The 71,340-nt window shown below is 38.4% G+C and overlaps 7 protein-coding genes, 1 long non-coding RNA gene and 1 pseudogene across 8 annotated transcripts; 6 read left to right on the plus strand and 3 right to left on the minus strand.

Annotated features, from left to right (window-relative positions):
* Positions 1 to 3,935: 3,935 nt before the first annotated feature.
* LOC149049798 (uncharacterized) lies at positions 3,936 to 5,705 on the minus strand. Its single transcript, XR_016183485.1, has 3 exons — positions 5,102 to 5,705; positions 4,889 to 4,930; positions 3,936 to 4,615 (listed from the first exon to the last, which is right to left on the minus strand). It is a non-coding gene; the product is annotated as an uncharacterized LOC149049798 (long non-coding RNA).
* Positions 5,706 to 8,942: 3,237 nt separating this feature from the next.
* LOC149049799 (uncharacterized) lies at positions 8,943 to 12,302 on the plus strand. Its single transcript, XM_089191577.1, has one exon. The coding sequence runs from the start codon at positions 8,943 to 8,945 to the stop codon at positions 12,300 to 12,302; it is 3,360 nt and encodes a 1,119-aa protein (XP_089047703.1).
* Positions 12,303 to 12,683: 381 nt separating this feature from the next.
* LOC149049800 (uncharacterized) lies at positions 12,684 to 13,406 on the plus strand. The gene has a single exon (XM_089191580.1). It carries the CDS (start codon positions 12,684 to 12,686, stop codon positions 13,404 to 13,406), a length of 723 nt encoding a protein of 240 aa, XP_089047706.1.
* Positions 13,407 to 13,413: 7 nt separating this feature from the next.
* Positions 13,414 to 14,208, plus strand: LOC149049801 (uncharacterized). Its single transcript, XM_089191587.1, has one exon. The coding sequence runs from the start codon at positions 13,414 to 13,416 to the stop codon at positions 14,206 to 14,208; it is 795 nt and encodes a 264-aa protein (XP_089047713.1).
* Positions 14,209 to 14,571: 363 nt separating this feature from the next.
* LOC149049802 (G protein-coupled receptor GRL101-like) lies at positions 14,572 to 16,675 on the plus strand. Its single transcript, XM_089191590.1, has 3 exons — positions 14,572 to 14,734; positions 15,147 to 16,152; positions 16,670 to 16,675. The coding sequence occupies exons 1-3, from the start codon at positions 14,640 to 14,642 to the stop codon at positions 16,673 to 16,675; spliced, it is 1,107 nt and encodes a 368-aa protein (XP_089047716.1). The 5' UTR covers positions 14,572 to 14,639.
* Positions 16,676 to 19,188: 2,513 nt separating this feature from the next.
* LOC149049803 (uncharacterized) lies at positions 19,189 to 21,035 on the plus strand. Its single transcript, XM_089195318.1, has 2 exons — positions 19,189 to 19,241; positions 19,486 to 21,035. The coding sequence occupies exons 1-2, from the start codon at positions 19,226 to 19,228 to the stop codon at positions 20,277 to 20,279; spliced, it is 810 nt and encodes a 269-aa protein (XP_089051444.1). The 5' UTR covers positions 19,189 to 19,225; the 3' UTR covers positions 20,280 to 21,035.
* Positions 21,036 to 21,741: 706 nt separating this feature from the next.
* Positions 21,742 to 29,969, minus strand: LOC113670766 (anoctamin-4-like). The gene is made up of 15 exons (XM_089191597.1): positions 29,954 to 29,969; positions 29,055 to 29,153; positions 28,692 to 28,782; positions 28,246 to 28,345; positions 27,581 to 27,641; positions 27,057 to 27,139; positions 26,531 to 26,668; positions 25,779 to 25,949; positions 25,653 to 25,696; positions 24,939 to 25,141; positions 24,675 to 24,827; positions 24,492 to 24,544; positions 23,590 to 23,798; positions 23,271 to 23,403; positions 21,742 to 22,962 (listed from the first exon to the last, which is right to left on the minus strand). Exons 3-15 carry the CDS (start codon positions 28,766 to 28,768, stop codon positions 22,780 to 22,782), a joined length of 1,608 nt encoding a protein of 535 aa, XP_089047723.1. The 5' UTR covers positions 28,769 to 28,782; positions 29,055 to 29,153; positions 29,954 to 29,969; the 3' UTR covers positions 21,742 to 22,779.
* A 4,494-nt stretch (positions 29,970 to 34,463) lies between these two features.
* LOC149049804 (uncharacterized) lies at positions 34,464 to 36,071 on the plus strand. The gene is made up of 3 exons (XM_089191598.1): positions 34,464 to 34,563; positions 35,246 to 35,473; positions 35,791 to 36,071. Exons 1-3 carry the CDS (start codon positions 34,464 to 34,466, stop codon positions 36,069 to 36,071), a joined length of 609 nt encoding a protein of 202 aa, XP_089047724.1.
* A 7,208-nt stretch (positions 36,072 to 43,279) lies between these two features.
* LOC149049805 (uncharacterized protein KIAA1958-like) lies at positions 43,280 to 45,091 on the minus strand (annotated as a pseudogene).
* Between the last annotated feature and the right edge of the window lie 26,249 nt (positions 45,092 to 71,340).

The following is a 71,340-nucleotide window of genomic DNA, read 5'->3' on the forward strand; positions in this document are numbered from 1 at the left end:
ACTGATATCCTTCATCCCACAAATTACTTTTCTCTCTTCCACATTGAATTTCCAGAAAGTTTGGCTTATTTTCACTAGCACGACACTTTATTTTCTTTACCGATGAGAGCAACTTCCCACTTAACCTCGTTCTCGCGACGTAATTTCGGCACCAGATTTTTTATATATCGCGAGAACACTGGGAATTGCAGAAATGGTCCATTTCAAGCAAATTCGTTGAGCGTCACGTTCCAGTCAAGATGTTAGCGGACTGGCCCTCTATCGCAGAAGGATTCCCAACCTTATTTTCACGAGTAACAATTAACACAATGAAAAATTGTCGAATACCTGTGAAGAAATACTTCCTGGCTGGTCGTCTCGGCCAAGCTTAGGCTAATCAGAGACCTGTTGACGAATTTAAGATTATTTAGTTTGTTAGACTGATGGAGTTAACTAGCTTGAGAAACTCGTGCAAACGGAGGTACCGGGAGTTTGATAAAGAACTTTCATTCCCTCTCTGATTAATGACTCTAAATGGCTCTTCATCTGAAAGACTAAGTCTCTGTGTGTTATTCAGCCCCAAGTACACGTTCCTAAATATCCTAACGGTAGGGATGTTTGGGCTTACGCAACAACTGACCTAAGCAGAGTGAACATATTTTTATAACGCTAACCCAGACAATTTCACAAGACATTGGAAATGAACAACAAAGTACTTCAATCTCAACTAATCTCCGAGAACTGAAATCTAGAGAAAACTAATTTTTTCTTTCGCGAAACAATAAGCCATATCCTGTTTGAGTGTTGTTATTCAATGTTCTACAACTATATAATAATTTTAGGAAAAATCTACCTTTGGACCCGTAAACAAAAAATCATGAAGCCAAACCTAAGACACTTTAAAGTAATTTTTAAAAAAAACTTAGATAAAACTTCCCAATGAGGACCCTAATTCAGGTCAAGAATAAACCCAAACATGACCAGCGATGACGATTATCGCACGAGAATTAAACCGTATTTCACCACTCAAAGACACATCACTAAAAGGTAAAAATAAATTTGTTGTCTCGCAGCACAGAACAAACCAAGGCCCATATGACTCGCACAAGGATTTCAAAATCATTTCACAGACGTAAACAATTCCCAAACACTTGGCCGGAACATTCCTGATTTTAATAGTTCCCAAACAATTCTAATTTTAGTAGCTCATAGCAAGTTCATTAGAAGATGCAGGGTGAGCAGATGTAATATAACATGTAGAGTGCTTTAAAATGGGTGAACGTTGCCCTGTTAGCAAATATACTCAATAAATTGACAAATATACTTGATAAATTGACTCAGCTATAGGACTTGCGAGTAGCACACTCTATATTCTTAACAATGCAGATATTTCAGATTGGTTAAAAACGGGAACAGAACCGAGCCTAAATTTTACCCCGATTGATTGAACTTCAAACGTTCTCTTAATTCTCTATCAGACGTAGTTGATATATAATTATTTTTCATAATGACTTGCCTGAGTACCACCTAAGCTTACGTCGCTTTAGTGCTGAATTGCTTTGCAATGAAGTACTAAAATGAATGTGGCTGCAGCCAAATACATCAGAAAATTATTTATAGAGGAATGGGACGTCAACACCACTGAACTGACTTCGGAATAAACTTTTGGCTGTGGCAAGTCATGTTTTACCTATGTGGTGTACTCGCGGGAAACCCGTCCAGGGTCCTTTTTTGACATTGACTGAAATGCGGTGAACGAAGTGGAGTTTCTCGACCGAGGCAAACGAGAGATGTAAACTTATGACATCATTCCGATGGCTGTGTGATCGAAAACCAAAATCATCCAACATACAGCTCAGATCAGATTGTGAAAGGGGGTAGTGTGCAGCCTCGTGTGGCGTAAATACTGTGAATACTAAGTAACCGAAAACTCTCCATAATTGCAACGATTAAGTTTTTGTTTCAATTCGCATACGTGCAGCTAAAGTACATTTGCTATGTTGGCGAAGGCATACAGGCGGAGTGTATTAAATTAAAAATTTACCTTGCGTAATATTTATATTCCCACTGTTTGAAGGTAAACGCATAGGGCCGAATAAAACGAAGGATTAATATCACTGATATTTTCAGGAGTATAGAAATTGCCCGAGCCTTGCAGCGACTTCGTCAACTTCTGAAAACATTAGTAACATCGATCCCAATACTTTTACGACGAAACATTGATTATAAAGGGCAAAGTTTTATTTTACTATGGTCAAAAATGGACGCTGTAGTGCAATTACGTAGAAAGCCATTTCAGTTTTCAGTTAGCAGCAATGAACTTAAAAACTTTCGAATCAGCTGAATGAAATTTTATTTTTTATAGCAACGCCAAAGCAATGACGCCAGCCTTGCTAACAAACGTTCGTACATTCTGACATTCATACACTGTAAAATTAAAAGAGCTGATTTGGCCCCAAAAATGGGGCCAAAACGAGTGAGTCCAGTTTGGCACTTGCTTAGGGTCAATTCAGCCCCATTGAAATGGGGCTGTTTTTGGCACCAATTTTGGGGCTGAATTGACCCCGTTGTAGGGGCCAAATTGGACCATGTGAAGGGTGAATTTGAAAAATACAGGGGCCACTTTGAAATTTATAGGGGCCAAAACAGCCCCCGAAATTTCAGCCCTCTCACAAATGGCCCCTTTAAAAAGAGCCAATTCAGCTCCATTGTGGGCCACTTCAGAAGTAGAGGGCTCTTTCCTCTCCATGCTGATTTTCCCCCTTACATTCAAATAATGAAAATACACCACATACTTTATCTTTCAAACACTCATTTATTAGCTTCTAGATATTGTTTCTGTAAAAACCTTTTATGCTACCTGATTTTACAGTTATTAAGAATCTTAATTGTGGTATAAAACAGACAAACTTTGAAACATCATGTGAAAGAATATAACATACATACATATTTAACATTAATTCAACCATTTTCTAAAATAGATCTCTTCCCTAAATCAGTATACTTCTTAACAGTGCAAGCATTGCAAGAAATTACACCCAAGAGACACTTGTGAGCAAAGCTTCCCTTTTCAATGACTTAGCAAATGTGGTAATGTAAAGCAGCTTATAATTAAGACTGATTTAAAGTACAGAAAATTATCAAAATAAGACAGAGGCAACAAATGGTCCAGTTCCTGCACAAGAATATAGACCTTGTTTGATTTGTGCATATGAAAAACAAAGAGCCTTAGAGCAGCAAAGAGTATTCTTCCAGTGGATGTGAGAATACATGCACTCATATTACTACTCTAGATATTATCAAAATATAAACTATCAGCAAGTACTACCGCAGGCATTTGCCAAGTCATTGAAAATAGAGGAAACAGTGACAAGAGTCTGCCTGTGCCCAATTTCAAGCAATGCTTGCTCTAAAAAAAGTCAAAATTGCCTTTGACCGATTGTAAGAAAATATAAATAAGCCAAGTAACCCAATGAGAGCATCAAGAATCTTTTCTTATGAGAAGTGACAAATTACACTTCCCTCTGTTACTATATTCAGGTGATTGATGTATTGAAGATCTCCAACAATTAAAATTTGTGCTGGACATAATCTCTGATTGCTGAATCAACATCAGCTACTCTATGCAATAAAAACAAGTTTTACAACCACATTAAAATCAAGCCAAAGTGCAATAAGCGCCTGTAGCCAGAAAAAAAGAATATATATATATATATACACACTTAAGTTAAAGAATTAAAGAGGATGCATCAATTCTCTGTGACTGAGTTTTGTGCCTAAGTGCTTGTCAGACAGAAAAGTTCTGTCTGACAAGTGCTTAGGTGCGAAATTTTGAGTCACAGAGAATTGATGTGTCCTCTTTAATTCTTTAACTTATGTATAGTTAGCTCTACTACCACAGCATTGAGCACTTTATGCCAAGGTAGACTCTACCCCCACATTTACATATATTTATATATACATATTGTTTTTCTAAAACTATAAGCTAAAACACCAGAAATGGAAGTGGAAGTTTAGCTCAATGTGTGTAATTTGTCTCCCATTCAAGACTTGAAAAACTAATGTATGACTCCCAAAATATCTGAAAAAAATCAGCTATTCTATGTCCAATATTTATCTAATGGTTTGACAACAGGAATATTTTAAAAAATTGCAAAATCAAAAAAACTAAACAAAAAGGCAAAATTAATACAACCCCAAAGTACTTGAACCTTTGTATCTGGACTTCATTGGCAAATGGGCTCAGAAATTTTAGCTGTTCATCTTAGTACCAAAGTAGCAGTTTTTTGGACTTGTACCTCCAAAATGGTCACAACTTCATTAAATGCATGTGATGACAAACACACAAGAACAAAGGTCATGAACTTAAAAGGTGAGAGTGATTATTTTGCAACTTTTTATTTTAAGGCAAGAGATTCAGCACCACAAAATTGTCTCTCTTCACTGCAAGCAGAAGAGGTGAAGCAATAGATTTTTAGACCATACCAATCCATTCAGTTTCCAAGTCAACTTAGTCTAATATCCTGCTAACCATACAAGGATACTCTGCAATAATTTTTTTTTGCAATCCACTGTTGCTCAGAGTACTGCTGATGAGATATCCCTTCTGGGTATCCAACTCTACTGAGGCAGAGAACTGTACAAAAAAACAAACAAATGAGCAAATTAATTTGTCGGAGAACAGTAAATTTTTGCAACTACAAAGTTGCAAAATATTTGTAAGCAAACTGTGCATAAGAAGTAAAAACACAATAATGGTGATCATCAATGATGTATTTTCACCAAACTGTATATGTACTTATCAAGAAAAGAAATCATACATCTATGCACTTCAGTTTTAGTTCAGTATTCATGAATAAATAAGGATTGCTTGTAGACTTAAAAAACAAAACAAAGAAAAGTTTCTTACCCTCGATGGTAGTTGGAATTTCGAAAGCCATTCAGGAGGAACCTGTAGGTAAATATTTGTTTTCAAAAAAATTAAACTGTCTGATAACATCCTATCAATTCACTAATTTTTTAATTTACCAGATTTAAAAATTGGGTTTACTTTGTTTTATGTATGGTGCAAGTAAATACATATCTAATATATTTCAATAAAAATAAAGCAAATCTCGATCGCCATTTTTGTAGGTGCAATCCCCGAGATTTGTCATCTTTAACTGACCAACTGGCACCTTGTGTGTTTTCCTTTAGGATATAATCGAAAGAAAGTAGTCGATAATGTACTCTTCACCATCCTGCTAAGTTTAATATACAAGAACTTACTTAGACAGTGCTCAGTTCTGTCGCCTCGTCCATAAAACAGAGATCCTTGAGCGATTTATAATATTGATTTACCCATTTCTTTCGGTGCCAATGTCACCTCTAAATTTTCATAATCGCTGATGTTTTCTGAATCATCAATCGACGTTTGAACCGTCTTACTCGAAGGACTTGATTCTGCACGCTGAAAGAGTGATAGCCAAAAAATCAGCTTAAGTGGATGCAAACAAAGACATAGACATAAAAATATCAGTTCATCTTTTCAAGAAAAAGATTAAGAATTCAGAGTGATAGATCCTAAAATCAGAGAATCTTGAAATAAGTTAAATCCATCTTGTGCAAATGCAGTATTCGAACTGTAACCGTCTCTATCTCTCGGCGCCAAAATTTGATCACGTGACTTTAGTTGCGAAACCGCTGAGACTCAACAAGACTCGGGAGAAGAGGCGAACCATTCATGCGTCAAATTCTCTGGTGAAGAACTCGTGTCATCTCTAGGTTCAGCGTTCATTGCAATCAATTTCTTGAGCTTTAGACGCTCTTGTATAATAGGGATGTAGTGCCTTGGTACGTCTGCATCTTGGGCGATCGCAAGGAGATCTTGGCCACCGCAACCGTCTTTTTCTGCAAGATAAGATACGAACAAAGATCAATGGAGCGGTCAAGTTTGTGAATGTAAAGTTGCAGTAAAATACGTTGTTAAGAAATTTCTTTTGCCTACCTTTCCTTTCTTAAGTCTCATTCCATGCGACTGTAGCCAAGAAACAGCCTCTTCAGTGACGAATTCGCTGCTATAATTCATTATTGTTTCCGACGCACGTGGTCTAGGTTCGACTAATGCCATCACAGCCAGCTCACGCTCACGTCTCGAGAAAAAGCCAACGATTAATTCGTTGTGTGACTCGGTGTTCAGTTACGAGAGGAACCGTTGAAAATTTGAACACTTTATAAGGAATAGTATAGGGAACGAAATATGGTCGAAAAACGAAAATTATTTTCATATTTTCTTTTTTTTTCAAAAATTGCACCTCGTTGGGGCCAAATTGGTCAATCCTACTTGGCTCTTGGAAGGGCCAAATTGAGAAAAAGTTCCAAAGTAGAATTCACAAGGGCCAATTCAGATTTTGGAGGGGTCGAAATGGTACTTGTCACGCCCGTTTTGGCTCAAATAGTCCAAAACGAACCTTGATGGGCCAAACTGGCCCTCGAGAAATTGGGGCCAATTTGGCTTTTGGGGTCAATTTGGCTCTTTTCATTTTACAGTGTAACTATTATACAAGGTAGAACAAGGTAGAACAGCAGATCAAAGGGACAGTAAATTCAAGTTTCATAAAAAAATGGTTTATCAGGAAAAGGGTTCTTTAGGAAAAATAAACTGAATTAAGAAGTTTTTCAACTGTCAGCGGACTCTCAGTATTTACGTACGGTCAATGGCTCTTAACGTAATTTAAGTTTCAGTATATTGTGATCATAGTTGTACCTCGATACATGGCCCGTATGGATACCAGCCTTCGAGCAAAAAGGGCTATCCTGTCTAAATAAAGTTTTACTCCACTTACTTCTGAGCTCCAAATGTGTTGCTATAAGCTGAATTTATGATGCTACTAAAGCATTGTGGTTTTAGACTAAGATCAGTTGGATTTCGTGCATGAGACCACACGAAGAAAGCCGGGTTTTTGACATTGCTTCAAAACAGAAAATATAGAGCGTTGTTTGCGTTTTTGACAATCGTTCCGATCAAATCACAGGTATATCTTCAACAACAAACTTAGCAGCCTTCATGCAGGAATATTCAAGACCTTGAAGTCCTTGGAATCTTTGTGAGTGTTTGTGTTTTTTTTTCTAACAGTAAAAATCACTTGGTAAAGATTTCGGTAATGCACGCTTTCATTTGAAAATAAATTGACCTATTTGCAATTTACTATGTAAGGGCTCCTTTCAATTTTGATATTTATTTATATGATTACTGAGTTGACTGGGACGGTTTGTTCCACCTAAGAGTTGCCTGGGTTAAACATTTGAAAAAAACTATATGCTATTTTGTTCCGTGTCTGAGCAACAATTATCTTGAATAGGCCTGGAAAACATTTGTAGAAAATACTTTTTAGTTCACCAAGCTGCCACAGTGATCGACAGATACTTCTAGTATAACTTTTACGCTGTTTCTTTTTCCTAAAGTTATCATAGACATTTTGAATATTAATAAAAAAAATTAGTAATCAGTTTACAAATTACTACGTCTTCGTCACTGTCGTCGTCGCCCTGGGCGCTAATCTGAATCATAACGTTAGCTTCTATAAGCTCAAAAAGTATGTTACGATTGAGGAAAACTAATTGCTTCAAAGCCGGACACAAAATCCCCCAAAAATCAGAAGGTGTGAAAAAAGGGAACAAGGGTGTAGTGCTTTTTTTGGGACTTCGGGACTTCAGGCGTCCTATGTAAAACATGGTATGCACGTACCGAGTGGCTAGTTCAGAGGTGAAAAGCAAGAATTTTTTACCTCCGAGCAGCCGATGAAATAACATATCGTGCGTCAAGGGTATACTTCCGACCATTTTTCGGTATATCGAAAGTGATAAACTAATTTTTTCAAAAGCAGTTTTCCCTAAAAAGTATTTCTGATTGAAAGATTTACAAGAGTACTTGTCTGTCGTGCATTCAAAAATAGACATCGATGATTTCTGACTCATAACTACCACAATAGCCCATATTCCTAAAACTATTCGGAATTGTTTTACTTACGGATATTTGATCCCGATTTTCAAGGGAAGACCCCTGAGAGCAAGGCTGTGAATGTGCGTCATATGTAAATTTGATATGCAATTTTATATTGAGTGGTTTAAGTCATTGGAGACCGTTTTTAGAGCGGATCTCTGATTTTGGTATCTATAACCTTTTTTGGATTTTCGGTAAATGAATTTCATATTTAAGAGATATCAGAAGGAAAGCGGAGGCTGTTTCAAACAATTCCTGAATGTGCGAAATTTTATCCTTCAAATATATTAAAATGTATGTGACACCGTTTGCACATTATGATGTCTACTGGCATGAAAAAGAATAGTTAAAGAGCCTATGTCACGGGTACGAATAAATAGCGCTATATTATGGAGAGGTCAATCTCAGCAACGAAGGAACAAAGCGGATATTATATGTTAGGCACGTGAACGCAAGCACTTCATCCATGCCCGAGTAATAATCGCGTAAATGGCACCACTATGGGTGTGTATCGTTTAATATGTTATCTACTGCGCTAGCTAATTAAGGCCACAATTTTCAATTAATTATTACTAATCGCATAACGTGATGACGTCATAAACGGAATTCACTGTATTACGACTTGCTAGTCAGAAGAACTGTGAGACACCACTGGATTTTGAACGCGACTACTCCAAGCGATGATTCAATAAAGGAGCTGTTTAAAACCGTGGACTGAGTTAATCTTCGACTGGCAAAATATTCAAAATCCAGTGGTGTCTCACAGTTCTTCTGACTAGCAAGTCGTAATACAGTGAATTCCGTTTATGACGTCATCACGTTATGCGATTAGTATTAATTAATTGAAAATTGTGGCCTTAATTAGCTAGCGCAGTAGATAACATATTAAGCAATACACTCCCCCATCTGAAATGAGGTATAGTAAGTAAAATATTCAAAATCCACGGTGGTCTGCTACAAAGCGACAACTGGATAAGCGAAGATGGAAAACGCAGCTGAAATCGAGAAGGCTAAAGGCAAGCGTACAACAGCTAAAGGAAGATTCACAAGAAAGAGTAACTTCCTCACCAAGTCGATAGACAACAACCAAGTCGTAGAAATAGTTGAAACAAACTATGCGAAACTCGCGGAAGCGTACGATGAACTCGAAGGCAAACATGAAGTCTACATCGAGCTATTGCCAGACGATCAGTCTGAAGAAGCAGAAGTGTGGATGACGGAAGTCCAAGAGAAGTTTAATGAGGCGACCAATCGCAAAATCAAATATGTGGAACAAATCACTGTGAAAGAAAGATCAACACGTGCGTACGCGGAGCGTCAAGAATACATTGATAAAGCACGCACAAGACAGAAAACAGCGCGCGCAGTTTTCGAAGCTTCATACAAAAGTATCTCGCACGCTCTGCAATCTAAAGAAATTCCCAATTTTGCATTGAGAGATTTACAAACGCAAATTGAAGAAGAATTTTTGGAATGCAAACGATCAAACGCAGAACTGCTACAATTATTAACTCAAGACTCAGCAGAAGCTGAAATAAATTGGATCGCTACAATCCAAACCTGTTATCATGAAATAAAGGAGAAAATAGCGCTAAGCTACGCTAATGTGGAAGAAGCTAAAGAAACAAAGCAGGAGTCTACTGCCTCAGCTTCCTTTCTACAACTAGAAAAGGTACGAATGCCTCACTTTGACGGAGAACTGCGCGAGTATCCGCAATTTAAAAGAGATTTCCAGAAGCAAGTTATGACTCAAATCCGAAAAGGTGACGCAGCGTACGTCCTACGCACCTGTCTTAAGGGGGAGCCAGCGAGATTGGTGAACTGCGTAGACGACGACATAGACGAGATGTGGCATCGTTTAGACGACAAATATGGAGATCCAGCCAAAGTTGCCGATGTCATCATTGACGAAATAAAGCGATTTAGAATGCTCAGAGAAGGAGAAGATAAACGCTTTATAGAATTTGTAACCCTCAAAGAGGATGGTTATCGTAACCTAAAAGGACTCGGCTTGGAAACAGAGATCACGACCACAAGTTCAGTCAGCGTCATTGAGAAAGCACTCCCGTCAGATATCAAACGGAAATGGTCCGAACGGGTAAGCTCTCGTGACAGTCTTGTTGATAAAAGCAACAAATTTCCAAGTCTTCTCGACTTTCTACAGAGTCAAAGGGATGCCATTGAATACGAAAGTGCTACACTCTGTGCAGGAAGCAGCAACCAATATCACAAGGGCGCAGCACATTACTCGGAGGGAATCACAGTTGGAAAAGACGAAAGTACCAAAGAACCTAGGCCTAAGTGTCTGATTCACGAGCATGGTAAGCACTGGACGTCAAATTGCCGACTTTATCAAGCTAAGACAGTTGACGAAAAAAGGGATTTTCTCAAAGAAAAGCAAGCATGCTGGGCTTGTCTTAAGCCTGGTCACAGGCAGCGGACTTGTAGGATAAAAAGAGATTGCGGCGTGAATGGCTGCACGAGGAAACATCACCCATCAATTCACGAAAACGATGAAAGTACACCCCAGCAAGCTTCTGCCTCCGCCAATGTATGCAGCGACTCCAACGTCGATACATGTCTTCTCCAAGTACAGAGAGTAAAAACCAGGAAGGGGACAGCTAATGTAATGTGGGACAACGCAGCCTCACTTTGCTTCATAACCAACGCCAAAGCGAAACAAGAGAAACTCACTGGAGTCAAAGTGAATCTTTCAATAGTGAAGATAGGAGGGCAGAACGAGGAAATCGAAACAATGAAATACAAGCTACCACTTTTGGACAAGCGAGGTCAAGCCGTGGAATTCGAAGTATATGGGATCAACAAAATCACCTCTGATATCGAGCGTGTAAACGTAGAGAGCATCGCCCACCTATTTAGAAACGTTTCAAAGGATGAAATAGCGCGACCCGCTGGTCCAGTTGTTGTGTTGATCGGTTATGAATACGCCGCCTTTCACCCGGAAAGGGAACAGAATAATGGGCATCTTGTACTACTGAAAAATCGTTTTGGAAGACGCGTTGGAGGAACTCACCCACTGCCTAAAGAAACGTGCATGACCCATAATCTTGGAAACGCGAGAGTAAACTTTGTAGGCAAAGTCAATGTCGAAGATTTTTACACTATCGAGGCACTTGGTGTACAGTGCAAACCGAAGTGCGGGGGATGCAAGTGCGGAAAATGCTCCTTGGGCGCCAAAGATTATACCATACAGGAAGAAAGGGAACTGGAGTTAATTGAGCGGAATTTAAGTTTTAACAGTGAAGACAACTCATGGACCGCTGAATACCCCTGGATAAAAGACCCCCATAAGCTTCCTAACAACCGCAAAGTAGCGATGGCGAAATTAGCTGCTACCGAACGACGACTCAGAAAGAACGCAGATCACGCGAAAGTGTATGACGAACAGATAAAGGACATGGTGGCAAGAAATGTTGCAAGAAAGCTATCCGAGGAAGAATTAACAAACTACACAGGCCCTACGCATTACATTGCTCATCACGAAGTACTCAAACCAGAATCGAAATCTACTCCAGTCCGTATAGTTTTCAACAGCAGTGCGAACTATATGGGGCACGTATTAAACGAGTATTGGGCGAAGGGTCCTGACTTGCTCAATAACTTGTTAGGAGTCTTGATACGCTTTAGAGAGAACAGAGTTGCTTTCATGGGAGACATTAGGAAAATGTACCACACAGTGAAAACTTCGGAGTTAGACCAACATACTCACCGATTTCTTTGGCGCGACATGGATAGTACGAGAGAACCAGACACCTATATAATACAGCGAGTGTCATTTGGAGATAAACTTTCCGGCACGATCGCCACTGTAGCATTGAGAAAAACGGCAGAGATGATGCGCAAGAATTATCCGGAAGCAGCAGACATAATTCAAACCAACACTTACATGGACGATATCATCGAAAGCAAAGATAACATTGCACTGGCCCGTGACCTTAGCCAAGACATAGAGAAAGCTATTATTAAAGGAGGATTTCAAGTTAAAGAGTGGATATTCTCAGGAGATATTAACAAGCAAGAAGAAACGATCATGGTACAGACACCGCATACGTCGACCGAAAAGATACTTGGGATCAAATGGAATCCATGTGAAGATCAGCTATGTTTTGAAGTCAAGATCAAGTTCTCACCAAAAGGAAAGAGACATGCTTTACAAACAAATAACGTAACCACAGATTTTCCCCCTCAACAACTCACGAAGAGGATGATTCTCTCACAGATCAATAGTGTCTATGATCCTCTCGGACTAGCTGGACCGTTCACTGTAAGAGCGAAGATTCTAATGCGGCACTTATGGGGAAGTGAACAGAAGCTTGACTGAGATGATCCCATTCCTGAAGAGAATAGAGAGAACTGGATAACCTTCTTCAAAGATTTGAAAGACATGGATCAAGTACGATTCATGAAATGCGTGAAGCCGTCGGATGCAGTTTGAGAACCTATTCTTATTATATTTAGTGATGCATCTCAAGACGCCTACGCTGCATGCGCGTATGTACGCTGGGAACGGAAAAATGGTCAATTTGAAAGTAACTTGATCATCTCTAAGAATCGCCTAGCTCCAATCAAAAAAATATCTATCGATCGTATCGAACTAAGTGGTGCAGTATTGAACAAACGTCTCAAGACCTTCATTGAGAAAGAATGCAGATACCAATTTCAAAAAATCTATCACATTGTTGACTCACAAATAGTACATGCTATGATACAGAAAAATTCCTACGGTTTTAACACGTTCGCTGCCACAAGAATTGGAGAAATACAAGAAGGAACAAGCCACACAGATTGGTACTGGATAGAGAGCGAACACAACATCGCTGATTGTCTCACGAGAGGGAAGAAGCCTAGCGATATCGGGCTCGAAAGCGCATGGCAGAAAGGACCCGAATTCCTACGACAACCAGAAGATGATTGGCCAATAACTCGCAATTATTTAGAATCACAACTACCAGAACGAGTCAAGACGGCACTGGCTATAAAAATCCAAGGATTTCAGGATACCCTTGCAGGAAGGATTGATATCACCAAGTACTCAAATTATAACAAGCTCTTAAGGGTGACGGCAAGAGTTCTGAAACTCTATGACAGAAACAAAACATCTCTGAAAAACGCAACACGTGATCTCACACCACATGATTTGGAAAGGGCTGAATTATTTTGGATACGTGAAGCTCAACAAGACATGGGGAAGGATATCGAGAACGGGAAGTACAAAAGATTATGTCCTAAGATGCGAGAAGATGGTATATATGTGATTAGAGGACGAAGCGAGTTATGGATGGAGATGAGAAAAGGGCATCATGGGATATTAACTACAGCCAGCAAAGTGCGTACCAGGTACTGGATCCCGAAAGTGTTGAAACTTGTGCAATCAATCAAGTCCAAATGCGTCGTTTGTAGAAAACTTGATAAAAAAAGTCAGTGAACAAGTAATGGGCAACCTTCCAACTGAAAGGCTGAAACCAGCCCCTCCATGGAGCAGTACAGGCATCGATTTGTTTGGACCTTACAAGATTCGCGATGAAGTAAAGAAAAGAACAACATCTAAGGCGTATGGAGTGATATTCAACTGTCTAGGGACAAGAGCAGTTTACTTGGATATAGCAGCAGACTATAGTACAGACAAATTCCTAATGGTCTTCAGACGATTCGTGTCACTACATGGTTACCCATCTAAGCTATTCTCAGATAACGGTACCCAACTCGTCGCAGCAAATAAAGAGCTTTCTAATATGACCAAGACTTGGGATTGGAACAAACTAAAAGGTTTTGGCATAACTGAGGGATTTGAGTGGATCTTTACATCCGCAGACGCACCCTGGCAGAACGGAGTCACAGAAGCTCTCATAAGATCTGTAAAACGAGCTATTAACGCTTCTATTGGCGATAGTACCTTAACATTCTCAGAGTTACAAACAGTACTTTACGAGGTCGCCAACTTGCTGAATGAAAGACCAATAGGAAGGCACCCTGCGTCACCTGATGACGGTGCATATCTTTGCCCAAACGATCTTTTGCTTGGTAGAGCAACGGCACGAATACCAAGTGGCATGATCTTTGACGAGCGAGCGAGTAATAGAAAACGGTTTTCGTTCGTACAAACGATAATATCTTCTTTCTGGAAGAAGTGGACGCAAAATTACTTTCCCAGTTTGCTGATACGTCAAAAATGGCATACATCCCACCGTAACTTAAAAACTGGAGATATCTTAAGATATGCAGGATAAGATCCTGCACCAAATTCTCCAAACTAACAATAGAATGACTGAATGGATGGCAGAATGATTAATGTGATCTTGGGAATGAAAGAGTTAACGACTAAACTGCTTTAATTCTAGCGAATTTGATCCTACTGCAGTTAATGTGTCGCTGGTACAATGGTACAGTAAAAAAACTTAACTGGCTTATTTTTGAGAAAAGATTACAGGTATTTATTGCTAGCACAGAGCGAGAGGCACCTTTAAAGAAATCGGGATCGCCAGTTTACACAAACCTCATGGTTTGTTCCGAGATCGATTTAGACTGGAATCCGGAGACGTTGGGCTATAAAAAAGGATGAATCTTCACGGTGTTTAAACATAATTTAAACACGCAACAAGGGGGCACACGTTTTGACATCACGGTGTAGTTTCAATTTCTTATCCATACCTATTTATCGATGGTAGCCTTTTTTATTTTTAGGAATATGCAAAATAACGAAATGTCTGAGCTTCCTAACGGGTTTTTCGATGGAATGAAGGACATCATGAAAGTGTAAGTTTTTTTTAAGGGTCAGTGAAACGTACAATATTATATTATATTATGTTTCAAGTTTCCTGCAATACCGACTCCGCAAATATTTAGCTGGTTTAGGTCAGTTTAACCTACTGAAAACTTGTAGCTATACAGAGATTGTTGTTGAAGTTACAATCTTTTGCAATTATATGGTTTCCTTTTTCCTTTTTTGAGGCCCCATATAATCGCAGCCTACCTCACTTAGCTTCAAAATCAGCGGAAAGTTTGGTGCCTCAAAGACCATTCGATTCACTATCCCCAGATTGAGCCAAAAGCAACCTGGAAAATAAATTATACCCCATATTTTGATCATGACCTTTCAGTGTGAGTGACAACATATCTTTTGCGTTTTTATCCTCACTGTATTTGCCCTCTACATTATGGATTATAGGATAGTGGACACCAGTCTTATGTGTTGTCATCTGACAAAAGAAGACGCCCAATGCACCGCTTTATACGACGACAGCTTCGCCAGTTGCGAGAGCATGTTCCGCGACTCAGCTCCACGTAAAAGTATTTGGGCAATCGGAATCCTTTCTTTGCTTGGTGCTGTGTTCGTAATTGTGTGGCGTCTAATCTTTAAAGAGAGAAACGTAGTCCAGCTTATCATGTTAATGCACTTAGCAGTTGGGGATTGCTTGATGGGCGTTTACTTGGTCACCTTAGGTGCCAAAGACCTGTTATGGTCGGGAAGTTACTATCTGCATGACTTCCAGTGGCGATCCGGTTTGTCGTGTCAGGTTACAGGTGCGATCTCAGTGCTGTCCAGTGAGGTGTCTGTAATGGTACTGGCGCTCATCTCTGCTGACAGGCTGAAGAACATCGTTTTCCCATACCATGGCAGAGGGCTGACTCGCAGGAAGGCACACATTCTGTGCGCGATTATTTGGGTCCTTAGTTTTGTCATCGCATTCCTTCCCCTCAGTGACATTGGCTACTTTTATGACGCCCTAGGGCGCCCTGCCTACTACGGACGTTCCGTTGTGTGCCTCCCACTGCAACTGTCCAACAGGTTTCCAGCTGGTTGGGAGTTCTCCATCGCTATCTTTGTCGGGTTAAACTTCCTCCTATTCCTGTTCATGACGGTGGCCTATGTCGCAATTTTCCTTAAAAGTTATCGCTCCAGCCGTCAGCTTGCAAGGGAAGGAACCCGACGAGAGGTGCAGGCAAGAAAGAAGAACGCAAGTTCCAGAAGGGAGAAAGCATTGGCCAAAAGAGTCTTCTTTATCATTCTCACAGATTGCGCCTGTTGGATGCCGATAATAGTCATGGGCATCAGGTCTTTGGTTGAAAAAGATTACAGTCCCCGAGGAGATCTTCCTGCCTGGATCGCCGTGTTTGTACTGCCAATTAACTCAGCCTTGAATCCAATTATCTACACCCTATCAACCCCTCAGGTATGTCAGGGACGTAAATTAGTAAAGTGCAATGACGTATTACTCCACCGTGTTTATGCGTTAATTGCGTATTCTCGCGGAATGCTTAAAAGTGGTAATGAAAGATATACTTCGTAGGCTTCCTAGGAAAAAACCTTATCGTGGAATTATCGTCAAGTGGAAGAATTTTTTCATAAAAGAAAGAAGTAGGTAGCGTATCAAATGTTGCGATTGCAAATGAACACGGCTGTGACATTGAATTTCAAAATGATTTGTTTCACACAAAAATTTCCCGCTCCTTGAAAAATATTATTACAAATATCTGCACATGAAATTTCTAAAAGCTACTTGAACAGTTTCTCATAGTCCATGTTGAGGCATATGGAAAATATCAGAATTCGATAAATGGCCATGCAACTTAACAGGCTTATTCTAGCAATCGGCTCTCCTTGTGTTTAAATTGTATGATAAGCTTTATCACTGTTTATGAAAGTTACATTTGTAAACTCTCTATCATATTCTATCTTAATTTATACAGATTTAATGAAATATTCACTTTTCATTCCCCTAATAGGTGCAGGGCATATTGCGACCTAAACTGCGAATTTTGATGAACCATGTGCGCAGTTTTTTCTCTTGCTGTAAAAAACAACAAGATCATCAAAGTAAGGTTTACCATTTTCTTTAGTCACTGTTAAGTCACTACATAGGTGGGAGGTATCATATTTTTGTGATAAGAAAGAAAAGCTCATATCAGTTTGCCTGAAAATAATATGGCTCAGTGCAATTAATGGAATTAGAAACTTGATTACATCCATTTTGAAATCACTGGTGGTCCTTGTAATTTGATTAGCTCTGATTGGTGCACCATTTCTTCCTTTAAATCGCATCATTTTCCCGGCCAATGAGGAGGCTACGCTGAAAACAAAACAACCAATCAGATTTCAAGGCTTGTATAAAGTAACCAATCTAATTGCAGGAAAATGAAAGACGAAGAGTATCATGTGGCAAATTTTGCAATCTTTGTTTCCAAAACTCTTGTTTTTTAAAATGGATGTAATAAAGTGGTAATTGAACCTTGTGCCGTGCAATTTTGGTCTGAAATCATACTTGTGATTTCAAATCGAACTCGCGCCATGCGCTTGGTTGATTTTGAAATCACACGTATGATTTCAGCCCAAATTGTACTCCACTCAGTTCAATTGCCATTATTTTTCACATTATCGCATCAATGGAAAAGCTCAGTAAATATAATAAGAACTTATCCAAGGTCACTTTTAGAGTATTCACAGCATGTTAGATTATATGAGCATACATATATATATAAGTTCACACGTATACATGTATAAATATGAATATTTATTGTACATGTATGTTGATTGGTCACGGTAGATCAGGAACAGGGAGACGATGGAATGCTTGAAATGGTGGAAATGGTGCAACTTGGACAAGCAGATCCAGAGCAAGGTAACTTCTGTTAAATTGATCTTTGGCATTTATCCAGACAAACCAAAAAGAATAATCTATGAATACAAGATACATTAGTTAGGAAGCTGATTTATGTCAAAATAATGGATGAAGGACCAAAAAGAAAACTTTTTATTCTTTAATTTTCTTTATAGCTTTATTTATCTATTCAATATACCTTTGGTGGTCGTGTAGTAAGAATGGATGCAACATTAACAAAACTTGTTTTGCACAGGTTGTATCGCTATTTAAAATAAGAGACCTCACTTTAAACATACTTGACATTAACAGTATACTTTATTAGTATTGGTACGAAACGACCGAGCTAAGTACTAAACAACTCAACTGACTGGATACGAATCGACCGGGTATGAAACGACCGTGAGTCGGTACGAAACCACTGGTAACCAACTCAAATAAGGTGGTAACACCTTTATCTGTTTTTTCCTTAACGATATTGGAAGAACTTGAAGAAGAACTCCCATTAATGAGTTGCAAAAGCAATAAAGAAATATAAACAACTGATTCATTTTCTGTTAGGTGCAGGCCAAGTTAACGAGGAAGAACACGTGCTGCCGGCTGAAGCAGGTATTACAACAAACAAGACCCAACATTTATTATCGCAATGAAGTCCTTAGATTAAAAAGATGGATATGCCTCATTTGATCTTTTAACGTGGAGTTCCCAAAAAGGTTTTGTCTGTTGATCAGCTTACTTTTTTTGTCGTAATTCACAATTTTTTTTGGCTTTTTTAATTAACAAAACTCGACGAATATTGTAAGAAGGCGGGAAAGGCGGGTGACCTGCGATGAATCAGAATGATTGTTGCATATAAAGGAAACCCGGAACAACTTCGCCGCCTCGTGGGCTAATAGGGTAGAGAATGAATTTGACTTTACTTTAGCCTAACTTAAATGTGTTGGAACAGTTATGAAATAAACACACAAAGTTTAACTGTTATCCTGAAGTAGATGTCACTTATTTGTTGTGTTCAATATTTGCAGCTCAAGAAGAAGAAGTACATTTGTTGATTGGCGCAGAAGGCGCTTTTTTAAAGCAATTTTATTTTTGTTAGACTGCTTATTGTGACACATGTCACACTCGATCGTGAATATAAATTTTTTCAACTAGCGTTGGATAAGGGATAATGTACTGTGAACATTTAAGAATATTTCCGTTGGATAATTTGATACCATTTTGTTGTTCAAGCAGAAAAAGACGAAGATGAGGGCAACGGAGGAAATTTGCAAATGGTTGTTGTGGAAGGTGAGTCGTTCTCTGAGAGTCTGTATCAAAGGACATAGCCTTGAATGCTCTTTCAGAAAATAGTAAGTGTTAGTGGTAAAACCTACAGAGGGTTAAACGAAACGAACCTGAGAGGACCCCGAAAGCATTGCGCTGAGACTTCTATCAAGAAAAGATCTGAGGGGTCATCATTTTTCCAAAGAAAGAGGTGCTTGGATGCTCACTTTGTTCATCTCTGTCATGGAAAGGAAATCTTAATGTCATCAATATTTTCATTCGGAGCTAATACATTGATTGCTAACGAGAAAATTAATCTTAGTCTGTTTTTTTTTCCATTTCAGTTCATCCATACAAAGGACCACGAGATAATGCAGTCCAAACTATGACTTATGGACAAGGTAAAGTTTTCATTGTACTAAATCAGTTTTAAAGCGGTTCATAAGTCATCACCACTTCTTAATTTTTGTCTTTTTAATTTACGCCAAAGCCACCTTTATAGTTTTTTAGTTCAACTACTTATATTTTTTCAACTCCAAATTACGTTTTCAATACCAAATTAACCAATTGTCTTACCAATTGACTTATCAATCAACTTACCGATTAACAAATATCAAGGTTTTGTTTCCTTCTGTTTCAAATCAGAACAAAAGCAGGATTCTGAACAGGACAAGGAAGGACAACAGGCAGCTTCCACAGAACAACCATCAACTTCCTTTGAGGGTGAAGAAGAAAAAGAGGCCGTTGAATTTGAAACCAAAAGTAGTGACAGAGATGATCGAACTACCTCGGACCGACCACCAACTCCTTTGAAGGAAACCAGCGAAGAAGCTATTGAACACGAAGACAACAAGAGAGAAGAAAAAGAGAAAGAAGAAGAAAAAGAAGAAGAAGAAAAAGAAAAGGAAGAAGAAGAAGAAGAAATGGAATACGAAGAAAAAGAAAAGGAAGAAGAAGAAAAAGAAAAGGAAGAAGAAGAAAAAGAAAAGGAAGAAGAAGAAAAAGAAAAGGAAGAAGAAGAAAAAGAAAAGGAAGAAGAAGAAAAAGAAAAGGAAGAAGAAGAAAAAGAAAAGGAAGAAGAAGAAAAAGAAAAGGAAGAAGAAGAAGAAGAAGAAAAGGAAGAAGAAGAAGAAGAAGAAAAGGAAGAAGAAGAAGAAGAAGAAAAGGAAGAAGAAGAAGAAGAAGAAGAAAAGGAAGAAGAAGAAGAAGAAGAAGAAGAAAAGGAAGAAGAAGAAGAAAAAAAAAAAAAAAAAAAAAAGAAGAAGAAGAAGAAAAGGAAGAAGAAGAAGAAGAAGAAGAGGGAAGTAAGATCGCTCCAGATGAACCATCTGCTCTCTGTAAAGAAACATTTGAGGAAGCTAAAGAATACCGAGACACAATGGGTGAGGATGATGAGAGCAAGAACGTCCCAGCTAAACCAGAGTAGTAAAACTACTTGATATGACACAGGCAGTGACTTAATTTAAATATAATTATAAACGTTTTATGTAGCACTTAGATTTGTAGTTTCGAGCTGGAATAAGCAGATAGCGAGAAAAGACAGCAAAACTATACAGAAAAAAAAGTTCAGTTACTCCACAGGATCGTAAAGACTACGGTGAACTAGTTCGGTAAAATTGGAAAAAAAAAAGTCACTCACTGAATACAAAGATACAACATGTATACACAATATGTTGGTAGGAGACGGTTGAGGTCCTTTTTCTTGCATGTTTCCGAGTTTCATTATACTGGTCTATTTTAATCTTCTCTCTCGTCAAATAAAATTTCATGTATTGCTTTTGCTTACAATGAAAAAAAGATCAGGTTTTAGAACAATTTTGTAGCACCGATTAGAAGCCGTCTCTGGAAAAGTAACATACATTCCTGAAACAAGGTGAAAACGTTTGTGACAAACAAACAACAGAGAGGCTTAAAGATGTATGGACAATGAGATTGTAATCGTGATTAAGTAAGCAACGCTGTTAAACCACATGATTATCAATAAAACCGTCGAGAGAGTTTAAGTTACTTTGCCTTCTAGAGATGACTTGTTACTTTGCGAAAAGTGATAAAGACAACACACGACCATCTGATTTGCATTGAGGTAGAAGCAGAAGTAAGGAGTTTATTTGTGGACCGTCTGTCGGAACAAAAGGGGGGGCCTAAGATTTATATTCGACCGAATGCGACTTCCGTTTCATGGAAAAAGTGAAGAAAGTTTCGGTAATACCTTGAGAGCGGGACGGATTATCAGACTTAAGACTGTAAAACGCATAAAAAACCAACAACAAAAATCAATCAAACAAACAAAAAAACTATAAAAATTAAGTAAAAGTAACTGGCAACCTAGAATTGGCACATGGAATGATTGTTAAGCTCAGGCGTGATAATAACAGTACTTTGCTCTTCTCCAATCTACATCGAGTCTGTATGGATTAAAAAAAAAAAAAAAAAGGTGTACTGAGAATTAACCAGCGTATCCTACTAAACCAGAAGTACATTGATGAGACGAAAGTGCAAAGCTGCTTTGCTATTTCCATTGACCCCTGCAAGTCTCGTGCCCCTTAAGATACCCCAAGACAACCCACGGAGTTCTATGAGAGAAACTCCCTCCTTACCCACTCAGCTCTGTCTTTAAGGTTTTTTAGTTGATTAATCCCGCCATTACTAGCCCCTCTACAGGAGTCCACACACCCTTTAACTTTCATTTTCTCTTAATTCAGGCATCGACGAATCCAAGGAACTTAGTTTTAAAACCTTAGTTTTAAAACTAAGGCGGAAACGAATTGATATGATCCCTCAGTAGATTTCGCATATCAATAACGCTAACGTCTGGCCCGTTGGCGTTGTATGTTGTGACTCAAACAGAAAATGCAATCGCCGTAGGAAAACGGAGTGACAAAATCATGAGCTACGCAGGCGTCTGTATTGCATAGCAGTTTATTTTGATTACTGTTACAAAGTCTGTATTGCCTAGCAGTTTATTTTGATTACTGTTACAAACAAGTCCTAGATGGATCTGTTCTTACTCCTTTACTTTAGCACGGCATTAATGTATTTGGATGGCTTCATTGGAAAAATAAATATTGTATCTCAAGTAACCAAAAGACCTGGTATTCTCTTAAAGCCGCTCAATGCCAGTAAAAAAAGGTATAATAAGTAATGAAGGAATGGAAAAGCTTTGTATCAGCAAGTGTCTTAAATTCTCGAGGTCTTTCAGTTGAGGCTAAAGAAACGAACCTGAGAATCAAAAGAAAAATAGTTCGTTCCCTACGGCAATTTCACATGTCACCTTACGCGCACATCAAGTCACCACACAAACCAACTATGAATACCAATAATTAATCTTGTACGGTGTTAGTTTTACTATAAAGTTTTACACTGTTTAAGTAGAAAGCTGATCTATGTAAAACAGGTAATTTAGTGTTAACAACTGAGTTGAAAACGTAAATTGGCCACCGTAAAGAGTAAAAAAGCTGACGTTTCGAGCGTTAGCCCTTCAGTCAGTTCGTCAGAACTTTTCGAGCGTTAGCCCTTCGCCATCGCTCTGACGAAGGACTAACGCTCGAAACGTCAGCTTTTTACTCTTTACGGTGGCCAATTTACGTTTTCAACTTAGTTGTTAACAGTAAATTACCTGCTATACTCTCCCACCGACGCAGCACCACAGTTTCTTTAGAGACGTACCCCCTTTATTCTATCTATCGTACTGACCATTTGCTATTAGAAAGGTTAAACTGAGTTTATAAATGAAGACTATCAATCGTATGGGTCAGCGAGCTATGACACGCAGCTTGTGAAAAGCACTGGCTTTTGGTGAAGATTTTCGAACTTTGCCTTACGTTTACCACAAGAAATTATTCAAAATATGCGACGGCGGTATTATCAGATTTAACTACCTATACCGATACTCGTTGACTACGAGATAACTTCTGTCAAAACACGACATTCTACAACATTTCACAACATTTCATCCTGGCCGCGCGAATTTTCCCTAGGGACTGGAGAGACAGAATCTTGTTGATCTGCTGACCGTAAGGCTTCGCGGGCAAGAAAGTTCTCTCTCTTGACTTGATTATCGACTTCCTTCGGAACATCGGGGATAATCCAAGCCAAGATTGCCGTCATACCGAACACGATGTGCTGCACAAAATAACAAAATAATAAGACGATCAGCCAAACACAAGAAGAAATATTAGACGGTGGGTAAGTTTCTTCAAATGAACCGTTTTTTTTTTGGTTGGTCAATTTTAAATGTTTCACAGAACTGCTACAAGGATCAACTAGGAAACAGAGAGGAACACAGATAGGGTGGAATCTTCTTTTTACAACATTACTGCAGTAATCTCCACCAACAATTCTATTTGTAGGAAAATACTCCGATTCTCAGTATCCCCGCATCAGGTGCATCATAACGAGCGTCCCACAATTAAAAGTGGACACAAACTCACCAGAAAGGCAACCACAAAAAACAGCTTGGCCGCCAAAATATGCCAATAGGCTGTCGAGAACTTGTAAGCATTCGGATTTGGAAGGGTCGTGTTGAGTATTGTAATATTTGGTCGTTCATAATACCCTCGGAATCTAAAATGCAAGCACACAAGATCTTTAAAACTTGAGTTATAATGGATGACTTATGATTCTTACAATAGTGTCACCAAGCGTCCAGCAAGCTTTGACAAATTAATGAATCAGTACACTAATCAGTAGAGGCGATTCTTTTTTCTGCAAGAACTAAACCATAAAACAGAACCCTCCTTGTTATTTTACCTGCAGGTAGATAAATTAAACCCACAACTGTTAATTCTTAGGGGGAACTCAACAGCAGCAGCTCCAGAAGGTCTCTCAGACTCAGGAAAATCATCCACCGCAAAACACGACAAGGTGTGGTTTACAAATCCTTCCAAGCTGTCGTTGTGTTCACCTAGGGTGTAATACAGTCTGGGGACGAATTCGGAAACAAAGGCAATCACAAAGCCCTAACAAAAAGGGTGAGAAAAAAACAAGTTACCGTGATTATACATTGTGGCTTTCCTTACAATAAGTTCTCTTTGGTTTTAAATCAAAACGCTGAGTATAACATGTTTTTCACCTTTGACAACAGGTAGAACAAAGAGATAACTCTCTGCTGTATTCTGCTCTTTAAATCGCTGATTCAAATTATTCAAGTATGCTTCCTTCAACTAAAGTGACTCGAACCGCAGCATGCAGCACGTACGATTAATGAGGCAATACTATTGCTCAAGTTCTTTTGAATACAAACTGTTTTCAAGCAAAATAAGCGGTCCTTGTAGAACATGCTAAATCATTGTCTGTCCGCTTGAATTTGCAAGTTATCAAAGCAATGAAATATCTCATCCTATTAGGAAATCCTTCATTTTTAGCTCTTACAGGTCAATAACTACCACTAGGTGACCAAATTTGACTATAATATTGTTATTTGATTTAAGTCAGGACCAACATTTTTTGCTCGAACATGGGAAAAATTGTCTCATTAATTTTTTCTTTATTCGATAAAATTGGGGAAAAAAAACAACTGTGTTTGTAACTGAATCTGTCGCCCAAGTAATTTTTCTCTGCTTATTTTCCGTTTTTTTAATGATTTTCTTTCAATTTCAATCCTTAAAGAATTAATATTCAAAAACGCACAACTTTTTAAAATAGATTCTTACATTTACGACCACAGAGATCTTCGTAACGCCTTTCAAGATTGCGTACCAAATTCCTGTGAAAACAAAAGGTTTTTTTTTTTTTTCAAGTGTTCTATTCGGTAGTTCCTAAATAGAATTTCAATTAATAAAAAATGTTTAAGACCAACAAAAATAATCGGCCCTCTCTTTGTATATAACGCATACCTATATCCTGCGCACGAGCTGCCATTGGGCGCTGAAAAACCACGATAAACTTGTAAGCATCAAGACGAATTTCCAACAAGTTATTGATGAGGGCAAAGAACGGTCCAAGTGGAAAGGCGGCCACAAATAGTGTCACAAAGCCATACTGGATCACTGGAAAAAAAAAAAACAAAAAAAAAAAAAAACAAAAACAAAACAGAGTTTATAACCAGTAAAATGTCAACCATCTCCTTCGCTCAACCGTACAAGCTGCGCAGTTCTTACCCATCTCAAGGTATTCGTAAAACAACCCGTGTACGGGATACTGAGTCAAGTCATGGTCCAGTTCCCAACGTGTGTATTCGGTCAAGTCGGGGGTTTCAATATTCTGACGGCGTCTCCACCAGTTCTGAAGCTTTCTGTGGAAAATAATTATAATAATAATATAAACCTCAGTCAAAGTGAGTTTTAGCGCGAAAACATGATATCTTCATACGTGAAGATAACATGTTTCTCTTTACACGTGGAAACAATACCGATACTATGATTATATTATTACAAGGCCGCTTGGAGCTACGAAATTTCTCTTCACGCGTTGAAAAATATTTCTCTCGTTCGTTTCGCTCACTCGTGAAATATTTCCCAACACTCGAACAGAATTAATTATCTTCGCGCGGCCATGTAATATCCTCTATTTTCAGGAATAAAAGAGACCATAGTGATAATAATAATAATAATAATAATAATAATAATAATAATAATGGTGACGATATCAACTACAGCAATAATAATAATAATAATTTTTCGTAAACCTGGAGATAAAATAACGTAATTAACAAAAAGAAGTCACCAGAGGATCACACTAAATGATCAGTCTTTACTCCAAGGTATAAAACCATCCGCTGAACTTCTACTGTTAACCCTCTAACTCCCAAGATCTGATTGAGAGGTTACATGTTCATCACTTCTGGGAGTTAAAGGGTTAACTAATATCTGCACATTAAAGTAGGAACCATCGCTGTATAACAGTCGCAAACGAACATCTACATGAGAGGGCAGACAACAAAAATTTACCTCAAGATGTTTACTAGTTGTGTACCGTCTCCATAGAATAAGATAAGTTTATGCGGGTACCTTGTTGAGGAGCATGATGGTAATGAGATTTAGGAGAGCTGCAGTGCCGGACGTGGCCATGTTTACAGCTCCCATGTTGTAGTCGCTGCTTGCGGCTAACACCGCGTATACTGCAACACGGTATACTACAACAGCAAACACGGCGATGACGACAAGCGCCAGCTGCGATACAAAGACCATAATACTATAGATCAAAATTCAGAGCTTCGCTGTTGCACCTCTTATACTCTTTACTAAAACACTACGAGCCATACCGGTGACCAAAAGCCAGTTTTTCTGTCGGTTATAACTAGCTTGTAAAAGACGCCAGGGCCACAGAATTCAGGTAAATCTAGATTTGAAAAGGTCAAATTGTTGCAGTAATATGAGCGTTTCGCCTCGTCCGAGTAGCGACGCCCAATAGTATCAAGGTGGTGGGTTGGTGGGTGGATGCGAACAGTTGACACCATAGGAGGGAAGCAATCTCCCAGCAATCAAGCCGCAGCCAACCTCTAGGCACCTGTCAACGCAACACCAACAAACCGGTGCACGGAATGGACACTCACCCAAAAGAGGGAGAGGGCGAGGAAGGGAGGGAGGGAAGGAAGGAAGGAAGGAAGGAAGGAAGGAAGGAAGGAAACAAAGCAGTAAGGTAGTAATGCACATCGATGCCGTTGGGAGGCGCTGGTGAAACTGCTGCATTATCTCGGTTTAAACCTGGCCAAAATCACATTGAGCCTTATTAAACATCATCCAGTTCTTACCATGAAGATGATGAAACTGAAACTACAAATAAATCTGGGCACTTTCCTCCCAAGCGATATGAAAGGCTCTTCCACTTTCGTGATGGGGTTCAAACGGGTCTCCATCGCTACTGCCTCGTACTCGGGACGAGGTTGTTCCTAAAACAGAATAATGAATTGGAGCTTGTACATTTATGGAAAGATGGTCAAATGAAAAACACACTGAACAGGACTGACGGTCAAGTTTTTGCGAGTCTTTTTAAGTAATAAACTGTACCTCGAGTTCAAACGAACGCATTTCAGAGATTCGTGAAATTAATATTAATTGCTTATAACATGCAACAAGATCAACAAAAACGTTTACATTTAAAGCACCGTTCACAAAACGAAAGAAAAATCGACATGGAGAAGTAAGCAGTGTGGTTTTTTGTTCCTGGATAAATCCTAAACGACATAAGCTTACCTTGCCAAGTCTAATCTTTGCCTTCTTACAAATAATAAACAAAAGTCATAAATAAATACATTGATTGATTAATTAATATCGTACCTCTTCGTCCTCATATCCCAATAGATCCCATTCGTAAGCAATCTCTGCCTGCCGCCTCTTCCAAAACTCAAGAAACATGGTGGCTGTGTAACAAATACACACATGATCATCAGCAAAGTATTGCATTAACATTACGACCCTGAAAGAAAATCAAAGTTTCCTTTCTGTGAAAGTCACAGACAAAATGATCCTATCTATGAAATGTTCGGTAATCAATCCATTAGCCTTTTTTCAACTCTTGAACGGGATGGTTCAGTACAAGTTTCTCAAACATTCTATCAAGTTTCTTTAACTATTCAGCGTTGCCAATATGTATATACTCCCGGATGGAGAGAAGCATTCTCAGAGTGAATCATCTCGCCCAACAACTCAATATAATGACCACACCAGGGCTTAAACATTTAGACTTAAGGTTCCACGTGCTGGACATTTATGATTTGTGCAGCTGTCAACAATAGAGCCTCGGGGTCTGACACAGTTTATTACACAAGCAATTATTCTTAAAAATAAAAAAAAGGTCTCACCCCAAATCGACATAAAAATGGCAAAAACCACAGTAAACTCATTGTCAAAAACATAAGCCACCTGAAGAGAATCAAAGAAGGCATTAGTAAATGTAGACGATAAAACTAGATAGATAACTTCTGAAAAACGAACTACAAAGATGAATATTTCCCAGCAAAATAATGTGTTAATCATTATGAATTGTCTCCAAATTCATGGTTTATGCTACGTGTAGCCCCTTTAACAAGGGGCAACAGAGGGCCTCACACTGCGGTCATTTGGTCATCATGGTCAGCAGGAAGAAACTGTGGTGCTTAAATTCAATGTTGCACAAAATTTCTTTCTCTGCTTTCTTCTTTTCTTTCTCCATTTCTGGCAAACATTTCGTGATTTTAACGCTTTAACTCCCATGAGTGACCAAGACAGAATTTTTCTTTATAATATCAATATAATATCAACCAGATAAGTGATAATAATAAAGAAAAATATCAATTTGGGGATAACTAGTTGTTCCAATACTAAATTCTCTGAACAAACAATATAAAAATTGTATGGTTGACTGTGAAGAGAATGACAAATTTGGTTAAGTCGCCAAATAGCGACCTTTAAAAAACTTTAGCAAAGAAGTCGAGGAAGAAGAAAAGAAGGAACTTGAGGTAAGAGGTGAAAATGTTCTTTAAGTCACCTTTGAATAGATGCATGTGTCCGATAAAGGCCAGTAGGGACAGCGTTTGTCACAGCGAGGGCACATGGGAAAGTTCTTAGACGTATCACAGATGTCTTTCCTAAAGCAAAAGATACATACATACAGTTGGTTTTACTTGTCTGAAAGCCACGTTTACACAAAAATTTAAAAAAGTTCGTTCTCTGACTTGCGTTTTTTCAGTATAAAACCAGTGATTGCAATACTGTTAACGCTTACGACTGGCAGTAATAGTAAACACTGGATGCACATCATAGTGAAAGTTAATGTAAAATAGCACATGTGAATGTATCACCAAGTATATTTTTCTATAGTATAATACTTTAAGATTCCCAGTCCTCAATGAGCCCATTTCACGGCTGATATGAATATAAGGCCTTTGCATATGATAGAATACACATATAGGCCTTGCCAAACTCATCACTTACACAGGAATGTAAGACTCCAGTCTGACAAGTCCATAAATCACACAAACAAGGCCCATGATGGCTGCTGGGAGCAACATCCACGTGTAGAAACCTGTCAAACAGTCAAGAGAGTAACATTTGCTAGAATACAGTCATAGCCTTTAATATGTGTTCTTCCAAAAATAAAAATTATATGCAGCCATGATTAAACAGCTGAAACAATAACTTACTTCAATCAGAGTGCACATGAAATTTGAAGTCATTAATTATATTTGCCTAACCAAGCAAAGGAGATTCCAATTTTCTCTCCAAAGTAATCTCTGGAACAAAATTAATGAATAATCAACCAAAACAACTATTAACAACAAAAAATGATGCACACACCTTGAGTTAAACAGTCCTGTGTAAGTGATTTTAACTGATATGATCCAATGGTTGCATTTTATACCAGCAATGTGCTTTAACCCAGGTGTCAAACAACAACTGAAATAGCAACAACCCACAAATAAAACTATCATTGATTACCAACTGTAAAACTGGAAAAAACAATGCAATAGAAAAATTTATAACTGCACTTAAAAGAAAATATTGAGAAAAGCTATCAGAGTTTCAAGTCTGATATATCTGAACACAAGCTTGAGAAGAATATCAAGAGTAGGGGTAGAAGTAAAAATATTTGGGAATGAGAAAATTCAATGAAAAAATAAACAAAGTTTTCTTTGGTGATTTGACTTGTTCAACTCTAATTTTCCTTTTACAAGTTCCTACAAAATAGGAATTTACCTTAAAACATCTAAAAGCAGGAATGTGATAAGAAGAAAGAAAAAACTTCAGGGGACAAAGTATTGTTTGATTATATAAACTGTAAAAGCTGTATAGTAGACTGAATGGAGAATTGATGTTTACATCTTTGAAAAAAAAGGTCACATGTACTGTAGCTTGAATGACAAATCAGCTTTGAAAGAAGTTTACAAAACTGATGAAGTGTAAGTTGAAGAGATGGTAATAGGATGGCATAGATTGGGTTACCGATTGTTTCACACCCACAGTCATGTCATACCCAGTTAGTTGAGTCATTTTGTACCCAGCTTGAGTATAAAATGAATGAGTACAAAAACGACCATGGGTACGAAATGACTGCATACCATAGATTTGTTTAGGAGTTTATTAGGTCCGAGTTGTACATACACAATGTACACTGTAAACTTAACAGGAAACAACATACACAAAACTAATTAACCTTACGAGGTCTATTAATTTAAAAATAATAATAAAAAAATTACCTGTCTGGCATTTTCAGGTCTTGGAGGATCATTGGATTGATCTTTTTCATAAGTGCCCTACATCAACCTTTGTAAAATACAAAAATGATGGTACTGTATCAAGTTATTCCATGCATTATTGTGGTAATTTTTGCAATGTATAGATCTCTACATGTCAAATTCCCTGATAAAGTAATTATAAATTACAGTGTGCTCATCATATGCCAAATCCATCTCTTTTACCTCTCTCCAGTGATCAAAAAAAAAAAATTAAATGCAACTCCTTAATTTGTAACATCAACACCTAAAGGTAAAAGAACATGTTTCAAAATGCTAAAAAATTACTTTTGTGTGTGTTATGAGCAACTGACAACCACACAGTTGTCCTAGATATGATTGTGACAACATGATTTCCGTACATGTTGTGTTCAAGTCTGATTGAATTATTTTGATGGTCATGAACAAAAAGCATACCCTGAAAATTGGCCTGAAGTACAATTATACTTTGTTGCTATTCAAAATCCCTGGTTTCAGTGATCAAAACTATAACAAAATTCTTGAGTTCTCCAGCTCAGTTTGAGCACTAATAGGACAGTGTACACATCATGCTTGTAATTGGACAGTGTAATAGGGCAATTAACACACCATGCCTGTGTAAGTGGAAAGAAGGTGTCGCATGTGCATGCTGTTGTCTCACATTTTGCCCCTTTAACTGTTGTTTTTTTTTTAGATGAAAAGGTACAACGGATGCCTTCACAGTGCAATCATCCGATTTTGTTAATCACTTGGATAATTACAGCCTGAATTGGACTCCTCTTAGTCCTATTACTATTATATACATGTACAATGTACATGTATCAGTCTGAATAGCTCCCCATGTCCAACAAGCTTAATGTTCCCTGGATCAAGACATCCATTGTCCAACTCTCACTTGACTAAACATATGGACATGTAGTTGTTTGATGTTATTCCTTCTTTGTATTAAATTTTCATTCTAAAATTTTGATCTCATGAGAATGCCTTACTGTACTTTCTGAAATAAATGACAAGAAAACACAGTTGGCTAACTTTGCCAACATTTGGCTGAATCCTGTTCAAGCAACCTGACATAATTGTTGATTCAAGGAAAATATCATTATTAGACTCCAAATCACTCTAAGAAAACTGATGCAGTATGTTGCCTTTTCCTCTGGCCAGTCCCTTGCATGGGATCATTCAACCAGATGGAGTGCACTTACAAAAAATGAACCATGACCTATATAGCTTTGTTTGGCTTTTTCATGTCCCTTTAATTCCTGACAGGAGACAAGGTTTTTAATTTTAAGTTTTGTATGATATAACTGTATGTCAGCTTTCTTGGGCCTTCAACTTAATAATCATGTGCAAATATGAGGGCCCTTAAATTTGTTCACCACTGCCCTTCAAGTCTCTGTTTTCAGTCACTCTAAATTCTGAGAAGTTTCAAAGCCTATGATATTCTCTTCTAAAGGACTATCATTCAGGAACTGCTCATTTTTTAAACCTAGAGAAATCATTGTAAATTGCAGTGATCCATCAAATTATACCATAGTAAATTTCTTGGACACTTTTTAAGTTTCACAGTAAGGAGTTGTTATACTGAAGACAAAAAAACAAAACAAAACAAAACTTGCAATTAATTCTTTACCTCGTGTAAGGGATAAGCTGCAGTGTAAGATCCATTGCCAATTAAGCATCCAATGCCTAATATCATATCACAAAGATGCATAAATGACAAGGATATGCACCTACATTATGTTAGGTATAAGTTTCTGATCACACCATACACAATGTGATACATGATATACTGCAAAATCAGTTTAATAAGCTGACATCAATAATTAAAAGTAATACAAAAGAGAATACTTCAAAGAGTCTTGCTGTTATCAGAGAAAACTGACATGTACCTTTAAATTCCCTGTAGGTGAAAATATTCTTATTGTTCGATGACTGACAAAAATATATTTCTCTTCCTAATGTAAAGGGCCCCAAATTTTTAATGCTAGTCATTCACATAAAGTATAGTTTTGATTAAGATTGCTTCATTTTTACCAATCTGATTCCTCTTCTCACCATACTGTGTTCTTGTCAAAATTCTGTGAACGTGCTTGCAATTGAACATCAGTATTTACTGTACTTCTATTTGTTTTGCCATCTCTGTCTGAGATATATATCGATGTGTTACCTGAGTATACTATTTTATAAATCAGGCAAAGGATGAATATAACATTTGGTCATTGTTCAGTGAGTAGAAGACCTACCATAGCAGGTACTACAAGACATACATGACTGTAAAACTATCAAACTTGTAATGTTGTAATGATAAAGTTGAGTTCAAAGTAAACATCCTGTGTTACAGGAATCACTTACAATTCTGCTTCGCTGAGCACTTTTGAAGAAATCATCACGGCTAACCATAACCATTTGTTAACCATAATCCTGATGGTTAACAAAGAAAACGTACTTGTCAAGTTTGTCTTTTCTGAAGGCAAAAGTGAAGTAGTTTGGCTGCTCTGGGAGATCTTCAGCTCTGAGTTCAAATGGATTACGCATTCCAATGGTATCAAAACATCTCTCAGTCCAATCTCTTGTGTCAAAGTCATTCTCCTGTCAACAGAAAAGATTGTGTTAATTTCAAGCACTTATCAGGCACTTGTCAAATACATGTAATTTATGAAGATTGCGTGACGAAAACAAGTTACGCTGTCATGTCTATCATGAGGAACGGTTCTTGGGAGATCGTGGGCGACTCTTCTTAAGAGGCATAGCGAGTACAACGGACACGTACGGTCCCCGTACCCAGCAATCGGAGAAAATGCTTATGGAAGATGAGCATCATTGGCTGTGACTGTCTGCATCAACATCACACTGATCGATACGGTACTGAAAATAACATTGAAATGAAATGCTTAATGATTAACTAGAGATTTTTAAATTTAGAAATTGAACACGGAAGCGGGTGCCAGGAAACTTTTAGGGAGCAACAGGAGACGCTTCCAAGGGACTGAACACATGCATCATCCTTTGCTGCAGGGTTATCAATCAATAATTTATTATTATTATACATACATGCGAGGCAGTGAGTTTTTAAAGTGTTTCCTCCACCTAGGCCTTGAGTATTTACTCTATTTTACATGATGTGATTCACGAAGATGACGTCTGCTTACTCGATTATTTTTGAGTCTAATGCCCCAAGTGAATTTTCTAAAAATTGCTTTTGGGTTCCCACTTCTAAATATGTTACTTACTTAAAGAGTCGTGTCAGACAGTTCATTTCTGTGGCAATCAAATAGCCATTTTGAACTCCGCTTTGCTTCGTTCCCAGGACCTCTCCTCCCTGAGAAACAGGACCGAGGTTGTGACTTGATTTGCATAAGCATCCCGCGCGAAAGAGAAATCACCGACGTTTTTGTGCTCATCATCCCTACAGGACAACTTATAAGCAGGTTGATAATCTATAGAGAATCCAGTGTCATTCACTAAAATGCAGGTGACTGCTTCGAAAGATCGTTCTGATGTGCCTTCACGGCGTCACAATCAGGCCGAGGAAATTTTCGGGTGACTCCTTACAATTTTAAGGTATACCAGTGTCTTGTGGGGCAAATGTTAGGTATATCATCGCGGTCAATATTCCTTTACTTCCCCACCCCCTAACCCTATACGGCGTTTGCATTTTGGTGAAAGAGGTTCATTCTACACAACAAGTCTCAAAGGAAAGAAATAACAGTTGTACTTTCAATTGTATTAAGTCTATAGCTAATATTTCGCCCCATCCTTTCCTTCATCATTATTCTCGCCGAGCCTGAAATCTTCCACACTTACTCAAAACAGTTCCCTCTGACTTTCAGGAGTGTTTTCTTGACATGAAAAAATCTCCTTGAAACATAGGAGTACTTTCGCGGATTGGTTAGAGAATATGATCGAAAAACTAAATCCTATTAACTAATTTTATGCATAGAAATGTGTGACAGCTGAGAAAGAAAATTGCCTGTCACATCTTTAGATTTAAGGGGTTCAAACGGAGGTGGTGCTGCCTTATGGCACTTATCTTACGTTCGCCTGAGAGCAAAAATGCTGGGTTCCATCACTTTTGTAAAGGGTAGTAAATCAAAAGGTAAATATGAGTTAAATCCTCTTTTTCAACTCTCGTGCAGCAAAACATAGCTTCGCATGAATACCATGAGAAACATTGGTCAACCTCCATGTCTTTGATGAGGCTCCGAAACTAATATTTTTACATCTGGAACAAACATCCACGCTTGGAAAATGAGATGTTTAGGTTTTATCTGACGTTACTGTTTTGATATTATGACTAGGGGTGTGTGTAGTGTTTTTGATCGTGGCGGCGGGAAACTTGGCAAATCTTGTCAATCTGCACGTGGCTGATGTTGGGAAAACCGGCGAATTGCGCATTTGGCTGGTGATTTGTTTTGCTGTTCTGCTGCCATACTCGTGGCTGGGAACGCCTAAGCACTTCTGAGGGATCGCTGTCAGTGCTAGTGTAGCAACAGCTATGGCTTGTTTGATGATCTGCGTGCGCATCACATTGGATATGCCGTCTGATTTGAGTACTGTTGAACAACCTAGTGTAAGCTTCGAGAGTTTCTTTTCAGGTGTGTTTTCCTAAGTGGACTTATTATCACATATAATTATATATGCTACTCATATAAAATTATACGATAAGCTGAATTATACAAGCATTTTATTGGTACTACTTATGTTCTGTTGGAAGACAAACGCATAGATGACGTCATTATTAACAACCTTTCGTCATCTCTACAATTAGAAAATCGATTCTACGTTGCTGTGGGTCTGTACAATAATAGATCACAGAAGACATCAAAATGTGGTAAAAACATCAGTGACACAACCGGCTGCGCTTCATGTGCTCTTTTGTTTTTTCTTACCACGTTTTGACTGCATCTCTGATCCATTTCTGAACGGAGGCTGTCAATGGTCTCGGTGTGGCCAAGTCGACCTACAAGATTATCCAGTGTAATAAAAAAATGACATGACTTTTTTACTAGAATGTGCCGCGAAATGTTAACATTTTAATCGTCAGTAAGAGCTATCCACTGCGTGGCTAAAATTTCGCAGGAAAAATGAGGATGGTAGGTTTTATCTAAAGTGAACCTTATATTCATTCCTCAATGCTGCTGAGTTCTTCTAATTTCTCCTTTTCTTTTAGCTTTCGGAACTATATTATTTTCATTTGGTGGTGCTTCAACCTTTCCAACGATTCAGACAGACATGAAAAAATGCTCCAAGTTTCCAATTTCTGTGTTCTGGGCGTAGGTTGGTGTCGTAAGCATGTATCTGCCTGTGTCAATCCTCGGTTTGTGGCTTACGGCAAGAACATCACATCGAACATTCTCGAGAGCGTGAAATACGAAGGACATGACGCGGCTGCTGTTATGTTAGACATAGTGCTTGTACTGATCACACTTCACCTGCTGTTAAGCTTTGTTATTGTGATAAAACCAGTATCGCAGTCTTTTGAGGAGTTTTTGAGCATACCTCAAGGTTGGTTTAAATACACCCAGGGTTAATCTCATTAATGCAGCGGGAAGCAAGGGTTGCGATGGACGTCTACCTATTCCGTAAAAAAAACATAGAATCTCATATTTTATAGGGAATGTGATCAAGATAGCTCAAGGGTCAACAGCTACGCTTATATATCTAGGGGCGAAATACGAGCGCTTTTTTTTTTCTTGCTTCTTTCGTGTAAAACTGTTTTCCTTATCGGTGTCTTGCTTTCATAAAACCCCCCATCCACACAGCGTTTTAATGTTAGACACTTACGCTACCTTAAGTCATTTTTCGGTCTTCTTTTCCAACAGGATTTGGTGTCAAACGGTGCCTCCTTCGCACCGCCATCATGTGTTTTATTCTTGGCATTGGCGAACTCATCCCAAAGTTTGGTCCCATTCTGTCTCTTATTGGAGGATCCACAATAACTGCATTGACCTTTGTATTTCCCTGTTTGTTTTATTTGAGAATTGAACGTAATATTCCTCTTCATATCAAGTTTTTCTTGTATGAACTCATAGCTGTTGGAATTTTTGGTGGTGTGGCGTCCACCTACTCCGCAATAAATGACATTCGAAAAGTATTCAGTTAACCCTTCAAAATAATAAAAATATCGGACTTATTCAATGGCTAAGGTGGGGGAGGGGGGGAGGCGAGGGCAGAATTAGTCTCGTACACAGACCTCCCACGGCCAAGCGACAGAAATCGATCCTTCATTTTGATCAAACTAGTAGAATCAGGGTACGAATTGTTTGATCCAGTGATAGTTCGTATTATTACTTAATGCATGAAATATGTTTGTGCTAGTTTATTATAAAGAGCTGTAATCTGGCCCTCGTGTATGATTCACCGAGTGACTAAGGAAAACGGTTATAAACAGCTCCCCGTCCATGAATAAAAGTACATGAATCGTAACATGCAGGGCTGATGGTTGTCTTATTCTTCTAAAAAGATCTGAACATGTTGACATATTTGGTAAGTTCGACACAACAAGCAGCCCAGGCTCGATCTGAGAAGTTTGAAAAATTTAGATATTACATGATATGACCAAACTGTTCACGAAACATGAAAAGAAACATGAACTGTATGTGAAATTCACCTTTTAGCCTAAATAATTTAAAAAGAGCTAGATTTGCAAGGGAAAGTTCACCTACGGCAAAGCATCAGGACATAAATATGTATTTAAAAAAAAAAAAAACTCCCCACATTAGTTTTGGGCGGTCTGTGAGATCTGGTTTGTTAAATGCGGCAACATAGAAAAATCTGTGTTGGTGAGAAATTTATGTATTGAAACGCAACGTACCAAGCTTTAGCTTCTTGTGGGCATGCGCACTCTTTTCACTTCCTCGGAAATACACCTTTTACTAATATCTATTTCTGAATGAATGGTATTCCTCAGCTTCAGTCGTATTACCATTCACAATTTCTTTGTGAATTAAAATTACTTCATCCTACGTGTTTCATTTGAATTTTCATGATAAAGATCGCTAGTTTTCAAATAACAACAATGCCAATAACGTCATTTTAGACAGGCATTGAACATATTGTATGAAAAAGAGATGAAAAAGCACAAATATTTGCTATAAGTAGAGACAAGAAGTCGAATGAACAGTTCAGTTTTTTAAAGAAAGATGAATTCCTGAAAAGTTTGGAAGTTTCAAAACAATTTCAGTTCCCCGGGATATTAATTATGTATCGTCCACCACATAATTATCGGTAATTATGCATGCAAATCCACGTTTTCATGCAGTTTATTGCAAACGTATTCAGATAACGTTATTTTAACAATTCTGTCTTTAACGGTGCAATATTGTGGCTTACAAGAAACCAGAGACTCCTCAATGGAGTAGTTCAGGTAAATAATTGAATCCATCCATTTGTGTACTGCAAGTAGTACATTTAATAGTTCAGAACAATTGGTAAAAAATATATAGTTACAGCCAGTTATAGTTTTTTCAGTGATCAAGTCATATTAACTGTGACCGCACCATATGCTTTTGACTTTATGTTGTTGTTAGGCTGAAAAAATCAATATGCTCCGTAATTCTTACTTTTTTTTTTGTTTTGAAAATTACACATAAATAACGATTTTTAACAGAAATTGAAGAAGCAATGGCTGTTTGTACGATTAGCTTTTAACATGTCCAACAGAAACTAATGTAATCATTATGGCATCGTGCTACAGTTTACTTCATCCTTTAACATTCGGCCGGTTGTCAAAAGACGGGTGTTTAGCAACCTCTTTCTCTTGGTAAAATAATTCACCGTAAATGTTATGACAAAACGACAATTAATTTGAGATTGCAATAAGAAAGTTATTTTCGTTATCTCTGTGACTAAAGGAATAATCACTGAAATTGTTTGTGAGGCTTTTTAAAACTGAGCAGCAATTTTTCTCGTTTTGTGAGCGGGTAATTGTTTTTCACCATCTGTTTAAAACTTAAAATTAATGACAAAAACGACAGTTATCTGACGGTTTTTTGTTGTTCACAAATACTTTTATAGTGCGTTTGAATCGTAGGTCTTAGTGTAACGTCAACACAGACTGCTTCAAAAGGCTTCAAATGCTTTTCTTTGAGCTTGTTTCAGACCAGGCACGACTGATGACGGACTTCAGCAATAAAGCTCATTGTCATTGTCATATTCTTATGATCCCCATTCATTCGCACTTAATCGGCTGTCAATTTTCTTCAGTTCTTTATACTCTGTTGGCGATACTTACCCCCCCCCTCCGCTTCTGCTGAACACCACGTGATTTCCTCAGATAATCGCCCCCCCTGCCCCCCCACCCTCTCGATGATAAGTAGTCATTTTCATATTTGCATGAGTGCCCCTCATTAAAAATTAATCGTCTGTCAATTTTCTACAGTTCTATTTTTAATCTCTGTTAGCGACGACTGATCCCCCTCCGTTTCTGTTGACCCCTACGTGGTCCACCAAATCCTCTGCCTCCCCCCTCCCCCGGCTCCCCTCGGCGATAAATAGTCATTTTCATATTTGCATGAGTCCCCCTCATTAAAAGTCAATCGGCTGTCAATTTTCTACAGTTCTATTTTTATACTCTGTTGGCTACGACTGATTCCCCCTTCATTTCCCCTACCGTTGATAAATAAATACTGGTCCCTTAGTGTACGCCTATAGTTGCTTTTTCAAGATTTCGTTATATTCAGCTCTTCAAATTTTTCCAAGGTCGCCTTATTTTATTTCCCCTTTGACCACAAGACTGAAAATGCGTTCCACATAGATTTCTTTGCCATGCCTGCTTGCCTCGATCTTAAGCGCTGATCTTGTCTATTGTGCTTTCAGGTGATTCTCGCGTCATGTCTGTCACAAAGAAAACCATGTTCGTGTTTATTTTTTTATTGGGTAAGCGATGACATTTCACTTCTCGTAAATACTATTGGCGAATAATTTAGCCCTCTCTACCAAATATATTTAGTAATCATCAGTAATCAGTACGTAGTTTTGTTTCTTATTTTGGAAATACTTATCACGTATGTAAATTTAACTGAACAGCTGTTGAAACCGTAAGAAGCAATTATTTGGCATCAAATACTACAATTGATTGTCCAGAACCCTGTGAATGCAAGTCAGTGGTAGTTAACTGCAGTGGAAAACAACTTAAATCATTTCCATGGAAACTGCCAGCTACAACGACAATCTTGTGCGTATATTACATGTAATCATTCAAGTCAAATAAATTCAAATAATAGACAAAAAACAAACAAACAAACCAACACGAGAGGACACTATATATAATTTTTCAAGAAAAAATAAAAGCATTAAATAGCTAATCAACCAGCTGCCAAATATACCAAGAAGCAAAGATGAATGGATAATTCAATTGCTTCTTTAAGAGAAAATCGTCCATCACCATGATAGAGGAAATTTTTCTCTTTATCCATTCTCGTAACTATGTAATGAATTTTTCAGTCTTCTTGTAAACGCTAATCACCTGAGAATAATAAAGTCAGAGTTGATCACGGATATTTCCCTTGTACACGTTATTTGTAAATGCCATTGCATTTTACAGAGACCTGAGTGATAACCATTTGGAGGAGCTACCATCTGACTTGCTTGCCAACCTCAGCAATCTTCAAGTATTGTACGTTGAATTACGTTTGCCAACTTCATTACAGTTGTGATTCAAATAAAAATGTTGTCTTAGTTATGTAAGGAAAAAGAAAGATGTCATACCATTTATTTATAATATGTCACGATCGATATGATGTGGTCAAAAAAAGTAGGTGTGGTCCTGACAGACTTGTTTTTGGTTCATATTGACGTTGAACCCATAGAGGAAAAAGAACTTCAGACTAGAGGCAAAAGTTCAGGGAGCCTAAGGTCATGATTTCGTTAATAAATCTTTGTTATTCTTGTGATAAGCTAACAGCTAATCTTCTTGACTGTTCTGGCTAAATAGGAGATTAAACAAAACCAAGCTGAAAGACCTTTCTCCAACCCTATTTGATCGCAATCCACATCTGAATATCCTGTGAGTGAACTTTACCTACCTTTCTTTCATTGGGTCTGCTCCTTTAGTAGCTCCTAGTTTAGCAGGAAAAATTGTGACTTTCGAGGAATTTACTCTCTGTCGATTCATATATGAACTGTGTCATAGGAAGTCATATTTTGTGGACGGATTTTGTCAACGTTCTGTTAGAAGTTATAATAGTTTGACTTGGCTGTGTAATCATAAATTGTCGAGCCCTAAGGACGGAAAGATCCGACAACAGTACTAACGTTTCGTCTTCCATGTGTTTCTACCCGAGTCAAAACAAGCAATTAAATGCCACAGCGCAGTCCTCACTATGCACTAGTCACTCTACACTCCGCACCCTGCATATAGAGGCGTTAATCAATACACGGACAGTATCAACGCCTTTGACAATCGTTCCAATCAAATCACAGGTATATCCACAACAACACACTAAGCAGCCTTCATCCAGGAATATTTAGAACCTTAAAGTCCTTGAAAATTTTTTTTTATCTTCTAACAGTAGAAATTATTTGGTAAAGTTTCTGGTCACGCACACTTTTATTTGAAAATAAATTGACTTATTTGCAATTTACTATGTAAGGGCTCCTTTCGATTTTGTTATTTATTGATATGATTGCTAAGTTTATAGGGACAGTTTGGTCCATGTAAGAGTTTCATCACCCTTATAGAAGAAATTCTCCTCTTTATCCATTCTTGTAACTATGTAATAAATTTTTCAGTCTTCTTGTAAACGCTAATCACCTGAGAATAATAAAGTCAGAGTTGATCACGGATATTTCTCTTGTACACGTTATTTGTAAATGCCATTGCATTTTACAGAGACCTGAGTGATAACCATTTGGAGGAGCTACCATCTGACTTGCTTGCCAACCTCAGCAATCTTCAAGCATTGTACGTTGAATTACGTTTGCCAACTTCATTACAGTTGTGATTCAAATAAAAATGTTGTCTTAAATATGTAAGGAAAAAGAAAGATGTCATACCATTTATTTATAATATGTCACGATCGATATGATGTGGTCAAAAAAAGTAGGTGTGGTCCTGACAGACTTGTTTTTGGTTCATATTGACGTTGAACCCATAGAGGAAAAAGAACTTCAGACTAGAGGCAAAAGTTCAGGGAGCCTAAGGTCATGATTTCGTTAATATATCTTTGTTATTCTTGTGATAAGCTAACAGCTAATCTTCTTGACTGTTCTGGCCAAATAGGGGATTACACAAAAACAAGCTGAAAGACCTTCCTCCAACCCTATTTGATCGCAATCCACATTTGAAGGACCTGTGAGTGAACTTTACCTGCCTTTCTTTCATTGGGTCTGCTCCTATAGTAGCTCCTAGTTTAGCAGGAAAATTGTGACTTTCGGGGAATTTACTCTCTGTTGATTCATTTATGAACTTCAGACTAAAGGGAAAAGTTCAGGGAGCCTAAGGTCATGATTTCGTTGATAAATCTTTGTCATTCTTGTGATAAGCTAACAGCTAATCTTCTTGACTGTTCTGGCTAAATAGGGGACTACACGAAAACAAGCTGAAAGACCTTCCTCCAACCCTATTTGATCGCAATCCACATTTGAAGAACCTGTGAGTGAACTTTACCTGCCTTTCTTTCATTGGGTCTGCTCCTATAGTAGCTCCTAGTTTAGCAGGAAAATTGTGACTTTCGGGGAATTTACTCTCTGTTGATTCATATATGAACTTCAGACTAAAGGGTAAAGTTCAGGGAGCCTAAGGTCATGATTTCGTTGATAAATCTTTGTTATTCTTGTGATAAGCTAACAGCTAATCTTCTTGACTGTTCTGGCTAAATAGAGGATTACACAAAAACAAGCTGAAAGACCTTCCTCCAACCCTATTTGATCGCAATCCACATTTGAAGATCCTGTGAGTGAACTTTACCTGCCTTTCTTTCATTGGGTCTGCTCCTATAGTAGCTCCTAGTTTAGCAGGAAAATTGTGACTTTCGGGGAATTTACTCTCTGTTGATTCATTTATGAACTGTGTCATACGAAGTCATATTTGGTGGATGGATTTTGCCATCGTTCTATTAGAAGTTATAATAGTTTGACTCGGCTGTGTAATCATAAATTGCCGAGCCCTAAGGAAGGAAAGATCCGACAACAGTACTAACGTTTCGTCTTCCACGTGCTTCTACTCAAGTCAAAGCAAGCAATTTTAATTTTAAAAATGCCACAGCACAGTCCTCACTATGCACTAGTCACTGTGCACTCCGCACCATAGAGGCGTTAATCAATAAACGGACAGAATCAACGCCTTTGTTGCCTCTGACAGGCCAGACTAGTTCATTCGTACTAAACTGAAACATGTCTTTTGAGTATCAAAATAGTTTGCTCTAATCATTTAATTACTCTCTATTCTCGTATAGTTCTTGTAAACAATGCGGAAACTGTAGATGATAAACAAAACTTTTTTCATTCTTACGTTGGGTCGGCCCGAGGGCCACTTTGGACAAATGGTAATCGCTTTAATTGAATTACAAAAACAAACAAGCTAACAAAAACGCTATGGCAATAATTTTGTGCGACCTGGCTATGTGCTCATAAATCATGACCAAACCCTGATTTAGGAACCATCGACAGCAATTTAACTGTTTGTCCTCCATGCGTTTCCGTACCCGAGTCAAGCTAGCAATGTCAGAATAGTCCTCAACTTCAAGCTGCATACAAAGGCGTTAATTAACATACAGGCGGGAAAAAACGCCTTGGTTGGAAGCGATAGACCAGACCAGGGCCCAGTTGTTCGAAGGCCGATTAGCGCTAACCCAGGGTTAGATTTTAATCTGGGTTTCTTTATTCCTTTACTCTAAAGCCTTTTTGGGAAAATTTTCAGTGTCCTTTTTAAAGCATCAAATAGTCATACTCTAGACAAAAAGAATTCGACTGAATTTTCTTTTAAAGCTTTTAGATCTGAAATCGGATTTCACACTAACCCTGGGTTATCTTAACCCAGCTTTGAACAACCCGGCCCTGGCCCCCCGATCATTGAAATATTTTTTATTCTTATGGTAATCTCATGAAAGCTCTCAAAATCTCATGAAAGCTCTTGAAATGATATTTATTCATTCATACGGTTAGTCGGCCTGGGGTCATTTTAGACAAGTGGTAAACGCCTTCTACTTGTATTAAAATAAAAAACAGTCATCGTAATAAGTTTCTAAACAGGCCCAAAGCGGGATTATTGCTTTGAAATACTAGCCTCGTCACTTTTTATCCGCTTCGTTTTAACTACCGTCCGGCTTGTTTCCAAAGTCAGGAAGACTCATAGATCTTCAGTACTGTTATATAATGGTAATTGAACTGAGTGGAGTGCAATTTGGGCTGAAATCATACGCGTGATTTCAAAATCGAACGAGCGCGCAGCGCGAGTTCGATTTGAAATCACAAGTATGATTTCAGACCAAAATTGCACGACACGAGGTTCAATTACCACTTTATTACATCCATTTTGAAATCACCCAAATACAGGACTTGGTAAATTCGAATATTTTATTGATGCAGTACTGAGCCGGTTTTTAAATAAAAAGCGGAACCGGAAATGCAAAACAGAAAGACTTTGACGTCATGTGTCAAAAACTCAGTCAAGCGTATCAAAAGAAAGACAACTTTCATTCAAGAAATTCGAGAAGTCCTCAATAACTCAGAAAAATAGTGAAGCGTTAAAGTTCAGTCCTCGTCGTCTGACTCAATGATGTAAGCTCTTCGTTTCTTCTGTGGTTGGGGTGGAGAATTCTGGCTGTCTCTAGAGAAGAAATTGAAGGTGCAGCCTGAGTAATTCTGCGATGGAACGGGAGCAGCACAACTGAAGGCTTCCATGCGGTACTGAGACTGCAACGGAAAACGTGGTGGAAATCCTGAAAATTCAGCCGGCTGAAAAACCAGGATTGGAGCCCATGGCCTGATGCATTTGGTCTTGTTGTTGGACGTGATAAATAGGAACCAGAGGTGTTCGTTTATGTTGGACTGCAATCTCTTGATTTGAGGCTTCATTTGCAGTGTTTTGGCGGGAGACTTCGTTCGCTTGATTTTCGTTTGACACTTCTTTATATCCACTGATAATGTGAGACAGTTCTTTCCTGTGATACTCGTCTATTTCATCGTAGTCGTCTAACGAAGATTCACGTGCATGGCCTGTTATTTCACAGATAACATTGCGCGGTTGACCAGACTTCTTCAGTTTTGATACCAATGTTTTCCTCATGCTGTGGTTCGTCAGCTTCTTATTCGTCCTGAGACAGGAGGCCATGGATTTCATTAAATTGCCGATGGTGTTTTGTCCCATTCGAACTTTGGTGTACCAAACATCTGCTGATTTAGGACGATTTATGATGCTAAGATAGAGTGGCCCTGTGTTCTTCATTCCTTCGGGTCGCTTGGACAACCAAAGCTTGAATAGCCGCACTGGATCGCTTTTTCCGCCATCGGTGCTGAACATTGCCTGTGGTGTTGTTCTTCGCCTGATGGTGAGACCACCGCTCCGCGTTTTAGTGGGACCTTCCCTGAACTCAACAACTTCAGTTCCATCTTCTCGCTGTCTTATAATTACGTCTTTCACGTATGCATCGTAGTATTCTTGGCGACCACGAAATCCCAGTTGTTCTGTCAAATTTTTGAACTTGACATTGGTCAAGACCTTTCCATTAAAATCACCCAACTGACCTTTTTCCCACAGGGCTGACTCTTCTTCAGGTGTGATTGGCTGAGCTTTGTTGGGTCTCTTTCCCTTTCCTTGTTGACGTAGGGAAATTGCTTTCGCATTGAGGATTTCTTGTGAGGAGTGAAACTCTCTCGATCGCACGATGCTCAATGGATAGTTCTTCTCCTTTAGATACCGTTCAATGGCACTCTGCATGATTTTAAGGGATTCTGGCTCGTAATCATCTCCGTCCTTTTTTTTCACCTCGGCGTAAACTTACTCAAGACCTTGTCAAGTTTTTCAGGCGCCATTGTTTGGATGGAGACATATTCAAGATGGCGGCACTAACACCAGCTTCTGAAAACATTCATCCATTGTTTTGTGGAGCGGGACGTATTTTTATTCGAAGCGACAGACTTAAGCTCCTGTATTTCATCGCTTGAAATGATAGGAAATCTTGAAACATCTTACTGTTGTTGTGGCTTTTGATTTTCTACGTTTGTTGCTGACTCGGTGGACTCGGGATTGTGCGGATTTTGAGCTCGAGAGGGTAGAAAATCGTCAAAATATTCACCAAAATGTACACGAAAAGTGGGAAAGTTCCTGGAATGTTGGTCTTCAGCCTGAAGGATCTCATTGTCATCATTCAACAACTGGAAAAAATTAAATGCATCCATTTTTGGGGGGGAAAAAAAAGAGTTATGGAAACAAAAGTTGCAAAATTTGCGAAATGAAACTCTTTGTCTTTCATTTTCCTGCAATTTGATTGGTTACTTTAAACAAGCCTTGAAATCTGATTGGTTGTTTTGTTTTAAGTGTAACTTCCTCATTGGCTGGAAAAAAGATGCGATTTAGAGCAAAAAATGGTGCGATTCGTGAATAAATCGCACCAATTAGAGCCAATCAGATTGCAGGGACCACCAGTGATTTCAAAATGGATGTAATAAATTATCATATCTGTTTGTCTAAAGGCAAAGTTATGCCTGAATATAGAACAGAATGAGATGGAAGGAGTCTCCTGGAGAGGCATGAAATATCAAATAATTGAGGTTATGCTTTTACATAGCTGAACGATCAATTAAATACAACTAGTAAATGGTCAACTTGCAACCAACTGAAAAGACAGCAAGGGACAAAAAATTACCATCTTTTCTATTCTTTGAGAAGAAAATGAAAAATTGTGCGTTACATAGTAAAAGACTTTATCATTTTTGCTCTGCGTGCAAAATGTTTCGGCTTCGTAAACGTTAATTACTTCTGAAATTAATCATAGTTTTTTATGGGTTTTTCCCGCTGTTGTAAATAGATTCGCTCTTACAGAGACCTGAGCGACAGTTTATTACAGTAGTTGATGTTTCGTTTGCTATACAGGGTTTAGGACAAATAGAATAGCTGGGAGAATTTGTGGCATTTATTTACATACTAAGGCGCTCGTGCTCCGAATAATCCCTACCAAGAATGAATTTCGTAGCCCTACGTTGGACCTTTTCCAAATTGTTGGTGTTTCGTTTGGTATGAGGTGACCATACCACGCCAGCATATCGATTTCACCTTGGAGAGTGTGTTAATAAAATTTTCGCGTTGTCTTTCTCTGCCTCTCTCCGCCAATTTTGTTCTGAATAAATATTTCTTTTGAAGAATCAATCCCGAGGAGTCGTGATTCTTTCCTTTAAGCGGAACCTTTCTTTGCTCCCGCTGGGTGATACGTTGCGTAGAAAGTGAACTGGAATGTCTCTGTTGGTTTGAAGTGGTTTCTTAAATGGAGAACTGAATCCCTATTCAATCTTTCACCCCTATGGATAGTTGTGTCTGAGAAAGAAGCTTCTGATATTTCAGCCGTTTTAAGTTTAATTATTTTCATTTAATTGTAAGCAATTAATAGACCGCTCAGTTAATTCAGTCCTACATAAGGCTAAAAAGCAACCGACATGTTTCTTTTCTTTGATGATACTGATCAGCACTCACTCAAAGGATAAATAATAAGTTTGCTAGAAAATACTTAAAAATTTTTAACAAGGGTAAAATTTAAAATGCTTATGTTATGAGAGAGAAACAACAAAAATGCCATACGAAACGCATCCGTCGATCAATCTGGCAGCTTGTTTAACTAAAATGTTTACGTCCTTTAAATTTCACTTTTGAGTGTGTGCTGTTAATGAAATTGTTTGCATGCCTCTCTCTGACTTTCCCGGCCAGCTGTGTTCTTATATCGAGAACTGACTCTCTGGTTATATCGAGATTTTATCAGACGTTGTTGATCTTGAACTATTTTTGGTAATGATTTGACTTGGAATTCGCTTAACTTACCTTACCATTTTCGCGGGTCTTAATTTTCGCGATTGACAAGGTCATCAACCAGTTCATTGACCAAGTTAATAAACATCATAAAACAATCATAACGGCTTAAATATCAGAAGCTAATTCTTTGACACAACTGTCTGTAAGGGTAAAAGATTCAACAGAGAGTCAGTTCTCGATATAAGAACACAGCTGGCCGGGAAAGTCAGAGAGAGGCATGCAAACAATTTCATTAACAGCACACACTCAAAAGTGAAATTTAGAGGACGTAAACATTTCAGTTAAACAAGCTGCCAGATTGATCGACGGGTACGTTTCGTATGGCGTTTTTGTTGTTTCTCTCTCATAACATAAGCATTTTAAATTTTACCCTTGTTAAAAATTATTAAGTATTTTCTAGCAAACTTATTATTTATCCTTTGAGTGAGTGCTGATCAGTATCATCATAGAAAAGTAACATGTCGGTTGCTTTTTAGCCTTATGTAGGACTGAATTAACTGAGCGGTCTATTAATTGCTTACAATTAAATGAAAATAACTTAGAACGGCTGAAATACCAGAAGCTTCTTTCTCAGACACAACTATCCTTAGGGGTGAAAGACTGAATAGGGATTCAGTTCTCCATTTAAGAAACCACTTAAAACCAACAGAGATATTCCAGTTCACTTTCTACGCAACGTGTCATCCAGCGGGAGCAAAGAAAGGTTTTGCTAAAAGGAAAGAGTCACGACTCCTCGGGATTGATTCTTCAAAAGAAATATTTGTTCAGAACAAAATTGGTGGAGAGAGGCAGAGAAAGACAACGCGAAAATTTTATTAACACACCAAACGAAACATCAACAATTTGGAACAGGTCCAACGTAGGGCTACGAGATTCATTCTTGGTAGGGATTATTCGGAGCACGAGCGCCTTAGTAAATTAAATTTATTACCTTTGCAGTATCATAGAGAAATTAATGATGCAGTTTACTTTTTTAAGTGTCTTAAGAATGTTTATAAAATAATTCAAATAGTACGCGCGCTCTGATTGGCCATAAAACAATTTTACATGAGCGTATGTAAACACGGTTTTCGTTCCTCTTTCATTATTTATTTTATAAAAGAAATGTAAAGCTGAAAACCACTCCGCTTCGCGTCGTGGTTTCCTACGCTTATCTCGTGTTCTCCCAACCTCCCGCGTGTTTACATCAGGCTATGTAAACACGGAAACCATTTTACATTTCTTCACTTGATGTCCCTTTCAGAAGGACTGACGTCTTTGTTCGAATCTGTCGCCTGTGGAATGAACTACCTCTTAGTATAAAAGAGTTAAATACCTTATCGATCTTTTGTAAGAATTTGATGGCCTTTTATCATGATAACTCGATAAGCTAGAAACCACTCCGCCTCGCGTCTTGGTTTCCTACGCTTATCTCGTGTTCTCCCAACCTCCCGCGTGTTTACATCAGGCTATGTAAACACGGAAACCATTTTACATTTCTTGAATTTATAAGCGTTCATGTCGCATATCTTTCATAACTGACATGTTACGCTAACGACTTTTTAGATAATTTTATTACTTAATTAATTTTGTAGATGTGATAATAGGTAGCTTATTTTTAAGGAGTCTTGTATTCTGTTTTAAGACTACCTCAGATTTGTCATTTTACTTGTAAATCTGAAACTTGATTAAAGAATTAAGAATCAAGAATTTAGTTCAACATGCAGCCACAATGATCAACAGATACGTTTCGTATGGCGTTTTTGTTATTTCTCTCTCATAGACTTGACTTAAGTATTTTAAATTGTAACCTTGGTAAAAATTGTGAAGTATTGTTTACTAAACTTATCATTTATCCTTTAAGTGAGTCTGCTGATCATTGTCAACAAACAAAAGTAAAATGTCAGTTGTTTTTCGTAGCCTTATGTAGGACTGAATTAACCGAGCGGTCTATTAAATTGGTTACAATTAAATGAAATGAATTTGATTTGATCGATGGATAAGAATTAACTTACGATATAATCCTTGCAAGTTGACCGTACGCTCAAAGAAATTTCGAAAAAGAAGCTTTCAAGGATGTTTGTGCTGCGAAAGGAATCAAACTTGTGCTACTGGATAGTACTTGGTTGCTGCTACCAACTGAGAGACAAGGGTTAAGCGTCGAGAGCGCGGCAAATTTTAGTGGGCTCTTCATTATCGTAAAAGGAATCTTATGACAATTGATTCAAATAAATTGCACTTGTTCATACTTACCTGTTCCTCAATTTCTTTTTATCTGCGCAGCTATGGGGAAATGGATTGTTATGTATTCTCCATATTCTATATGGAAATTGACCAAATATCATTTCATTCAAGCCTGACAATGAACAACTGAATAATTCTTGAAATAAGTATTGGAATAACGAGAAGAAGCAAGAACGTCAGTCATGCCCTTACAAGAGGGTAGTGAACAAATAGATGTAGCTTTTAGAGTCGATCTTAACTGAGAAAAAGCTGGTCTGCCCATTGTAGAAGAGAGTATAGATTGCTTTAATCTGGACTTCTGATTTCTTTTTTCTTTTTTCTCTTTTTGTAACCCAACCATAGAGGTATCTCGGACAACGAACTCCAAACGTTGCCAGAGGGAATATTTGACAACATGACCAGCTTAACTGAACTGTAAGTATTTATCAACTGATTAATTAATTGATGAACGAGAGTAAGCATCTTTACTTCTTACATGCGTGTTCACTAGTATTAAAAGATTAAGTATTTACAGGAATCTTGAACGCAGATTTCTACTTTGACTTAAAAATCGTGATCGTGATAGCAGTACGATGCTATATCAACCATGATCCAGCTTTGCAGATAAAAAGTTATGATTAGGGTACATTGTGAGCTCCTGTGAAATAAAAGCAATAAACTATGAGTTACCGAAAACTTTCCATATATAAGTACAGCGATCAATTTTTTATTTCAATTGGGAGACGTTCTACCTAAATACATTTGCAACGTTGGAGAATACAAACAGGTGAAATGTATGGAAAACATTACATAATATTTATAGTCCCCAAGTATCATGTAATTACAATTACACTAACTTAACTGAACCGATGCGTACTTTCCTATTGGGTGATAACTCATCTTCTCCAATTTCCTATATCTACAATAAATTGTTATATCTGAGACCGTAAATCTGACTAAGAGATCGTTACCTAGGTGATTAAAACTGTAGAGTAGAATTTGATAGCGCCCAGTGATCGGACAACTTAGTCGCGTAAAAAAATGAGTTTCAAAGAGGTAAATATTCGAGAAAAATTGAATTAAAATCACTGAAAAGTCAACAATATCTGCAGATAGTTTTTAAGCGTTACCTGGGAATTATTTTCTCATTTTTAAATGCGCTGCTTAGAAGCTGCATTTGTCATGCTGCTAGGATGAGTATTCTATTTTCGCAAATACAGACCTTCATTTCGAAAAAAAAAGAAAAAAAACTATTTTGAAAATTGTAGATTATTTATTCGTTTCGTCATGTTTTGTTTCAAAAATTACGCTAAGCTCCCACTACGTAAAAAAAGCAAAATTCAAATGATGACATGAAAACAACTGAAGCAAGGCCGCATGCAGACGCTGGACAATAACTTTGAAATGATAAAGAAGGCGTACGTCTAAGCATCCAACAACGTCTCGTAGTCTTTTCCAGAAGCTTATTTGCTTCATTGCTGCATTGCATAAAAGGAACAGTTCTTAACGAATTTACGATTATTCACTTTGTTGGACTGATGGAGTTAACTAGTTTGAGAGACTTTTGCAAACGGAGGCACCTGGTGTCTGATCAAGAACTTTCATTCCCTCTCTGTTTAATGACTCTAAATGGCTGAAAGACTGAGCGACAGCTGACCTTGACAGAGTGAATATACTTTTAGAACGCTATCCCAAATAATATCACCAGACATTCGAAATGAACAACAAAGTACTTTAATTACAACTAAACTTCGAAAACTGAAACCCTAAGGAAAACCTTCCCGATGAGGACCCTAAGCAAGGTCAAGGACAAATCCAAACATGACCAGCGATGACGATTATTATACGAGAATTAAGTCCTATTTCAACTGTCAAAGACACATCACTCTAAAGGTAAAAATAGATGTGTGGTCTTGCAGCACAGAACAAACCAAAGCTCATGGGACTCGCACAAGGATCTAATGATCATCTAACAGGCCTAAATAATTCCCAAATACTTAGTGGGGACACTCCCGATTTTAGTAGTTCCCAAAGACTTCTCATTTAAGTAGCTCATAGCAAGTTCATTAGAAGATACTTGCGGAGCAGATGTAATGTAATTTGTAGAGTGCTTTAAAATGGGTGAACGCTGCCCTGTTGGCAAATATACTCAAAAGAAAGCAGCGGAGGAAAAAACAATAAACAAATAGGAAGTAAATGTATCTACGGTCAATTTTCAAAAATCTCAACATTATAATATCATTGTTAGTACTAACTTGCCATCGCCATTATTTATCACAGGCGGTTAGATTTCAAACAGTTAAAAGAACTATCCTCAAAAGTTTTTGATAAACTGACTCAGCCATAGTACTTGCGAGTAGTTCACTCTATATTCTTAGCAATGCAGATATTTAAGATTGCATTGAGCTGCAAACGTTCTCTAAATTATCTATCAGAGGTAGTTGATATATAATTATTTTTTATAATGACTTGGCTGGGTATCACCTAAGCTTACGTTGCTCTGGTGCTGAATTGCTTTGCAATGAAGTAATAAAATGAATGTGGCTGTCGTCATCTTTGAAAACATTAGTTACATCAATCCTAATATTTGTACGAAAACATTAGTTACATCAATCCTAATATTTGTACGACGAAACATACCATAACTCCCTCGTAATACAAAGGCCAAAGTTTCATTTCGGTAAGGTCAAAAATGGACACTGTTGCGCAATTACGTAGGGAGCCATTTCAGTGTTCAGTTAACGGCAATTAAGTGAAAAACTCACGAATCAGCTATATGAAATTTTATTTCTTACAGCAACGCCAAAGCAATGACTCCAGCCTTGCTAAGAATATATTCGTACATTCTGACATTTATAACTATTCTACAAGGCAGAACAAGGCAGAACAAGGCAGAACAGTAGATCAAAGGTTCGAAAAGTGGATTAAAGGTTCATCGGAAAAAAAAGTTCATCAGAAAAAGGTTCATGAAAAGGGTCCTCTCGGAAAAATAAACCGAATTACGAAATTTTCAGTGGATTCTCGGTATTTACAGTCAATAGCTCTCAACGTAATTTAAGTTTTAATATATTACAATCATAACTGTTCTTCGATACATGGCCCCTATGGATATCCACTTTCGATCTGAAAGGGCTATCCTGTCAAATTTAAGTTTTACTTTACCTACTTCTAAGCTCCAAATGTGCTGCAATAAGCTGAATTTATGATGCTACTGAGGTGTTGGGGTTCTAGACAAAGATTGGATTTCGTACATAAGACCACGCAAAGAAAGGCGGGTTTTTTTAAGATTGCTTCATAACTAAAAACAAAGAGCGTTATTTGCGTTTTTGACAATCGTTCCAGTCAAATCATAGGTATATCTACAACAACAAACTAAGCAGTCTTCATCCAGGTATATTCAGGGCCTTAAAGTCCTTGGAAATTTTGTGAGTGGTTGTGTTCTTTTTTTAACTCGTGAATTGCGCGCATGCGCAAGAGCGAGTTATAGATACGATGTGGGGAATGGCATTCGCTCGCTCGCTCGATCGGTCGATTCCTGTAAACTTTTTTTAGATTTTAGGCTTTTGAGTGCATTTTATAGTTTTTGGCGAGCAATAAACAGACGAAATGGCGACCTTTGTTGCTAAGAATAGTGGTGGGGTGAAAAAGAAGCCAATGATAATCTTAAAAGAGTTTTTTTTTTCGTTTTAGTTTCAACAAGCGGCGCCAGAGACTGGCAGGCATGCAAGGATTCACACTGAAATAACAGAACAACCTTCGTTTTTCATAAAATTGTAATTTACAGTCCTTGAACTTGAAAACAATCCGAAGATTCATTGAAAATATCACTTACTGCGAAGCGCTCGGAGTTTACAGATGATCAAAAGCTTTTTCTGTTATAGCGTGAGATTGAGGACAAAATTGATCATTACGTTTCGTCGCGTGTGTTTTTCCTGTGAGAAGCAACAAAAGATGCCGGCAACTGACGAAATAACAAGTTAACACGAAAATCAGATAACACCTAAACAAACAATTTTAGCTACCGATTTTCAGTGAATTTTTAAAGAACAATTTTCTTTTAAGTTTCAAGACAATTTGAAGATTCAACATACAAACAACGTACTAAAATGCGAAAGTTACACACCACAAAATTGATAAATAGGCCTGAAATGAAATTCTATCTTGTTATTGATCATACGTTGCCTAGCACGTGACCTAAATCTACCCAGGCGGAGATCCAAAGTGACGGTGGCAGGCTTGGCTTAGTTATATCACTCAAAACTCGTCCCCGTTTGTCTCATTTGATAAAGAGGGAATCGTTAATGTTTTCATTAAGACAGTATTGCCTTGATTTTCTAATATTTACAACGAAAGACAGTAAATTTCACTTTTCACCCACATTTACTTCCAACCTTTTCTTTTGAACCAGAAACAAAAATGATAGACGTTTAAAACACATGACATCATCCACCTTGTCAAATGTAATAGCATGATCATTTCAATTGTAATGCCTTCTTATCCCAACGTTACTTTGTTTCTTTGCTACATTAGCGAACACTGAACTACTGCTAGTACTCTAGATATGACAATCAACCACAAAATTCCCTAAACCAGATAACATTAAACATAATCTAAAAAATCATGTGTCAATTCACGAGTTTGCTCACAGAGCACTTTGATTTCTTTTCTTTTTCTAACAGTAGAAATTATTTGGTAAAGTTTCTGGTCACGCACTCTTTTACTTGAAAATAAATCGACTTATTTGCAATTTACTATGTAAGGGCTCCTTTCGATTTTGTTATTTATTGATATGATTGCTAAATTGATTGGGACAGTTTGGTTCATGTAAGAGCTGCTGGTATTACCTGTGCCCCAAGAATCACATTAACAAGCAGTGAAACAAATAACGCTTCAAGAAATGTATATCTTGTTTTTTTTTTCACAAACTACAACAACTACTATTTTTACTATCCCGGATGTAAGTGATTTACGTCACAAGCCACGTGTTTTCGTCACAATTATCGTTTATTTCTACTTGTTTACGCCCTAAAAAACTTCCTTCCCTCGAAGAAAAGTGTCGTCCCTGACACTTGCACATAAACTGCGTATATGAATAGCACACATTAAGAGGTTTCACGCCCGAAAAGGGGAATGATAATGAAAGTTACAAATATCTTGTAAAACAATAGGATCCTGACGTATTAATCTCTAATACAAGACTGCAGCAACTGAAATTTACGGTAGCATCTCCCGTCCATAAGTTACACTCGTATTATTTGGAAGTACTGGAGCTCGTTTCTAACACAGGGAATCAGACGGAGATCTAAGTGCATTTTTTTTTTTGCAAACAAAGTAATTCACTAAAAGTTCGTTTAAAACACAAAGCCGGGCACAGGTTCGTGCCCAGAGTTCATGGTTACGGGTACTTGCATCAGATCACTCCTCGGCTGATACATGATAAGTGAGGGAACAGGGAAATGGTTACCCGGCTGGGACACAGGTTGAGGCATGGTTGGATACTGCAGGTACGTTCCCGAGTAGCGAAGGATTACTGGATACTGGGTCAAAGGTGGGTATGGGGGTAGCTGGAACTGCTGTACAGTCGGTAAACCTGTTCTCCAATGAAGATGAGAAGTACCGCACTGAGGTAATTGACTTCCAGAAACACTGTTGGCGGCTATGATGTGTACAGTAGCTTGGGTCTCATATATGTGGGATTGCCAAGTGAGTGGTACGTCAGAACTGTTGGTGGGTGTCTCTGTCATTTAGGCCTAAGTTCAGTTCGGGACTGTCTGGTGGACTGTTGTTATCCTGGGTTAGAGGATCTTGTCCATTTCCGCTCTCTAATCCGGTTTCTTCCGTCTCTTCCAAAACTTTCCCTCGATGGGCGTCGCCCGATATTGCATCCCCTGACTGCATCCCCTGAAGGTTTGACGAGCTCCTCAGTAACCGCCTCTTCTACGGTCTGCCTAGTGTGGGGGTTCCCTGGGATGATTGTATACTCATCATTACTACAGGTACCATCTGCCACGTCTTCGGCCTGTGGTATAGGTATCTGACTAGCAGTGCTACGCTCATCCTTCCGGAATCGTCTTTCTCTCTTCTGGCCAGTTTCGTTTGGGATGTTAATGGGAAGATTATTGGATGGCAATAGCAAGTTCCTACGTAGGGTTCTGTTCCCCCAGTGCCAGCTTCGGGCTTGACTTCATACACAGGGCTATCTTCTCCTTTACGGCTAATGACTATGTGAATCTGATCCTCCCCATGCGAGCGCAGCTTCTCCGGTCCACCCCGTTCTCTAAGATGCGTACAAAAACTCTATCACCAGGCAGGTCATAATGTTGTTTGGCTCGTGTGCCTGCTTCACTGGACTTCTTGCCTGCTAATTTGTATGCCTCTGTCATTGTTTTTCGCCACTTTTCGGCATGTTGTGAGTGGTTCACGTGGTTGGTTTCATCTTCAGTTCCAAAAATCAAGTCTACCGGCAAACGGGGGTGGCGGCCGAAGAGGAGGAAGAACGGTGAGTAGCCAGTTGATTTGTGTTTCGTGCAGTTATAAGCGTGTAACACATGGTTCAAGTGTTCTGCCCAACGTGATTTCTGGGTCTCTGGAAAGGTACGGAGCATCCACAAAAGTGTCCGGTTGAAGCGCTCAACTTGAACGTTCCCTTGGGGGTGATATGGGGTAGTATGAGAATGTTGTACGCCGCACAGCTCGAGCTCCCGATGGAGGCAATTTTCAAATTCTCCCCCTTGATCATGGTGAATTCTGAACGGAAAACCAACCCGGAGAATAAAATAATTGTAAAGTTCTTGGGAAACTGTTTTAGCTGACTTGTTTTTCGTAGCATATGCTTGGGCATAGCGTGTGAAATGGTCCATCACAACGAGGATATATTCGCACCCTCCTCTACTCTTCTCCAAATGAAGGAAGTCAATGGCGATAGGTTCAAAAGGCGAGGTAGTCACAATGGGATTTAGTGGAGCTGTAGTCTTAAGCGAGGGGCCTTTTGTTTAATCCATTGACAGACATGTTAATATGGTGTTCAATATCTCGCTGCATGTGGGGCCAATAGAAGCACTCTCTGGTGAGGTCTAGTGTGCGTTCTTCCCTAAGTTGACCCATGTTTTCGTGGGGTTCCTTGACAATGCATGAACGTCTGTCTGGGTACAATAACTTGAGTCCTAGTTCCTTTACGTCGTCTAAGTATACCATCCTCATCAAGGGATAGTTTTCCCATTCATGCAGGAGAAGTTGCGTCTCACCCAACTCACGTTTTCTCCCTGTTGCTGGTGGTCGTTGGCCACGCTGGATTAAATCACTCACTCTTTTCTTCCCTTCTAAATGGGTCAGTTGGCAGGACGTTGTGGTCTCATGTGAGGGCGGACACCCAGCTCACTTGTCCTCGGTCTTAAGATTTTGCCGAAAATGCTACGGCCTGAAGGACATCCTGTGGCACTATTTCTGTATAAGCTCTGTCCTCAGGGGGCATTCGAGATAAAGCGTCGGCATCAACGTTGGCTTTTCCTGGGCGATAGTGTATAGTAAAATTGAAATCAGCTAACTCTCCAATCCAGTGCAAACCGGTGGCATTCAGTTTTGCAGAGGATAATTTGGTAGATGTAATAATAAGTGGCTTATTTTGAAGGAGTCTTGTATTCTGTTTTAAGACTACCTCAGATTTGTCATTCTACCTGTAAGTCTGAAACTTGATTAAAGAATAAAGAATAAAGAATTTAGTTCAACATGCAGCCACAATGATCAACAGATAAGTTTCGTATTGCGTTTTTGTTGTTTCTCTCTCAAAGACTTGACTTAAGTATTTTAAATTGTAACCTTGGTAAAAATTGTGAAGTATTGTTTACTAAACTTATCATTTATCCTTTGAGTGAGTCTGCTGATCATTGTTAACAAACAAAAGTAAAATTTCGGTTGTTTAGGAATTAGATGGGACAAGCGCATGCTGTGTTATAAAGAGAAAATAGGCTCAATTTAACTCGAAAAAGTAGTCGTATCTTATCTCTAGAGAAGTGAACACTCTTAGGAGAGTGAGGTCTAGGAAAACTTTGATCCTTGTGGAGGCTATGGTGAATAAAGGACGCTTAGTGGTTGGCCAGGTTAGACATATGCAACTGGATGGTTTATAAAAATAGGATAGTGATTTAACAAAATCAGAAGAGAAGAAAGATCAGGAAGAATATGAGCGCCGCATACCATTAGAGAAAGTCCTTATTTAAAGTCCATTTACTTTAAACAAATTAAGTTCGCATTGATGGTAGGAAGGTTGTCGGTAACGTCTTGGAGACTTCACGTTTTATTCAGGGTGCGAATATATTGAGTAGTCACTGTGCAATGCACCCTGGTCGAATGGATGATGAAAAAGTACACGAACCTGTGACAAATTTTAAAAGAACGCGAGTATCGACATATCGATACGTACTTTGACACTGTGAAGACAAAAGACCAGAACTGAGGAAAATATGCTTTTCATGGAGTTTTGTTTATCGTGTCAAGATATTTCTCGTCACCCTGTACATTTTGATCAAGTTTGTTGACAGCATAGTGAACAGTCGAGTGAAAATTAAACATAGTGATCAAGGATTTACGAAGAGGATCTTTGATGAGAAAAAATACAACGTAATTAATGAAACCAGTGTAGGCGAAACCTGCACAGGACTGGTGCGTTTTATGTAGTGCCAGGAGACACATGTCGGAAGAAAAAAATGACTGTTTCAATTATTTGCATTAGACTTGAGTGCTGTTTCTGTATTTTTAACTCGTTTCACATTTAATTATACGGCTTTTGTTACGGACCAGCCGCTTGTTTTGACTAATTTCCTACAAACTTTCTTTTGATTTGTATTTGTTGTTGTTATGTAGTTAATTAGTGATCTGAAATGAAGGTGTCGGTAGAAATCGAGATTTCCTGGAATTGTATCACAACTTCGGAATCTTTGCTGCCTAGGAAATAGTTCTTATATATTGTAGGAGCTACGTTTTGCAACGCCTCAGCTTTCGAGCTGAAAGGGCTATCCTGTCTAAATTAAGTTTTACTTTACCTACTTCTAAGCTCCAAATGTGCTGCTACCTTCGTCGCTGCCGTCGTCGTTTAGAGCCAGCGGTAAACAACAACCAGCTACATTATGATACTTTAGGCAGTGTAACAATACATTTATTAAAAAGGTAATGGCACTGCGCTGCCACTTATCGTGACTCCCCATGCCAATTTTCTTTAGATAAACAGATAGTGAAAAGCACTTCAACAAATATTTTATTTCTTTAATTAGTCGAAACTGCTCAAGGGTACTGTCTGTAGAAGAAGGAAACCATAAAATAATACAGTACTTTACGAATGCAGCAAAAAACTAAAGAGGCCAGAAAAAACCAGAAAGGTCAAGGATCGCAATGATTAACACAGGTCACGTGACGAATTGGAAAAATTAAGACTAAGGTTTTTTTTTTGGTTTCACAAACCAGGACAAAGCTCTGTGATTAACACAACAGTGAAAAATTTTAAACATGTTTCAGTAGAATAAGGCAAAGAAGGATCAGTAGCATAATAATCAAAACTTTGCTGGGCTATAATTTGTAGTTTTTATCGTCTTCATAGATCAGCCTTTGGAAACGAACTGAAGATGTTACCGAAGGGAATATTCAACAACTTGAAAGAGTTAAAAGAACTGTAAGTATAAAGTAATTTACTTTGTATCATCAACTAGCGAATTATCCCTTTTTGAAGCTGCTAACCTAAATTAAAAATTTATGACAGGAAACGAACATGGCTTTGCTTTCGTGTGCTTAAAATTGCAATTAACATTAACAGATAAGAAGCCGTCGGAAGTTGCTCATTTACGGATGTCTTTTTGATGGGAGTGTCGAGCATTTACCCCTCCCCCACCGAAACCTCATTGACTTCTGAAACCTTTTCAAACTCAATGATTTCTTTCCTAGCCCGAAGAAGTACTTTAATAAGTGAAATTTTGTAAAAAGTATCAAATGTGATTCTACATGGGAAAACGTTTTTAAAGGTGAACGCAACGGAATGGTGAAATGACATGATAGGCACTTTGGTGCCAAATGACACGACGGCTTCTGAGCGGCATGCATGTCCGATAGCACGACTTATTAAAATCTTTCCTTTGTTTACATGGCACGATAAAAACAAAGGTGTGTGTCAAGACGAACAATACAGTGTATCTTGATCGTCCGGGTGGGTGTGGTCCTGAGAAGGACTGTTGTCGTTAGAAGTGACTGACGTTTCATCAACATGAGCGGAAGTCTTCAACCGAGTCAAGTGAATAGTTCTTGTCAGTCGAATGTTCTAAGTCCCCCTCGTATAAACTGATTGGTCAGTTTTGCCGTGATGTTATTGGCTGTAAGACTCAAGTGGCGTAGGTCGGTCGTGATTGGTCGGTCTGGATCCGTCGGTAAAGTTAGGTCGTTAAGTTATGTCGCACTGTTCGTCCGTAATGTTAATATCGTGAATGAGTCATGTGTTCTAATTTAGTAAACCAGCTTTCCAGAATCATTCGTTGAAAGCAGGTGGCGCTGTAGGTTAAGCATTGCGCAGAGTCGCAGTCAATATTGTGGTTGTAAGTCGATGATGTTCAGAAATGTGTTTGCTGACATCTCAAGTTTCCTCGTCGCTTGTTAATTTCAATCACTCATTTAGTTTGTCGAGAACGGCAACATGTAAAATGACACGCTTTTGAGTAAACTAGCAAACGACTCAAATGAGAAAAAGAGCGCGCCAGCCATTAAAATGGCACTCGGTTAAAGTGCGCAATATGACACGTAAAACCTTGTCAAATGACACATCGGCTGAATCCAAGTGTGAATATGGTATAAGGCCTCCGAAGGTGGACAAAAAATCGATCGCAATTCTGAATTGAGTATGAGATCAAGAGTATGCCTAATGAGGGCTAATACAAATTTAACATGAAGTTTTATGTAAATGGTTTTCCCATCACCGGATGCCTTTAGGACCATTTTACCTCTGCTGCTCTACAGTCACACACGGTAATGATATCCTAGTGCGTTGGCCAGCCAAGCCACCTTGCTATATATATCCGGGCGCTAAACGTGTTTCTAATTGAGTCAAAGCAAGCAATTAAATGCCACAGCACAGTCCTCACTATGCACTAGTCACTGTGCACTCCGCACCTTGCATATAGAGGCGTTAATCAATAAACGGACGGAATCAACGCCTTTGTTGCCTCTGACAGGCCAGACTAGTTCATTCGTACTAAACTGAAACATGTCTTTTGAGTATCAAAATAGTTTGCTCTAATCATTTAATTACTCTCTATTCTCGTATAGTTCTTGTAAACAATGCGGAAACTGTAGATGATAAACAAAACTTTTTCATTCTTACGTTGGGTCGGCCCGAGGGCCACTTTGGACAAATGGTAATCGCTTTAATTGAATTACAAAAACAAACAAGCTAACAAAAACGCTATGGCAATAATTTTGTGCGACCTGGCTATGTGCTCATAAATCATGACCAAACCCTGATGTAGGAACCATCGACAGCAATTTAACTGTTTGTCCTCCATGCGTTTCCGTACCCGAGTCAAGCTAGCAATGTCAGAATAGTCCTCAACTTCAAGCTGCATACAAAGGCGTTAATTAACATACAGGCGGGAAAAAACGCCTTGGTTGGAAGCGACAGACCAGACCAGGTCATTAATAATGAATTGTAACATGACCGTTGTATATCAAAACCGTCTGCCCCGATCATTGAAATATTCTTTATTTTTATGGTAATCTCATGAAAGCTCTCAAAATCTCATGAAAGCTCTCAAAATCTCATGAAAGCTCTTAAAATGATATTTATTCATTCATACGGTTAGTCGGCCTGGGGTCATTTTAGACAAGTGGTAAACGCCTTCTACTTGTATTAAAATAAAAAACAGCCGTCGTAATAAGTTTCTAAACAGGCCCAAAGCGGGATTACTGCTTTGAAATACTAGCCCCGTCACTTTTTATCCGCTTCGTTTTAACTACCGTCCGGCTTGTTTCCAAAGTCAGGAAGACTCATAGATCTTCAGTACGGTTATATTATCATATCTGTTTGTCTAAAGGCAAAGTTATGCCTGAATATAGAAAAGAATGAGATGGAAGGAGTCTCCTGGAGAGGCATGAAATATCAAATAATCGAGGTTATGCTTTTACATTGCTGAACGATCAATTAAATACAACTAGTAAATGATCAACTGGCAACCAACTGAAAAGACAGCAAGGGACAAAAAATTACCATCTCTTCTATTCTTTGAGAAGAAAATGAAAAATTGTGCGTTACATAGTAAAAGACTTTATCATTTTTGCTCTGCGTGCTAAATGTTTTGGCTTCGTAAACGTTAATTACTTCTGAAATTAATCAGAGTTTTTTATGGGTTTTTCCCGCTGTTGTAAATAGATTCGCTCTTACAGAGACCTGAGTGACAGTTTATTACAGTTGTAGTTAATGTTTTGTTTGCTATACAGGGTTTAGGAAAAATAGAATAGCAGGGAGAATTTGTGGCATTTATTGACATATTTCAAGAATGACATGATATAAGGGCAAGTTAGGGTGAACCTCTTAGTCCTAATGCCGGCTACTGACTTCGTCACTTGACGAGGAATAAAGTTCGAAGGTCGCTTCCTTAAAAGTTATAACTGATGCCGAGACTGCTTTTCTGCGTTGTCATCTGCCATTCTGAATTGATATACGGATAACGACTCTACTTCGGTCCCAGAATACCGTTCCTAGTTGCCCGTTCCCTGTTCCTGACTTTAAAAGCATCTCTTTCCATCTCTAGTATTTTACACGGATGGAAAACAGAGTCGTTTGAGTTCAGTGATAATTAATATTAAAATACGTATCTGCAATCAGATAAACAGTGGCTTTTTTTTACGAGTGGCTTTCGCGCGAGATGAAAATTAATGGGAGGGTTATAAAATTAGTAATCCTTTTCTAGTTTTATAGTATATGTTGGCTGACAATGTCCTCGGCTGAGCATGAGAGAGTGTCCTCAAAATTTCAAGTTTTCCCTCGAAGCTTCGCTTCTTGGCCTAATATTGATTTATCAGTCAATTTCCTAGCCGTGGACTTTATCAGCCGGCATACTAGCCGCTTGAAGGGGTTCATTTACAAACTAATTAAGTAAATGACTTGCAGAGGAGTGATACTCAAGGCCACTGGTTATGGTTATGGCAAGTCGTGTTTTATCAATGCGTTATACTCCCACAAAGCCCATGCAGTATTCTTTATTAACATCGAGTAAGTGGAATGAACAAAGTTGAGGTGGAGGGGAGACTCTGCTCGGCCGAGACTTTCTTAAAAGAAAGATGCAAAGTTATTACATCATTTCTTAGTATTAAAGTGGCTATGCTGATCAGTCTAATTGAGCGACGAAGTTAAGTGTTGGGAGAAAGGCAACTTTTAGTGGGCTCTTCATTCTCGTAAATGAATCTGATCGCAACTTATTGAAATAAATTGTACTTGTTTATAGTTACTCATTCTTTGATCGTTTTTATCCTGTGCAACTCGTTGGCAATGAGTTGCTATTTATTACTTTGAAAGGATAGTTTATGGTTTATTTTTTTCAACTGTGTCTTCAAAAGCATATTTCTTGTTCATTTCACTTTGAATGCAACCATTTAAAGCATGGTAATCAGTATTTCAGAAACCAATTACCGAAGCAAAGCGCTCGTCTTTTCTTCTCTTGTCTCTAAAAAAATTAGGTGAAGGGTAAAGTTCAACGTTTATAATTTTTTCGGCGGTTGAAAACTCAATTTAGTAGCAGACTGTTTGTTCAATAAGTTTACTACTGGCTGAATAACCTACACAGAGAACAAGTATTTTGCATTTTTTTTTGTTTTGTTTATTTTCTTCGGTTTTTTTTTTATCGAGAGCCAAAGACGGCTGATCCACATAATTATCGAGTTAGCAGATCGGAGTTTATCTAATACCTGTCGTCTTTCGATAACTCAAACCTGTGACGGGAAGTTAAAAAGAGCTTGAAATATCCATATATCGATATATATTTCAAAGTTTTGAGGATAAAAGACCAGAACTGAGGAAAATAGGCTTTTTATGGATTTTTGTTCATACTGTGTCAAGATATTTCTCTTCACCCTAAGCATTTTGATCAAATTTGATGACAGCATAGTGAACAGTCGCTCCTAATAAGCTACGTTTCTAATGCTACTCAGTCGTTGAGTTTTCAAACTCTGATTACGCTGAATGTAATAATGAAAAGCCAGGTTTTTTGACATTGCTTCATAACAGATAACAAAGGTGGCTGTATGCGTTTGTGAAAAGAAGTCTGACAACTCTTCACATCACAAAATCTCTTTACAACAGAACAAAAGTAAAGTGTCGGTTGTTTTCGTAGCCTTATGTAGGACTGAATTAACTGAGCGTTCTATTAAATTGGTTACAATTAAATGAAATGAATTTGATTTTGATCGATGGATAAGAAATAACTTACGATATGATCCTTTCAAGTTGACCGTACGCTCAAAGAAATTTCAAAAAAGAAGCTTTCAAAGATATTCGCGCTGCGCCAGGAATCAAACTCGTGCTACCGGGTAGTCCTTGGTTGCTGCTACAAGAGACAAGGGTTAAGTGTCGAGAGCGAGGCAAATTTTAGTGGGCTCTTCATTATCGTAAGAGGAATCCGATGACAGTTGATTCAAATAAATTGCACTTGTTCATACTTACCTGTTCCTCAATTTCTTTTCATCTGTGCAACTATGGGGAAATGGATTGCCATGTAGTCTCCATATTCCATTTGGAAATTGACCAAATATCATTTCATTCAAGCCTGACAATGAACAACTGAATAATTCTTGAAATAAGTATCGGAATAATGAGTAGAAGCAAGAACGTCACTCATACCCTTACAAGCGGGTAGTGAACGAATAGATGCAGCTTTTAGCGTCGATCTTAACTGAGAAAAAACTGGTCCGTCCATTGTAGAAGAGAGTATAGATTGCTTTAATCTGGACTTCTGATTTTTTTTTCTATTTTTTAACCCAACTATAGTGTTGTCTCGGACAACGAGCTCCAGACGTTGCCAGGGGGAATATTTGACAACCTGACCAGCTTAACTAAACTGAAAGTATAAACCAAGTGATTAATTGATTAATGAACGAGAGTATTAAAAGATTAAATATTTACAGGAATCATGAACGCAGATTTCTATTTTGACGCAAAAATCGTGATTGTGATAGCAGTACGATGCTATGTCAACCATGATCCAACTTTGCAGATCAAAAGTTATGATGAGGGTACATTGCAAGTTCCTGTGAAATAAAAGCAATAAACTATGAGTTACTAAAAACTTTCCATATATAACTACAGCGATCAATATTTTTGTTTCAATTGGGATACGTTCTGCCTAAATACATTTGCGACGTCGGAGAATACTAAATTAACTGAGCAGATGTGCACTTTCCTGTTGTGTGATAACTCATCTTCTCCAATTTGTTATATCTGAGGCCGGAAATCTGACTAAGAGATTGTTACCTATGTGATAAAGACTGCACAATAGAAATTGACAGCGCTCAGTGATCAGACAGCTTAGTCGCGTAAAAAAAAAAACGAGTTTCAAAGGAGGTAAATATTCGAGAAAAATTGACACGAAATCCCCAAAAGCTGGAAGTTGTGAAAAAGGAGAACGGGTGACTTCGACCAAGGTATTAGTACCATCGTCGGGACTTCGGGCGTCCTATGTAAAACATGGTGTGCACATGATAAAAAGTAATTTTATAACGGAAGGATATTGAGTACACATTAAACTGAAACAAGGTGCCAACATGATAACACATAAAAGAAATAATGAATTAAGAGAAAACGAAAGCCAACAGTTTTACTTGGCGAAGGCTGAACGTAGAATGCCAAACCCTATAAGCGACTGAAGGATACAAATTACGATCCCATTCCCGCGTCTTGCAATTATCTCCGGCCCCCTGATGAGTACCGAAAACTAATGACTTAATAATAATTAGTATTAGTATATACCACACAAGAGAATAGTGCTTTTCCCGGGCGCTGATTGGCCACTTCGGAGTTGAATAGCAAGTGTTATTCATCTTCGAGCAGCAAATGAGAAAAACTCGTGCGTCAGGAGTTTAATTCCGACCATATTTCAGTATATTGAAAGAGATAAACTAAATTTTTCAAAAGCAGTTTTGCTCAAAAAGTATTCCTGATCAAAAGATTCACAAGAGTGTTTGTCCATCGTGCATTCAAAAATCAACACTAAGGATTTCTGGCTCATAACTATCACAATAACCCACATTCTTAAGACTGTTTGGAAGTGTATTTGCTTACGGATATCAAATGAGACGTAGCACTTTTAAGTGCTTTTCCACACAACAGAGCAGAGACGAGGCTTCTCTTTTTATGCTTATTAAGGTTGATCAACTATTGCATTAAAACAGTTAATGGATTCTCCTTGTTATAACGTGAATATTATACTATACCGTTCGTTACATGGTGTCAGGCCACCGAACCTGCGTAAACTATTTTTGCTGAAATGGCGGGAGGCGGAGAAGCTGAGCAGTTCTAGAGTTAGTCTTCGGATATTTCGAGCGCGAGAAGTAGAGCCTTGTTTGCTTTATCACCACCAGCACCGCTCGATATCCATTATTCAAACGCGGCAGAAAATTGGAATGAATTTGAGCAAGCATGGAAAACTTGATCGGTAGCTATGAAATTGCATCAGGAACCCGAGATCCTATAAATTGCAACGTCGCTTCCGGTGATCGGAGCCGAGGCTAGAACAGTTCTCTCGACGTTTACGGTTGGCGATGATAACTGTGACAGAATGAGCCGCTGTCAGAGAGTTTTGCTGCTTATTACCAGCCGCTTAAGAATGTTTCTTTTGAAAGATAAAAGTTTTACTCGAGAATGCAAGAAGTGGGAGCATCGTATAACCATTATCGAAGAACCCTACAACAATTAGCCGATCGATGCGAATTTGAAACTATTACGGTAGATAAAATTTTACGGGACAAGATTGTTTTCGGAATTCAGGATTCAAAGGTACGAGAGAGACTGCTTCGCAAAAAGAATTTGTCACTGCAGAAAAATGATGAGAATTTTCGGCGCACGAGATAATGATTCAACATATGAAAGTTGTTGGAGGTGCCAGCATTAGGGATACAGATCCGAGCGATGTAAATGCCTTTTCTAAAAAGCCTAAATGAGGGAAAAAGAGGCGTGGTCGATTCACTAGAGGCGCTGACTCCCGAGTGAAAACGTGGGATTTTTGTGGGTGTATGCATGATGTGACAAAGCGTGAAAACTGTTCAGCATTCGGAAAAGTGTCAAAGGTGTAACAAGAAAAGCAATTTCGCGAACGTGTGTTTTTGGATCAGCGCCTAAACCGTCGCAGCGAGGCAGTCGTGTTTATTTATCGGGGGATGAATTATCAGACGAAGCTTTTGGCGTGGAGAGACTCTAGATGATTCGCAGCTTGTAACATTAAAATTGGAGTCAGGAAATTTTCTTCGTTTTCAGCCGGACACTGGAGCGCAATGTAACATGGTCCCTTTGCATCTGTATAAGAAAGCGACTAGAGACTTAAACTTATTTGATGTGGTCCCAGTAAGCACGGCAATTATTTCGTATGGTGGGACTTCGATTCCTTTTCTTGGTAAAGTTCGTCTTAGAGTTTGGCGTGGAGATTTCACATGTCTTCTTGATTGCAATCTGGTGGACAGCTAAAGATTCAGACCTATACTTGGCAGGAAGGCTCATCAAGTACTTGGACAATGACTGGTTGAATCATCCCCAGACCTCTGATGGTGACGTGTATACGCATGATGCACTAACCGAGCCTTTTCTGTCCGCTGCCGAGCCTGCTTTGTCCGCAGACCAGTTGGTTAAGAAATTCCCTCCTGTGGGTTCTGGCACGTTGTTCTTGACGAGCAGTCATCGTTCCTAACCACATTTAACACACCGTTTGGTCGTTATCGCTGGACAAGGATGCCCTTTGGAATGCGCCTGAAATTTTTCAAGGTGGGCAGCCATTAGCGAATGCTTCACGAGCCTTAACCCATACGGAAGAAAACTGTGGACAGATTGAGAAGGAAGTTTCGGCGATAGTCTTTACCTGTGAGATTTATTTATCTATGGCCGTGATTCTGTTCGTATACAAACAGAACACTAGCCCCTCGAGTTTATCTTCCGGTAAGAACTGCGTGTAGCACCAAAGCGTCTCCAGCGAATGCTATCTCTGGAGTATTTCGCCAATCTAGAATTGCCAGTAAGAGATCTTTCTCGTCCTCCTTTGCTTTCCTGAACAGTTCTTTACATGTTTTGACAGCATTTTCCGCTTTCCTATTTGACTGTGGGTATCGCGGGCTCGACGTGCTCGAACTTCCATTCAGTGGCGAACTTCGCAAATGCTTCTTTGGCAAATGCTGAGCCATTGTCAGTGATAACTACCTCGGGGATCCCGTGACGGACAAAATGTACCTTGAATTGCTTAATCACAGCCAGTGCTTTTCTCGTGTGAATCTCCGCGACTTCAAAGTAGTTGAGAGGGCAAGTCATGAGTGTTCAGCTCTTCCCGTGCCTTTTATTCCAATATTTGCAGACGATGTAATTGCAGTCACACTAATTTAGTTGATGGGATGTGCAATTTAGAATTGGTTGATGACTCATTCTCTCTGAAGATGTGCATACGAATGCATGGTGGCGAAACGTGGAACGAGCTTGAATTTCTTTCACTGAAAATATAAGTCCTGTTGTGCTGGGAAAAATCTCTTTTTCTAACTACAATCGCGCAAAATATGATTAGGTTGGAAAATCGTCTAAGGAGGTTGTGTATTTAAGCTTCATAGCTTCATTTCTTTGTATCGAAACACTTGGTCCACTCAACTGGTACAGAGGTTGGCGGAGACAACTTGGAGACTTGTTGTGGATTGTACTACGGGAAATTTGGACGAGCCAGTCCTTAAAATTTAAGATTCCCGGGGGATTGCCCTACTAAGGGATGTCGTGGGATGATCGACGCAGAACCTTACATGCAAGTGAGAACAGATGGCACTGCGGCATCCATGGAAAATGGAGTTTGCACGAGCTGAGTTATTGACTTAATATCTGACAACTCATTATGAAAAACTACAAACCGGTTGATAAACATTTTATCATTAAGCAACATATGGTAACGTATCCAATCAGCGCAAATGGAATTATCGCTTTAGCCAAATTAACCACTTTTAAATATTATTTTTCAAATTGAAACCAACCGAAAAATAAGACAGAGGCATTGCTATACGATTCAAAATCCAACGCTTAGTAAGTTAGACAGCCGGTTCTGAATATTCAAGCGAAATGCAATAATTTCAAATTTAAGAAATTTCCAAGAATACGAGACGAGTTAAAATACTCCCGAGACAAGTATCCAATTGCGTCTAAGTGTTAGCTCATCGACAGCGGAAGCAATGAAATTGAACACAGTATTTTGTACTAAATCTCTATTTTGTGGAACCGAGCGGAGGAGGTGATCGAGAAAAGAAATTAAGCGAGCAGCACCTCAGTGAATTGAGTGAACCAATCTGAACTCTAAAAGTGCAATATTCGAAGCTCAGAATCTGATGAAGCGATCAAGATTATCGCGGCTTCAAAGGAATAAGATGGGACAAGCGCATGCTGTGTTATTGATAAATCGATACATACTTTGACACTGTGAAGACAAAAGACCAGAACTGAGGAAAATACGCTTTTTATAGAGTTTTGTTTATACTGTGTCAAGATATTTCTCGTGACCCTGTACATTTTGATCAAGTTTGTTGACAGCATAGTGAACAGTCGAGTGAAAATTAAACATAATGATCAAGGATTTACGAAGAGGTTCTTCGATGAGAAAAAATACAACGTAATTAATGAAAACAGTGTAGGCGAAACCTGCACAGGACTGGTGCATTTTATGTAGTGCCAGGAGACACATGTCGGAAAAAAAATGACTGTTTCAATTATTTGTATTGGACTTTACTGCGGTTTCTGTATTTTTAACTCGTTTCACATTTAATTATACGGCTTGTGTTACCGACCAGCCGCTTGTTTTGACTAATTTCCTACAAACTTTCTTTTGATTTGTATTTTGTTGTTATGTAGTTAATTAGTGATCTGAAATGAAGGTGTCGGTAGAAATCGAGATTTCCTGGAATTGTATCACAACTTTGGAATCTTTGCTGCCCAGGAAATAGTTCTTATATATTGTAGGAGCTACTTTTTGCAACGCCTTAGCTTTCTTCATGTATCATAAAAATGCGGCGTGTACCGTTTAAAAAAAAGAAGTTGGTTGAAGCCACACCGCTACCTTTGCTACGATCAGTAGGATCCAAGCTACCGCTATCTCAAGTGTATCTGCTATTTTTTCGGTGCGAGTCGTCAACTAAAGTACGTAAGTCTTTTCATTGTTTTAATTAAGTCACAGAAACATCAGCCTCTTCTCGGTCATAGAACGTCTCGTTTAGACAACTAAGTGTTTTTATTACGGCACTATAGCGAAACGATCTTATTTACAAATTGATTTGGTTTCCTTTTAAATCGTTACCCTTTTATTTTCATTTAGTTACTTTTCTTTAGTACTATACTGTTGTTTGTACCATCGTTTGATTATAATTTATTTGACACGAGAATTATCACGTCTATTCATTTCACTCTATGAGTTTGCTACTTTACTGCTGTTATATGTCTCTTGAGAGTCTATCGTTTCTCTTTAGCCTTATCTAAGTTAGACTTTATGTTAATTATCGTGTTACAGTTCAAACCTACAACTTAATCTGCACCTACAGCTACTACTATTTTTTTTCTACTGCCACGGCTACTAAGGTCAACGATCTTCGATCTTCGCCATCTTCATGACCCCTCATGTTAAGCGCAACCGATTGATCTAGACCTTTGAACTCTCTTATTAAATCAGTTTAAATCTACCAAGTGGAGTTTGAATTATTGTCACCCCACACTGCGCTGTCGTTGTTGAGGATTTGAGTAGGCCGCAACCTGCAGAGTTTTCACAATTACAAAGACAACGTGAAGAAAGCAAAGTTTCGTAGACGATATCAAAACTGAACGATATTGCAACAAACCCTTAGTGTCACTTAGTGATTCTCTTCTGAGTTCTGAATGAGCAGCCAATAAACTACATCACTAACGCTATTCAGTCGTTGAGTTTTTAAACTCTGATTGCGCCGAGGACATAAAGAAAGTCAGGTTATTTGACACTGCTTCCTAACAGATAACAAAGGTGGCTGTTTGCGTTTTTGAAAAGAAGTCTGACCAAAGTGTGTTCAAATCAAATCACAGGTATCTTCACAACAACAAACTAAGCAGCCTTCACCCGGGAATATTCAGCACCTTAAAGTCCTTGGAAGTTTTGTGAGTGGTTGTGTTTTTTTGTTGTTTTTTTTCTAACAGTAGAAATTATAGTTATGAATATATGAGTCATATAAGTCATATATTTGAACTGCGGATAAAGACGTGAATATGATAGCGATCTTCACAGTAAGGAACACTACTTAAAGAGTAGTTAAAAGAAGGCCTTTAACATGCCTTTATGACCATTTTGTCTATGCTACTCTACAGTCACACACGGTAATAATATCCTAGTGCGTTGTCCAGCCAAGCCTCCTTGCTATATACATCCGGGCGCTAAATCGAATCATTACGGTAGCTTCTATATTCTCAAAATGTATGTTGAGATTAAGGACTAAATGCATCAAAGCTGGACACGAAACTCCCAAAAGCCAGCAGATGTAAAAAAAAGGGGAACAGGTGACCTCGACCAAGGTAGTAGTGTTATCGTCAGGACTTCAGGCGTTCCATGTAAAACATGGTGTGCACATGATAAAAAGTCAAGGAAGTCAAGTAAGGATATGAATACACGTTAAACTGAAACAAGGTGCCAATATGACAATACATGAAAAAAATAATGAATTAAAAGAAAACGAAACCTAACAGTTTTACTTGGCGAAGGCTGTGCGTAGAATACCTCACCCTGTTAGCGATTGAAGGATACAAATTACGATCCCATCCTCGCGTCTCGCAACTACCTCCGACATACGCACCGACAAACTAATGATCTAAGCTAATTAGTGTTAGTATATACCACACAAGTAAATAGCGCTTTTCGCGTCCACTGATTGACTAGTTCGGAGGTGAATAGGAAGTTCTATTCATCTTCGAGCAGCCAGGAAAAAATTGCCTCATAACAGTAAAAAAGAGTGT

Source organism: Pocillopora damicornis, chromosome 2 (genome assembly GCF_964200805.1).
Source record: "Pocillopora damicornis chromosome 2, jaPocDami1.2, whole genome shotgun sequence".
Taxonomy (NCBI): Eukaryota; Metazoa; Cnidaria; class Anthozoa; order Scleractinia; family Pocilloporidae; genus Pocillopora; species Pocillopora damicornis.

Bases quoted from the DNA above. Each gene is read 5' to 3' on its own strand.
- LOC113670766 (XM_089191597.1), bottom strand. From the start codon at position 28,768: ATGTTGCTCCCAGCAGCCATCATGGGCCTTGTTTGTGTGATTTATGGA. The intron at 28,346-28,691 runs GTAAGTGATGAG...CTTTTGCTTTAG, and splicing joins CTGGAGTCTTACATTCCTGT to GAAAGACATCTGTGATACGT. The intron at 26,669-27,056 runs GTACGATATTAA...ATTCTGTTTTAG, and splicing joins TGGGATATGAGGACGAAGAG to GAACAACCTCGTCCCGAGTA.
- LOC149049799 (XM_089191577.1), top strand. From the start codon at position 8,943: ATGGAAAACGCAGCTGAAATCGAGAAGGCTAAAGGCAAGCGTACAACA.
- LOC149049801 (XM_089191587.1), top strand. From the start codon at position 13,414: ATGGGCAACCTTCCAACTGAAAGGCTGAAACCAGCCCCTCCATGGAGC.
- LOC149049802 (XM_089191590.1), top strand. From the start codon at position 14,640: ATGGTAGCCTTTTTTATTTTTAGGAATATGCAAAATAACGAAATGTCT. The intron at 14,735-15,146 runs GTAAGTTTTTTT...TATGGATTATAG, and splicing joins ATGAAGGACATCATGAAAGT to GATAGTGGACACCAGTCTTA.
- LOC149049800 (XM_089191580.1), top strand. From the start codon at position 12,684: ATGATACAGAAAAATTCCTACGGTTTTAACACGTTCGCTGCCACAAGA.
- LOC149049804 (XM_089191598.1), top strand. From the start codon at position 34,464: ATGGCTTGTTTGATGATCTGCGTGCGCATCACATTGGATATGCCGTCT. The intron at 34,564-35,245 runs GTGTGTTTTCCT...TTCTGGGCGTAG, and splicing joins CTTCGAGAGTTTCTTTTCAG to GTTGGTGTCGTAAGCATGTA. The intron at 35,474-35,790 runs GTTGGTTTAAAT...CTTTTCCAACAG, and splicing joins GTTTTTGAGCATACCTCAAG to GATTTGGTGTCAAACGGTGC.